This window comes from Hyla sarda, chromosome 5 (genome assembly GCF_029499605.1).
Source record: "Hyla sarda isolate aHylSar1 chromosome 5, aHylSar1.hap1, whole genome shotgun sequence".
Taxonomy (NCBI): Eukaryota; Metazoa; Chordata; class Amphibia; order Anura; family Hylidae; genus Hyla; species Hyla sarda.
In genome coordinates this window covers 76,927,134-76,999,222 of record NC_079193.1, presented here as the reverse complement: position 1 = coordinate 76,999,222, position 72,089 = coordinate 76,927,134, and the positions used below count along the sequence as shown (strand labels likewise).

The following is a 72,089-nucleotide window of genomic DNA, read 5'->3' as shown; positions in this document are numbered from 1 at the left end:
TTCAATTAATGACAGAACTACAACAGTAGTGTAATCAGGGCTTGACTCTGTAAATGATCAGTAATACGTTTGCTCAGTTTTTACTTATTTTATCTATTTAACTTTTATTTTTAAAACTGTCCTGGGGTACCTATGTTAAAGGGGTATTCCAGGAATTTGTTTTTATTTGACTATGCTACAGGGGCTGTAATGTTAGTGTAGTTCATAATATAGTGTCTGTACCTGTGTGTGACAGTTTTCTCACAATTCTTATGTGATTTTCACCCTAATATTTATTTTTAACAGCAGATTTTTCCCAGGTTGCAATGCGTCCGAGACCTGACCTTACTAGTCATCTGATGACAGGGAGCCTGTCTGCTTCAATGGGAGGTGCGATCGTTTGGTGGGAGAGAGATCAATTTTTAACTAATTGTATTTTTGCCACAGCTGTAGGCACCCTGATTGAAAAACACAGGTCTTTTGAATGGATGCAGCTAATTTATGTTTCAATAGGTGGGGTGGCTGATGTGTGGTAGGGAGGAAAATGGAATTATGGGATTTGAAGGCAAAGAAGAAAACTCAAAGAGGAAAAACCAGTACACAAAAACCTAGCCACGGTGTTATAGTAATCTCACAGCATAGCCATTTAGCCCCAAGACAAGCGCAGATCCTTCCTGAGCATGTCCATTACTGTCTGCCAAGTACCTACTAAAATCACCTTATGGTGAATAGCTCCTTTAACCCCTTAAGGACTCAGCCCATTTTGGCCTTAAAGGGGTAGTCCAGTGGTGAAAAACTTATCCCCTATCCTAAGGATAGGGGATAAGTTTGAGATCGCGGGGGGTCCGACCGCTGGGGCCCCCTGCGATCTCTCTGTACGGGGCCCCGGCTCTCCGCCGAGATAGCGGGTGTCGACCCCCGCACGAGGCGGCGGCCGACACGCCCCCTCAATACATCTCTATGGCAGAGCCGGAGATTGCCGAAGGCAGCGCTTCGGCTCTGCCATAGAGTTGTATTGAGGGGGCGTGTCGGCCGCCGCCTCGTGCGGAGGTCGACACGCCCCCTTCCAGCGGGCTGTCGGGGCTCCGTACAGGAGATCGCGGGGGGCCCCAGGGGTCGGACCCCCCGCGATCTGCAACTTATCCCCTATCCTTAGGATAGGGGATAAGTTGCTCACCACTGAATCACCACTGGACTACTCCTTTAAGGACTCAGACAATTTAATTTTTACGTTTTCATTTTTTCCTCCTCGCCTTCTAAAAATCATAACTCTTTTATATTTTCATCCACAGACTAGTATGAGGGCTTGTTTTTTGCGCGACCAGTTGTCCTTTGTAATGACATCACTCATTATATCATAAAATGTATGGCGCAACCAAAAAACACTATTTTTGTGGGGAAATTAAAACGAAAAACGCAATTTTGCTAATTTTGGAAGGTTTTGTTTTCACGCCGTACAATTTATGGTAAAAATGACATGTGTTCTTTATTCTGAGGGTCAATACGATTATAATGATAGCCATTATTATATATTTCTATATTATTGTTGCGCTTAAAAAAAATCACAAACTTTTTAACCAAATTAGTACGTTTATAATCCCTTTATTTTGATGACCTCTAACTTTTTTATTTTTCCGTATAAGTGGCAGTATGGGGGCTCATTTTTTTGCGCCATGATCTGTACTTTTTTTTTATACCACATTTGCATATAAAAAACTTCTAATACATTTTTTATAATTTTTTTTTTAATAAAATGTATAAAAAAAGTAGGAATTTGGGACATTTTTTTTTTTTCGTTCACGCCGTTCACCGTACGGGATCATTAACATTTTATTTTAATAGTTCGGACATTTATGCACGCGGCGATACCAAATATGTCTATAAAAAATGTTTTTTTACGCTTTTTGGGGGTAAAATAGGAAAAAACTGACGTTTTACTTTTTTATTGGGGGAGGGGATTTTTCACTTTTTTTTTACTTTTATGTTTAAATTTTTTTAAATTTTTTTTTACACTTGAATAGTCCCCATAGGGGACTATTCATAGCAATACCATGATTGCTAATTCTGATCTGTTCTATGTATAGGACATAGAACAGATCAGTATTATCGGTCATCTCCTGCTCTGGTCTGCTCGATCACAGACCAGAGCAGGAGACGCCGGGAGCCGCACGGAGGAAGGAGAGGGGACCTCCGTGCGGCGTTATGAATGATCGGATCCCCACAGCAGCGCTGCGGGTGATCCGATCGTTCATTTAAATCGCGAACTGCCGCAGATGCCGGGATCTGTATTGATCCCGGCACCTGAGGGGTTAATGGCGGACGCCCGCGAGATCGCGGGCGTCGGCCATTGCCGGCGGATCCCTGGCTGCGATCAGCAGCCGGGATCAGCCGCGCATGACACGGGCATCGCTCCAATGCCCGCGGTTATGCTTAGGACGTAAATGTATGTCCTGGTGCGTTAAGTACCACCTCACCAGGACGTACATTTATGTCCTGCGTCCTTAAGGGGTTAAAGACACAGACTCCCTTCCTGTATTGTCTCTATAGACAATAAGGGATGTATGCATTATGGGAGCCAAAATCAATAGTAGAGAATTGGCAGAGAAATGTAACAGACTATAATAGTATTCTGGAATAAATACAGTATGGCCCCTTCCTCAGAGACCAGGTAGTGAGAGGGAATGCATGCAGAGCATTACCTGTATGTTAAGTATATAGGGGGAAATTCATCAAAACTTGCGCAGTGGTTGCCCATAGTAACCAATCAGATAGCTTCTTTCATAGAAAAAAAAAAAAGAAAGCCTCTAAAAAATAAAAAAGCGATCTGTTTGGTTGCTATGGACAACTGTCAACTTTTCCTCAGCACAGGTCCTAATGAATCTCCTCCATAGCGTTTCTATCCCACCATACCCATAAAATGGGCATTTTTGAATATTGACTTCAGCATTACTATAATTGAAGACAACTTTTGACATGATGCTCAGACATCTCAAAAGTTATTGATCGCACTAGGTCTTACTCTTGAGATCCGCTACGATCATAAAATATAAGCCAGGGAAAAGGGGGCAGCATTGCACATCTTAAAAGAATCTAAAAAGGGAGAAATTAGATAACATTGTAAGGTTAGAATTATTGGCAATAATTGGATGTTGGTCCTAAATGATAGCACAGATACCCATTTTTTCACATGTCAAAGTTGGGGGTGGGGCAAACACTATTTTACGTCCAACTTCGGGCACTAGACAGACTAGAATTTCTCCTAGTAATAATAATAATAATAATAATAAATTAATAATAGAAATATTTATTTATATTGCATCAACAGATTCCACCGCACTTAACAATTTTGTGAATACTGCTTGTGATACTAAGGCTAGGTTTCTAGTAAAACGCCAAGAAAAACACCAATTCTGCCGCATGGCATTTTTTCGGCCAAAAGACGCTCCGGCCAGATTTTAGCTGTAAATCAATGAGAAATCGATATATTCTTTTTCCACTTGGCGTCTTTCAGTTTGGCGGTTTTTTTAAATCCTTTTGGCAGTTTTTGACTTTTTTGGCATTTTTCAGCTCCTTGGCGGTTTTGCAAAATTGCAGCATGTTGAGCCACTGGTGTTTTTCCCCCTGAAATTGTGGCGTTTTTCTCCCATAGAAGTCAATGGGAGTAAAAAACGGCAAGAAAAACGCCATGTGGGTTTTAACTTATGCCTTTTTTCAGGTGGTTTGTATTCTCTTTTGGACTTTAGCAATCCAAAAAAGTGATGGAGATACCTTTTTTTTAATAAAATTTCATAGGGGACCATACGGTACCATTAAAAAAATAATAATAAAAAAGATACAGTAGTTATGGAAAAAATTGTATTTAACAAAATGTATCTTTTTTATAACAACATTTTTATTAATTTTTAAACAGGGATCAAATTATGTGTGCAGGCAGGGCACTAAAAATATAGCCGACAATAATAAAAATGTAGTGTGTGTGTGTTTTTCACTTTTTCTTCTTTATTTTTTAGGTAGTACTACAACTCCCAGCATGGAACACACACTGTTCTATGATGGGAGTAGTAGTACCTGTACTAATTGACAGATCGCCCCGGGTCCGTTGTGATCCTCCTGTATAATTAATAGATGCAGCCGGCCTCTCTTCTATGGTCCCCTGCACTGACGTATATATACACCTATTCATATTTCCCACAGAGAGCTGTGATTGGCCAGATAGTTCCAGCCAATCACAACTCTCTGTGGGAAATATGAATAGGTGTATAAATACGTCAGTGCAGGGGATCATAGAAGAGTGGCCACCCGCATCTATACATTATACAGGAGGATCACAGCGGGTGTCAGGAGTTACAGTCGCTGTGATTTTTCCTTAACTGCAGGTACTACTACCCCCAACATGGAGCAGAGCGTGCTTGGCTGCAACTATCCGGCCAATCCCCACCCTGGGTGGAAAATATGTTTCTAGAACCCCACTCTGGGTTCTATTCACATCACTGGCCGGAGTACAGAGCAGAGATGTGAGCGCTGTATAGAGCCGCTCCGCATCTCTGCTATATTATGTGCGATCGCATCGGGCAATATGTCTATTAGTACAGGTACTACTACTCCCATCATGGAACAGTGTGTTCCATGCTGGGAGTAGTAGTACTACCTAAAAAAGAGATGAGAAAAAAGTGAAACACACACATTTCATTATAAAAAATATAAACTTCATTAAATAAAACATTTTCCATCACTACATCATCTAATTTTGGGTACCAAAAAAAACCCCGCCAAAAATGCAATTTCCACACAAATGAAAAGAAAACCCGAAAAAACGCCAGACGCAGGAAATTGCACTGGCGTTTTTTCAGGCTTTTTTTCTTGTGTTTTTTCAAACCAAAAAACGCAGGACAAAAAAACAAGTAGAAACTTAGCCTACGAGGAATGGTGTTGAGACAAAAGGTAGAATGTGCTTTATTGATACAATGGTCCAGTAATGTTATTTAAATAGGGGAGGTTACATAAAAGAGGGTGAACCAGTCAGTATCTAATCTCTGAATGTCTAAGGTGCAGAGAGTGCATAGAGAGACTGCTGAATATGGCACTTTTGATAACTCCAGAAATCTCAAAAGGGGGCAAGGTGATAGTAGGGAAAACCAGTTAGGGGATGTTAGAGGCCTGCCTAAAGGAGTGCTGCAGCCAAAGACAGGATAGGGGATAAGTGTCTGATTGCGGGGGATCCGAGCGCTGGGACCTCCCGCAATTTCCCGTACATGGACCCGGAACTGCCGTGGCTCTGCATGGCTAATGCTTGTGTTGTCTACCTCACTAAGAGGTTGACAGACATGCCTCCTCCATCAGTTCTATGGGAGAGGCTGAGATGCACAAATGCTGCATCTCCGCCTCTCTCATAGAGATACATGGAGGGGGGCATCCTGGTCCCTATACAGGACATTATAAATGATCAGACATATAAAAAAGCACTGCGATTAGACACTTTAACCCTATCCTGTGAATAGGGGATACGTTGTCTGTGGCTGCAGTACTCCTTTGTTTAAAACTGTGGATATTGGGTATAACTCTGAGTGTTCTGGGTATCATATTCCAGAGAAATGGTGCAGCACGAGAAAAGTCTTGGAGACAGGAGTGAGAGGTCCGGATTATAGAAGATATTAGTTTTAGATAATAAGTAGAGCAGAGAGCACGTACAGGATTGTAAACGGAGAAAAAGGAGGAGATGTAGGGTGGTGCAGCACCATGGAGAGCTTTGTGAGTGAGAGTATTTTGTACTGTATTCTGGGCTACACAGGTAACCAGTGTAGTGACTGGCACAGGGGGAAAGTATCAGTGTAACTGCTGGAGAGGGAGATGAGTCTGGCTGGGGCATTCAGGATGGACTGGAGAGGGGAGAGTTTAGAGAAGGGAAGGTCTGTTAATAAAGAGTTACAATTGTCAAGGCAAAAATTAATCAAAGCAGTATTGAGAGTTTTAGCAGTTACAATAGTGAGAAACCAGCGGATTTTGGGAATATTTTTGAGGTGCAGGTGACAAGAACATGAAAGGGACTGAATATAGAGAGTAAAGACGAATCAGAGCCGAGCATAACTTCAAAACAGAAAGCTTGCTACCCAGGAGTTATGGTAATACCATGCACCGAGATGGAAATGTCAGGTTTAGGCAGATTAGTTGATGATACAAGAAATTCAGTTTTAGAAAGATTTAGTTTTAGAATAGGGAGGGCCTGATGTGTTAGACAGCAAAGAAACAGTCACTGGTATTTTGTAGGAGTCCGGAGGTGATGTCCCTGGAAGAGATATAAAGCTGCTTTTCATCATTGGAGAGATAGTTCTGTAAACCAAATCTAGATCTTGGAAAACATTGAAAATGCCATCATCTTTGAAGGTGCAAAAACCATGCAAAACCACCATCATGGTGGTTCATTTTTGTAATCATCTGTACAGTGGTGCTTGATAGTTTGTGAACCCTTCAGAATTTTCTTTCAAGCACCACTGTATGTGTAAAATGTTTGACGTAGTAGTAGAGGAAGCAGAGGGATATTTTTCACAAACCTTATCTTTAAAACAAGCTTGCCAAACAAATGACTTTGAAGTTGCCAATGATTTGTGACTATTTACAATGAATGAGTTGGATAGTCAGCCAAACCTCATATAGTTGACCACACTGCTGGTTTCTTAACCGCACATTTTAGCAACTTGCTGCACCGACAATCTAAGGTCACTGGAGTTGGATGTTCCTCTAGTTGTTAAGGTTATGGGAATTTACAGAGAAACCGCTCTCTGTGTTGAATGTAATGCTTAACAGTAACAGGGTTGGTAAAAAAAAAAAACATCCATCATGTTTAAGCCTCACAATAGTACCTAATACAATACATATGGAGGAATGAGATATCCTGTTTATTTGGATTGATTGGACTTTTTTGTTGATATTTTTTAAAACATGACTCACTGACAAGTCATTTCTGCATTCATGTATTAAACATAGAGAAAGTTTTATAGTAAAATTCACCTAGACCCAGGCCATCAAACATGGGGCCCTCAGGCAAAATAAAGCAAGGAAAACATAAAAATGTGGTCTGTCGGAGATCTCCAGCAGTAACCAGACCACTAACCAGATGCTCTAACAGATGCCCGGCACTTAGTGCAAAAGAGCGTCTTAGCAATGCTGACATGATGGTGTAGCTCTGACCAGCGATGTAGCGTGACCATGTTCCACATGGAGACATCTCACGTAGGGCTGGGATCAGGAGGCGACATATGTGTGTGACCTTGACTTGCACAATGCTCCCCAAGTAGCTGAGGAAGGCTGAATCAATGCACAGTACCACTGTGAGATGCTGCCGCCCTCAGCAAGCACCAACAAGTAAGTCCCCAAGTTTATGGACAGTAAGTTTTCTTCCTAAAGGGGTTATCCAAAAATAGAAAAACAGCTAATTTCTTTTTTTTTTTTTTTTTTGTTAAACGCTCCTGTCTGTCTCTAGGTTGGGTGTGGTTCTGCAACTTAGTTCCATTGAAGTGAATGAAGCCAAGTTGTAATACCACACACAAGCTGGAGACAGACAGGGAACTGTTTTTTAAAGAAATCATCTCTGTTTTTCTATTCCTGGATAACCCCTTTAAATTTAAGTGAGTGCTCTTAGCCCCCAACCCCCATATAAAGACCCCTATGACCATATACAATAACATACAATATGGCTGTTAGTGCACTCACTTAAAAAAAGTATATGGTATATATATATAAAATTGTATTTAGACACAATGCTTTATATTTCAAAGTGAGTGCCCCAACGACCATATACTTTTGCCATGCAAGTAAAAGCAAACAATGACATATTATGTATAACAAATTAGGATATATATATATATATATATATATATATATATATATATGTAGCTTATACAAATGTCACTCCTAATAAATATTGTTTTAAACCTTTTCTCTTAATATGCATAGTATTGGTATTGCTGTGAACCTCAGCTCTGGAATATTAACACACATTACTGAAAGACCATATTTTTTCTCAGTTAAATTTTTGATGAAGTTGGGGAAAACTTGGGCAACCCTGATCTACACCCATGGGCCTAGAAACATACAGTGGTGCAGGCATCGCAGCACTGTACTGTTTAATAACATGTAGCATCAGTCTTCAATAAAGAAGAGACTGAAATATTTATTAAGCTGGGTTTCAATGAGCGTTGCTTTTCTTCTGGAAATGTGTTTATGATCCAGTTCTGATTTAAGAATATTGGGGATTGTGTGTTTTACCATATGTTTATTATAGTTTAACTTCTCTTTTACTGTAATCATACATACAAGGAGCTAAATATACAGTAAAGCTGAATTTCTTTCAAGATTTTTACAACTAAATGTTACTGTTATATTTGATCCTGGAAATATAACCTGGCTAGAATGGGGTGGGAAGTCTGAAAGTATTTGGCTGACATATCTTTCCACATACACATGAACATTCAACACTGTTGAACTTTCATGTTTCCTCTATGGGAAGGCGTAAGTTGCAGCCAGACAATAGGGTTGAGCAGTAAAAATCTAAATGTAAAAAGTAAAAAAGCAAACAAATGTACAGAGATGTCAGCAGAGAGCACTGTGTTCCGAAAAGAAAAGAATTTCCTCTGTATTATTAGGCAGCTAATAAGTACTGGAAGGATTAAGATTTTTTTTTAATAGAAGTAATTTACAAATCTGTTTAACTTTCTGGAACCAGTTGATTAAAAAAAAAAGAGTACCACCAGAGTACCCCTTTAAGTTTAAATTGATTTAATTAATTAATTGTATTTGTGGGAGGGCACTGGTGTATTTAAACCCCCTTATATTCACATGCCATCAATGTCAGCGCTTTGATTGTACCCACCCACCCAACATCCCTTTTTTCTATATATTTCTTTATCTTTACATTTCCTCTACACTATGTATGCCACCTTTTTTAGGTATACCCACACGACCTCCCAGTGCACACCCCAGGCAATCATAACACCCTCCATACGTACTTATAAGGACACGACCACAAGTTATTATTGTTATCACTAATATGTTTAGTGATAACATGTTTAATACATTACCAGAGACATGTTATGCAGCTCAGCATTACAAAAATGCCATACAAAGAAGGGTGTTAGTAGTTATTGCTTTGCCTAATAGCACAAAAAGACATCCATAACATCTGAAAGGGGGCTCATAATGAAAGGTATAGTTATTTTATGAGGTACAATCTCTTTCATACATAATTTATTGCCTCTTCCTCTCTCATCTCCTTTTACAATATAAGTGCTCATCTTGCTTCCATGGTAGTTACACCCAAGCTTTCATATTCTGCTATTGAATGGGTGGACTTGAGGCAGTATTTATTATTGAGCACATTACTTTTTCTATATATGTTAAATAAATACATTTTAATTGAGGTTGATTCACCATTAACATTCATCCCCAAACCACAGGATAGCGTGTCTTCCCAGCGATTGAATCCCCTCATGTGAATGATTTCAGGAACAGGGGTCTTCAAGCTTCTATTGGAATGGAGCACTGGTTTTGTATAAGCTTCATTTATTGTCTTTGAGGGATACTGTAGAGAGCACTGCACATGGCTATCTTTGCCAGTCCCATTGACAACAAACAAATAGAGTGGCATACACGTACATGACTGCTGCTCCATTCCAGTGGCAGTTTCTATACCACTATTCTTGAGATTGCATTCTTTGAATAGAAATTTAAGTTGAAACTTTACTGTCATTTAACGAAAGTTTTGATAAATCACATAGGCGTGTCAAAACATTTGGTCGACCATTAGAATGAGCAAGGAAAAGTGAGCTTCACTCCCTGACTTGCTGCGATCTCTGTAGAGTTGCACAAGATGGGCTCTACTATAAGTCTATAAAGCTTGTCACCTGCCACTAGATGGAAATTGCAGTGAGCAGGGGACTGTATCTAAATGAGCAGGGGACTGTATCTAAATGCGTTGTCAGGCTTGTTCTAATGATCAGTGGAGGTCTGAACACCTAAACTTCCTCCAATCTTTTGACAGGTTTCCTGTGACATGTCAAAAGTTTTGTTAAAGGGGTACTCCGCTACTAGACATATTATCCCCTATACAAAGGATAGGGAATAAGATGTCTGATTGCGGGGGAACAAAGCGATCAACCTGCTTCACACGGCGTTCGTTTAGAGCGTTGAGTGCTGTTTCGGAGGCTCGTGATGTCACGGCCATGCCCCGCTCCTGACGTCCTGACCACACCCCTCAATGAAAGTCTATGGGAGGAGGCGAGACGGCCGTCCCGCCCCCTCCCATAGACTTTCATTGAGGGGACGTGGCCATGACTTCACGAGCGGGGCGTGACCGAGACGTTTCGAGCCTCCGCCCATCATCACCAGTCATCCAGCAGGGAGCTAGGTTCGCTCAGTGCACTGGATGTCTGGGGTGCCGCAGCCAAGATCACGGGGGTCCCCAGAGGACCAAAGGATAGGGGATCCAAAGGATAGGGGATAAGATGTCTAGGGGCGGAGTACCCCTTTAAATAACAGAGATACTAATGGGACAACAGAATTATAAATGATTTATTACTGATACTGAGTTTAAAAGTATATTTTAAAATAAAATAATAAAGAGCAAAGGGCCTTTAACACTAGTAACCCATTATCCCAGTTATTATATCATTTGCAGCTTCATACAACAGGAAATAATGTGCAATGCCTGACATGACATTTTCAAGGTACTGTTTGGTAAAATAACACCAGCACAAAGCTTTTTGTCACTGTTACAATAAAACAGTATGTAAGTCTTTTTGATCTGGTAGTAGCACATTAAGTAATGTATTATCACTTCTCACAAACAAATGAACTTTTCTTGCAAAAATCTGAGAAAAACAGACTTGTCATAACTATGGTTTCCTGATGAGAACAAGGATCTTTTTGCCGTTTTCAACAAATATTATTCTTACCAGTAGGAAAATATCTTCAAGGGATGTTGGAAACGAGCTTTGAAAACCCCAACGGCTTCTTGTGTGCACTACAAATACAAAGTACAATTTCTGATATGTAGCCCATGTAATGTGAAATTCTATATCGACATTACCTACTTATTCTTTGCTAATGAATTCCTTTTTCCTTTACACCCCAGGTCTATTTTAAATGTCCAGCATGACTTTTTCTTTCCACTGTATTCTTAATATCACACATAAAAATCCAGCTCCCACAGGTACGATTAAAACGTAACATTTACTTCATCCATATAAAATTAAAAGAACATACTGAGGGTAGGTAGTGACATGTCACTCTAAAATCGGAGTGAAATGCCGACGCGTTTCGAGCATAAGCTCTTAGTCATGGCAGTAATATTACCGTACTGAGGGGTTTAAATACACATTTGTAAATTACACAAACCCCAGTTCAGAGAGGCCCTCTGGTCTTTTGCAGCCAGAACTGACATTACGTTTCAAACATCCCGACCAACAGGTATAAACCATGAAGAAGTAATTTACATTTCCAAATGACAAATGCTCTTAGCAGAAATGAAAAATATAAAATAAAGAATATATACATATTTTCATATCAATGGCAAGATGCACTAGTGGATTCAGTCTCCTATAGCCACAAGCAGCAGAGATTTTTTCATTAAAGAACAGAAGCCAAAATTCTATATCGTTCCATATGAACATGGTTCAGAAAAAATGAGAAATATAATGATAATAAATGTAATGATGAATGAAACAAAAAAAAAAAATCCTACTACCATGCAAAAAATAAACTGGAAATAATAAATAATTGTGTTGGCCCAAATCAAAATCCTGTCATATTGTTACGCCGAGCGCTCCGGGTCCCCGTTCCTCCCCGGAGCGCTCGCCTCATCCTCGTTGCTGCAGCGCCCCGGTCAGATCCACTGACCGGGTGCGCTGCGGTACCGCCTCCAGCCGGGATGCGATTCGCTATGCGGGTGGCGCCCGCTCGCGATGCGCACCCCGGCTCCCGTACCTGACTCGCTCTCCGTCGGTCCTGTCCCGGCGCGCGCGGCCCCGCTCCCTAGGGCGCGCGCGCGCCAGGTCTCTGCGATTTAAAGGGCCAGTGCACCAATGATGGTGCCTGGTCCAATCTTCCCAATTACCTTGATTAGTTTCCACTTGTGCACTTCCTACTTATACCTCACTTCCCCTGCACTCCCTGGCCGGATCTTGTTGCCCTTGTGCCTAGTGAAAGCGTTCCCTTGTTTGTTCCTAGCCCGTGTTCCAGACCTCCTGCCGTTGCCCCTGACTACGATCCTTGCTGCCTGCCCCTACCTTCTGCTACGTCCGACCTTGCCTTTGTCTACTCCCTTGTACCGCGCCTATCTTCAGCAGTCAGAGAGGTTGAGCCGTTGCTAGTGGATACGACCTGGTCACTACCGCCGCAGCAAGACCATCCCGCTTTGCGGCGGGCTCTGGTGAAAACCTGTAGTGACTTAGAACCGGTCCACTAGCACGGTCCTCGCCAATCCCTCTCTGGCACAGAGGATCCACCTCCTACCAGCCGGGATCGTGACAGTAGATCCGGCCCTGGATTCCGCTGAAGTTCCTCTGCCAGTTGTCGCCGACCTCCCCACACTGGTCGCCCAGCAAGCCCGACTGGTCGCCCAGCAAGCCCGACAGATTGCCCAACGAAATCACCAGCTGGCATACTTGACCACCGTGACACTGCAACTTCAGTCACAGATACAGCAGCTGCTGCCGCAGATACAGCATCTTCAGTCACCGACACAGCAGCTGCAACAACCATCTCCTCCGCCGGCTCCTGCAACTCCTCCGCAGCAACCGGCCGCTCCTAACCCCTGCTTGTCCCTGCCGGACAAATTTGATGAGGACTCTAGACTCTGCCGTGGTCTCCTTTCTGGAAAGGCCTTGTCTGGGGCCACACCACTCTGGGACCGCAATGATCCTGCCACAGCCACAGTCCAGTCCTTCTTCGCTGAGGTCCGTGGTGTCTTCGAGGAGCCTGCCCGAGCTTCTTCTGCCGAGACTGCCCTGCTGAACCTGGCCCAGGGTGTTTCTTCCGTTGGCGAGTACGCCATTCAGTTCCGTGCTCTTGCTTCCGAGTTGTCCTGGAATAGTGAGGCTCTCTGCGCGACCTTTAAAAAAGGCCTATCCAGCAACATTAAAGATGTTCTGGCCGCACGAGAAACTCCTGCTAACCTACATGAACTCATTCATCTTGCCACTCGCATTGACATGCGTTTTTCCGGATGGCGTCTGGAGCTCCGCCTGGATATGGACTTTGTTCGCACGAGGCGTTTTTTCTCCCCGGCTCCTCTCTCCTCTGGTCCTCTGCAAACCGTTCCTGTGCCTCCCGCCGTGGAGGCTATGCAAGTTGACCGGTCTCGCTTGACACCTCAAGAGAGGACACGACGCCGCATGGAGAATCTTTTCCTGTACTATGCCGGTACCGAACACTTCCTGAAGGATTGTCCTATCCGTCCTCCCCGCCTGGAAAGACGTACGCTGACTCCGCACAAAGGTGACACAGTTCTTGATGTCAACTCTGCTTCTCCACGCCTTACTGTGCCTGTGCGGATATCTGCCTCTACCTTCTCCTTCTCTACTATGGCCTTCTTGGATTCCGGATCTGCAGGAAATTTTTTTTTGGCCTCTCTTATCAACAGGTTCAACGTCCCTGTGACCAGTCTCGCCAGACCCCTCTACATCAATTGTGTTAACAATGAAAGATTGGACTGTGCCGTGCGTTACCGCACGGAACCCCTCCTAATGTGCCTCGGACCTCATCACGGAAAAATTGAGTTTTTTGTCCTCAGGTTCTTTGGCCCCAAGAAGAGGGGGAGACCCAAGGGGGGGGGTACTGTTACGCCGAGCGCTCCGGGTCCCCGTTCCTCCCCGGAGCGCTCGCCTCATCCTCGTTGCTGCAGCGCCCCGGTCAGATCCACTGACCGGGTGCGCTGCGGTACCGCCTCCAGCCGGGATGCGATTCGCTATGCGGGTGGCGCCCGCTCGCGATGCGCACCCCGGCTCCCGTACCTGACTCGCTCTCCGTCGGTCCTGTCCCGGCGCGCGCGGCCCCGCTCCCTAGGGCGCGCGCGCGCCGGGTCTCTGCGATTTAAAGGGCCAGTGCACCAATGATGGTGCCTGGTCCAATCTTCCCAATTACCTTGATTAGTTTCCACTTGTGCACTTCCTACTTATACCTCACTTCCCCTGCACTCCCTGGCCGGATCTTGTTGCCCTTGTGCCTAGTGAAAGCGTTCCCTTGTTTGTTCCTAGCCCGTGTTCCAGACCTCCTGCCGTTGCCCCTGACTACGATCCTTGCTGCCTGCCCCGACCTTCTGCTACGTCCGACCTTGCCTTTGTCTACTCCCTTGTACCGCGCCTATCTTCAGCAGTCAGAGAGGTTGAGCCGTTGCTAGTGGATACGACCTGGTCACTACCGCCGCAGCAAGACCATCCTGCTTTGCGGCGGGCTCTGGTGAAAACCTGTAGTGACTTAGAACCGGTCCACTAGCACGGTCCTCGCCAATCCCTCTCTGGCACAGAGGATCCACCTCCTACCAGCCGGGATCGTGACACATATCAGAACAGCTTCCACCGCTACAAATCGCGGTGTATGGACATGCGCTTAAATAGGTCTTTTATTATTTTTCAACAGGAGAGAAGGGGACTTTTGTGTGTTATATAGATATTAAACTGTTAGATTGAAGACCATCCATCCATGACTACTGTATGTATAGTTGAGATTATAACACTGAACAATATGTGCAAACTTTTGAATTGTTCACCAAAAATTGTAAATCCTGAGTTGGAGATACATTTTAGAAAAAGAAAGAAAAACTATATTTACTATAGAAAAAAATTGTAAATAAATAAATATGACATAATTATGAATATATACATCATATCAGATCATTCCTATAGTTTAATCCCAATGGAGCCCTAGTTTCCATTCATAGGATCCAAAATGCTTCTCTGGTGAACAGGGCATGACCCCAATCACCCCCTCCCTTAGGAGAGGGAACTTTTTCAATGCCCTGTACATAAAGGGAATTGCTATTCCCTGCATGTGCTTCAACTATATGTCTGGTAAGGCCTGACATGGACCAGCTGGAAAACTCATTATTAGGACAGAGATGTTCATGCATACGTCTCGGTACATCTCATACGTCTCATATCGGTACATCCGATATATTGTAAGTTACATTCGCGACAGGTGACACAATATACCACATGTTCACTGTCACAATTTATAAAACTTTTTATGGGGTATATTGCCCCTGTGGCCATAGATGTTACTTGGCGTGACACCAACATGATGGAACACATATTACAACGTGAATTATTACATTTATAATTGCCAACAGTATGTAACCATGTGGGAGTTTTGTTATCTGGTGAAAATCACTGGGTGACAACATGCTGCCCAGGGATTTTGCTTTCTTCGCAACACATCGCACTCCAACTCCCAATATCTTTGCTAATATGTCATCCTATAATTAAACAGGAATATGTTTCAGAATGATGGTTTTAATTTGATTAAAGTTACGACTGAATGGAGTGGTAAATGAAAGTGGATTTAGACGAATCCTGTTTGGCAGAAGAAACATCTAGATATTGTTTTCTAGTTTTAGCATCTGCAATTGATTTAGCTCTTTCTACAGAATTGCTATAACCTCTGCTTTTTAATCTGTTAGTAATATCTGTGATAGATTGTTCATAGAAAGACTCCCTTGATGATGCTCCCTTGATGATGCTCCTATTGAGAGATTCTTAGTGGTCTGGGTAGGATGACCACTGCTAGCATGTAAAATGCTGTTTCCAGCAGTAAATTTACGGAACATCTTAGACTCTATTCTTCTAGTGACGCCATCTCCAATCAAGGTGATGTCCAAGAAATCAATTTGATTTTTCTCTACATGAGAATTAAACCGGAGATTCATGTCATTATCATTACAGAAAGAGATAAAATAACCCATGTGTTGTTCCAAACCTTGGCATACCAGGAGGAGCGCATCTATATATTTCCCGTACCATATGATGTTAGATTGGTACGGGTTAATATCACATGTTCCTCCTCCCAGTATACCATGAAGAGGTTTGTTAAAGAAGGGGAGAATTTAACTTAATTTAAAAAAGCCAGCACGTTTGTAGGGGTGGAAGCTGTTCTTATATGACAGGATTTTGATTTGGGCCATCACAATTATTTATTATTTCCACTTTATTTCTTGCATGGTGGTAGGTTTTTTTTATTTTTATTTTTTTTGTTTCATTCATCATTACATTTATTATCATTATATTTCTAATTTTTTCTTAACCATGTTCATATGGAACGATATTGAATTTTGGCTTCTGTTCTTTAATGAAGAAATTTCTGCCGCTTGTGGCTATAGGAGACTGAATCCACTAGTGCATCTTGCCATTGATATGAAAATATGTATATATTCTTTATTTTATATTTTTCATTTCTGCTAAGATCATTTGTCATTTGGAAATGTAAATTACTTCTTCATGGTTTATACCTGTTCGGGTCGGGATGCACGTGGAGACTCGATCATATGTGAATGGTGCCCAATATATAAAAAAAAAAAAAAAAAAAAAAGGAATATCGCATGCAATTCATTAGGTTGTGCAAGCGTGCTTACATGGAGACTCGGTCCAATGTGAACGGTGCCCATCATATTCGCAAAAACGAAATTCACTGGGTTGAGAAAGTGTGGTTTCATAGAGATTCATGCATCTGTGATGTTACGCCGAGCGCTCCGGGTTCCCGCTCCTCCCCGGAGCGCTCACGGCGTCTCTCTCCCTGCAGCGACCCGATCAGTCCCGCTGACCGGGAGCGCTGCACTGACATGGCCGTCGGGGATGCGATTCGCACAGCGGGACGCGCCCGCTCGCGAATCGCATCCCAGGTCACTTACCTGTCCCGGTCCCCGGCTGTCATGCTCTGGCGCGCGCGGCTCCGCTCTCTAGGGCGCGCGTGCGCTAGCTCTCTAGATTTAAAGGGCCAGTGCACCAATGATGGTGCCTGGCCCAATCTTCCCAATTAGCTTGATTAGTTTCCACCTGTGCACTCCCTACTTATACCTCACTTCCCCTGCACTCCCTCGCCGGATCTTGTTGCCCTTGTGCCTAGTGAAAGCGTTCCCTTGTGTGTTCCTAGCCTGTGTTCCAGACCTCCTGCCGTTGCCCCTGACTACGATCCTTGCTGCCTGCCCTGACCTTCTGCTACGTCCGACCTTGCTCTTGCCTTATCCCTTGTACCATGCCTATCTCAGCAGTCAGAGAGGTTGAGCCGTTGCCGGTGGATACGACCTGGTTGCTACCGCCGCTGCAAGACCATCCCGCTTTGCGGCGGGCTCTGGTGAAAACCAGTAGCTACTTAGAACCGGTCCACCAACACGGTCCACGCCAAACCCTCTCTGACACAGAGGATCCACCTCCAGCCTGCCGAATCGTGACATGTGATATATTGTGCAATCATGTGTGTTCACACCGTGCAGTTAGTTATCGTGTTGTTTCCCACTTTGCAGCAAGTACTTGTGAATGTTCACACTGCGCAGCGAGTAATTGCGTGTTTTCGCATTGTGCAGCAAGAAATTTTTGAATGTAAGATGATAATCTGTTACCTTGAGAAAACAAGTAAATACAGAATTTTGCACACATAGACAATTAGTGTGTGTTCACACTAATATTATACACTTGAAAAGCATATTGTTGATGGGAAACAGTCAGGTGATATGCACTTCCCAGTATGAGAGCAAGATATGATAAAGGGAGGGAAGCTGAGCTTGTTGATAGAAAGATTTATATGCAGAAGTTTTGCGCTAAAAGCAGATAACATCCTGGCAGGACTTCTAGAAGAGACAGTAAGAGTCCTGCTTGCACCGCCCACACATAGTAATTGGCACCTATCTCTGTATCAGTGTGTGGTGACCCACGGGTGTATGGCGGGACCACGGGTGTAGCGGTGTGAGTGGTGATATCAGATGGTATTAACCCCGGGGGCAAGATGTTATTAACCCCTAGTGTTTGTGATTATAGTTTGATTTTAGGGTTCTGGAACACCACAAGCCCGGTTCCTCCGCTGTCCCAGTTGCTAGTAGTGAAATGAGTCCACAACCAGTCATGGTCAAACGGAGGCTTTACTGAGTATAAAACAGATGGAATTATCTTCACAAGGCCAGATTTATGTTACGCTATGTGCTCCGGCCTCACACGCTGGCCGTGAGCGCATGGTCCCCTTACCTTCTGCCACCGCCGGGGCTGAGACTCACATCACGGGACGCACCCGCATTGGAGCCCCAGTCTGTCACTCTCCAGGTGTTTCTCCTGCCTCTGCCTCTCTGCTCCGGCGCGCGTGTCCCCATCCCTTAGGGCGTGCGCTCACCGGAGCTTTAAGATTTAAAGAGCCAACATTCTCATTAGTGTAATCCACCTGTGGCTTGTTTATAAATTCTTCCACCCTCCTCAGTTCTCTGCTGGAACTTTGTTGCCTTGTGCCCTGGAGAAAGAGTTTCATTGTATTGCTTTGCCGTGTACCAGATCTCCTGCTCTTGTGACTTGACCTTGCTCCTCTGCCGCCTGCCTACTGAACTCCTGCTACGTCCTGACAACGCTACTGTGCCACCTGCCCTGACCTTCTGCTATTCTGACTATGAGTCGCCTCATCCCTCCTGTGCCTCGCATTTCCTCAGTCGCCTGTGTGGTCGAGCCGTGCCAGGGGTAGCGACCTGGGTGTCGCCTGCTGCAAGCCCATCCCGCTTTACAGCGGGCTCTGGTGAAAATCAGCCACACAGGTCCAGCAGATCCACATACACCGGAGTTCCCAGAGAGGTGGCCAGGACCCAGAAGGACCTCGCAGCTTGCTGGACCAATATACAGTGACCCCCCCCGACCTACAATGGCCCCGACATACGATAATTTCAACATGCGATGGCCTCTCAGAGGCCATCGCATGTTGAAGGCAGCATCAACATGCAATGCTTTTTAATGTCGGGGCCATCGCATAAACGGCTATCCGGCAGAGCAGACTTTAACCCCTTAAGGACTCAGGGTTTTTCCGTTTTTGCACTTTCGTTTTTTCCTCCTTACCTTTTAAAAATCATAACCCTTTCAATTTTCCACCTAAAAATCCATATTATGGCTTATTTTTTGCGTAGCCAATTCTACTTTGCAGTGACATTAGTCATTTTACCCAAAAATGCACGGCAAAACGGAAAAAAAAATCATTGTGCGACAAAATCGAAAAAAAAACGCCATTTTGTAACTTTTGGGGGCTTCCGTTTCTACGCAGTGCATATTTCGGTAAAAATTACACCTTATCATTATTCTGTAGGTCCATACGGTTAAAATGATACCCTACTTATATAGGTTTGATTTTGTCGCACTTCTGGAAAAAATCATAAGTACATGCAGGAAAATTTATACGTTTAAAAATGTCATCTTCTGACCCCTATAACTTTTTTATTTTTCCACGTACGGGGCAGTATGAGGACTCATTTTTTGCGCCGTGATCTGAAGTTTTTATTGGTATGATTTTTGTTTTGATCTGACTTTTTGATCACTTTTTATTCATTTTTTAATGTTATAAAAAGTTACCAAAATACGCTTTTTTGGACTTTGGAATTTTTTTGCGCGTACGCCATTGACCGTACGGCTTAATTAATGAACTATTTTTATAGTTCGGACATTTACGCACGCGGCGATACCACATATGTTTATTTATTTATTTTTTTACACTGTTTTATTTTCTTTATGGGAAAACGGGGGTGATTCAAACTTTTATTAGGGAAGGGGTTAAATGACCTTTATTAACACTTTTTTTTTAACTTTTTTTTTGCAGTGTTATAGGTCCCATAGGGACCTATAACACTGCACACACTGATCTCTCATCCTGATCACAGGCGTGTATTAACACGCCTGTGATCAGCATTATCGGCGCTTGACTGCTCCTGCCTGGATCTCAGGCACGGAGCAGTCATTCGTCGATCGGACACCGAGGAGGCAGGTAAGAGCCCTCCCGGTGTCCGATCAGCTGTTCGGGACGCCGCGATTTCACCGCGGCGGTCCCGAACAGCCCGACTGAGCAGCCGGGATACTTTCAGTTTCACTTTAGAAGCGGCGGTCAGCTTTGACCGCCGCTTCTAAAGGGTTAATACCGCACATCGCCGCGATCGGCGATGTGTGGTATTAGCCGCGGGTCCCGGCCGTTGATTAGCGCCGGGACCCACGCGATATGATGCGGGATCGCGGCGCAATCCCGCTTCATATCGCGGGAGCCGGCGCAGGACGTAAATATACGTCCTGCGTCGTTAAGGGGTTAAGGCGCCCCGTGTAGTCCGGTGGGTGTCACTCACCTGTACTGGTGCTCCGGACCGTCCTCTTCGGGATCCCCTGCATCGCCAGCGCTCATCCAATAGGAGCGGCGTGCACAGCGACGTGATGACGGCGATGAAGAGACGCAGCAGAGACGGTCCGGGGACGCGGCGACAGCGATGGAGGGCGACATCCAGGGCAGCGGTGATCGGCAGGGACAGGTGAGTACTGTACTGTATAACCTCCTATACCAGTGGTCTTCAACCTGTGGACCTCCAGATGTTGCAAAACTACAATTCCCAGCATGCCCGGACAGCCGTTGGTTGTCCGGGCATGCTGGGAGTTGTAGTTTTGCAACATCTGGAGGTACGCAGGTTGGAGACCACTGTCCTATACTTTACATTGCACGGATCCCTCAACATAAGATGGTTTCAACTAACGATCGTTCATTTGGAACGAATTACCATAGTTTGTTGAGGGACCACTGTACTTGAAATTAACTTGATTTGACATTGGACTTGACTTGACTCTATGCAGGACTTGACTAGTTTCAGTGACAGCAGACATAGACTTGAGACTTAATGGAATAATTGTAGCTTTTGGGGTCTTCCAGATGCTGATCACTTGCACTGAGATCTCTGGTGTTAACTGTTCCATAGAAAAGACTGATCTAAAAAAGAATGAATTGTAATGGCCGCCCCTTTATATAGTGGTGGGCTGGACTAAAGCCCATTGGTCAAGCTGCGGGTCATAGGTTAAGCTGGTGCTCTTTGGGAGAACATGTGACAACAAATCATGTGACTGCATAACATGTGACAGACTTACACAGGTCCTTTAGACCTCCCACAGGTCCTTTGTACTACCTTTACATTAGGAGACATATGTAGGCATTAAAACAATACACACAACATTTTGGAAACAACAGGGGGAGACATTGCAGGGGAGCCCCCGGGTCACTGAGGGTCTCAACTTGACACGGCCTAAGGGTAATACAGGACCATGTCCTGTACTGGGACATTACAAGTGTGTGTACAGACAAACCTGTCAATTACTGTGTGTGTTCGTGGTAAGCAGGAGTTTCTCAGTCTCTCCTAGGAGTCCCGACAGAGATTTGTGACATCACAGCGGTGCCCCGATCGTGATTTCACAGCCACGCCCCCTCAATGCAAGTCTATGGGAGGGGGGCGTGATGGCCGTGATGCCCCCTTCCACAAACTTGCATTGAGAGGGCATGGCCGTGACATCACGAGCCTCCACCCTGCATCTCCAATCATCTGGCACGGAGCGAAGTTCGCTCTGTGCACTGGATGTCTTGGGTGCCGCAGCGGAGATCGTAGGGGGTCATTTGGATAGGGGATAAGTTGTCTAGGAGCAGACTACCCCTTTAACTCCAAATTACTTATACATAACCCTATGCTAGAAAAAGTCACTGAAAATCAGGTATATGCAAAACTAAATACATCTTTATTGGAGAAAACAAAATTCATAATGGAGCAAACCAAAACATAAAAAGGCGACAAAAGCAACAGCAAAAAAAAACAAAAAAAACCAGTACTGTGGTGAGATACCTACACCAAAGAAGAAAAAGAAATACGCAATATAATGCACACCCACAGTTGCTATAATCCAAAAAATATTATCTTTATTGCACATAAGTATTACAAAACGCAGACAATACAATTAAAACCAATTAAAAAAGGCCCAAGTGGCCACTGCACAAACAAGGGGGGGACCCCCTAACAAAAGTGGGGAACCCCACCCAGGGCACCTGCCTCCACAAATAAACAGGTTGTTAGCCTATCATGTAACAAGAATGTTAAATCAATACAGTCCTATCCCCACAACACTGATAATATGTATACAACCTGAGTATCCTTCATATATTGCACAGGGGACTAGCAGTGGAGGACAATAGATGGAGGAGGAGTACTGCAGGTGCCCCCCTAGAGACCCAACGCGTTCCGTTGCCCGTCAGCAACTTCCTCAGGGGTGTTGTGATGAGGTGCTGTGGTGAGATACCTGACACAAACTCATTTGATCTGTATGCCTAAAAATGTATTAAGCCCATAAGGGGCTGTATTTGTGGGAGGGGCATGTGCTTTATAACGCCCTCCTCACAATACCTCGGGGCGTATGGTGCGTTCCACAGTGTTTCCGGTTCGGTGCACTGCTATTAGCTTATACGCTCGAAGGTCGTGGCAAGGTGGTACAGCTGTTCTTCCTACCTGGTAAAGCAGCGGTGTTGGTGAGTATGCTCGGGTACTATGCAGCTTGTTTCCCCGCATGGCAGCTCATCAGTCGGGCAGTTTGTCTGCGGTCAGCAGTGGAGGAGTTGGCATCGGCGGGTCAGGTGCCTTGCACTTCAGGTTGCATCACGGGATTCGCCGGCAGTACTCCGTGCTGGGGGCCAGTGTTGTGTGGGTGGCACTGGAGGGCAGCGTGCTCGGCAACAGCCAACCATGCTGGGGGTGCGTTACTTCCATAATATGTGTTGGCGGTTGCTCCATATAGTTCAAGTACAGGTTCTGGGGCATGTTTGCGGATATGTTTTGTGAATGTTACGGGGGCAATGCTAGCTGGTCTTGGATCGTTTTAACCTCCTCATTTTTCAATTAGGGACTCTGGGTCAGAGGTGCAATGGCCAGTCAGGATCACTGTTTAGTCTGATAGCCCTCCATGAGCTATATATATATATATATATATATATATATATATATATATATATATGTATGTATACACATTCTATTTTCTTTGGGAGTTTCTACTAGGTCTACTGTTACACAATTCTGTTGCTGGGTTTTTTATTTATCCCTTTTTTAGTTGTGTTTAAACTCCAGCGTGCATTATGGCAGGTTCATTCCCTTTTGTTATATACTGGGTTATTCACCTTTAATTGCCCCAGGGATTAGGGTTCCGCCAGTCATCTTTTAGTGTTGCTACCAGCGGGGGACCAATCCTACAGGGGTTAATAGTATAATCACGGGTTTGTTAGTGGTTCGCACAACAATTACTGTATTTGGTTTCAAATTTTCTGGACGCCCTATCTTGGGAATTTCTGTGTTTTAACTTCATTGGTCAGGCCTGCTCATCATCTGGTTTCTGTCCTTTTTAGGCCATAGGGCAATCATTCTATGGTTATTGTTGTAAATTTGTAGAGCTGTGGACCTGACTTGTTCTTCAGGCTGGGATGCAATTCTGTTATTATTGTTACTGACAGCTTCAGAGCAATAATTCCTTTTCACTGTTAAGTTGATAACCTAGGCATCAAGTGGATATAGATCCGGAAAACAGAACTTTACCAGGCGCTTCTCCTCAAAGAATGACAGCCCAAACCACACTTGCTGGATTCATGGACAGTCAAAATTATTAGGTGCAACAAAGTTTCGAGTCCGAGCAGGACTCTTCGTCAGGCATAATGATTTCAGACATAGACAATGTTTATATAAGGCCCTGTGGTAATCACTATCGGGTCAAAGGGTCATGACATTACATAACAATAAAAAACTGCAGGGCTAGGCAAACTTAAAATAATCACATAAAAACTGTGATAAAAATGCCGAAAAGATAGGCATCTATCTATGATACAATAGAATACAGTACAGTAACATTGTTTGCAATATGTGTGACTTGTCAACATAGTAGTGGTTTATGAATGAAACCCAGAATGAGGCAGATAAGTAACTGTCAGGCTGATGTGAGTGGATATCAGCGCTGTGCAACGCAGACATCGGAGCTCTGTTAACCAGAACGCCCGTGTCTCTACAGCGCACGAAACAGGAGAGCTGTCAAACTTTACAGCTCGCTTCTGTAATGAAAGCATGGAGGGCAGATCGCGGCTGGAGAGGTCAGTGTTTTTATGTGTCTCCAGCGCTACAAAGTCCCCTATAATGTATATCTAGCGCTGCAGAATCACATGTATCTTTCAGGGGGTAATTAATAACCCAAACTAAATGGACTGTATTCATGTAAATATAGAAATACTTGTAAAAATAATTATAAATATAAAAATGGCTAAAGTGGTAATATTTAGCTCTGTGGAAGATAATGCAGCCCTATAGGTGAGTATAGGTACTGCAGCCATGTGGCTCTATTGGATTGGGCACCGCTGTTACACAGAGACAGTGACCAGAATATTAGAAGCAATATGAGGTACATATACATAATATATAATATATAAAAACAAGTAAAACATGAATACTTATAAATAGCCATACAAAAGGTGAGGGGGTGAATTATGGGGAGTATAGAGAGAATATTATCCTTATACCTGGCCCTGAGTCTTAAAAGGAAAAAAGTGGGGGAGGGGAAGGGGGGGGGGGGGTATATATTTTAGGGAGGTGGGGGGGGGTTGGTGTGTCGGGGAAAGGTAAAACCCGCATGGTATAAGACCCCATGGGGTGGTCTTTATAAAACTGTTTCGACCATCTCGTTAAGGCCTTTGGTGAGACTGTAGCAAGTTTAAACATCCAGAAAATTAATTTTTTCTTTAATGATTCAAGCATATTTGGTATGTGTTCAGGAATGTGGTCGATGGGGATGACGGTAATAAGATTTTTTCCTTCTGGGTGGTTGTTAGTGCAGTGTCTGGAAGAAGGAGAAATGTATTTCTTATATTCTGTCTATGTTTATTTAGATGTGCGCCCAACATATTGTAGTTCGCAGATGCATTCCAATAGATAAATTACATAGGATGACAGGCAAGTGAGTCTAAATTTCATATGAAATTTTTCGCTATTGCTGTTAGACTGATACTCTGTTACTCCAATTTTTATTTCATTGCAGCATAAGTATTGTGTATTCTTACATCTATGTGATCCGGCTGGAAGGCCGCAATTTTTGTTTTGAGTTTCATGTTGTTTGATAATACTGGGGGCCAAGATGTTCTTGAGAGAGGGGGCCCGGTGGTAGGTGATCCTTGGTTGGTGTGACAATTCTTTTAGGAGATTGTCATTCTGAAGGATATGCCAATGCTTACTTAGGATTTGATTTATTTCCTTTGCATGGTCACAGAAAGTGGTGATGAAATTAATGTTTTGGGTGCTCCCTTTCTCTATATGTGACAGAGCCCCTACCTTGATGGTATCTGATTGAAGGCATTCCTGTTGGGTCCTTGTTTTGACTTTATTATAAGCATCATTAATGATAGATTTCGGATAGTTCTTTTCATAGAACCTGGTTTCCAAAATTCCGGCCTGTATTTTGAAGGTGTCATCATTCGTTCTGTTTTTGCGTACATGTTTATACTGTCCATAGGGCACATTTCTTAGCCAGGGTTTATATGTTGTATTCTAAATAACTATTTACATCCAATGTTTTAAAGAAAGTGGATGTAATAAACTTGAAGCCATCATGTGAGATGTTAAGATCCAAAAAATTTACCTGTTCTTCGCTCATCTCTAGAGTGAACTTTATACCCCAATTATTTGCGTTGAGCTTCTTGTTAAATTGGATAATGGATTCCTTTGACCCCCTCCAGAGGAAGAACAGGTCATCAATATATCGGAGGTAAAGGATGATGTGTGCTCTAGAATTGGGGTCGTTGTCAATGTGCTCTCATTCGAAGATCCCCATGAACAGGTTTGCATAACATGGCGCCACTTTGGACCCCATTGCGGTCCCTTTTTGTTGGTAGTAGATGTTCTTATGATATGTGAAATAATTGTTTTCCAATATGAATCTAAGACCTTTAAGCAAAAAATCTCTCTGGGGTTCTGCAAGATTGACATCCTTCATCATAAAATCCTTAACACATTCGATCACAATTTCATGCTTGATGTTTGTATATAATGTGGTCACATCGCATGTATTAAAATACAGACCTTTTTCCCATATGCATGTGAGTAGCTGTTCCGTGAGCTGTGTGGAGTCCCCAAGGTAACTTGGTAGACCTATAACATATTCCTGCAAGTATAGGTCGATGTAATGGGACATGTTGCTAGTTAAGCAGTTGGTGTTGGAAATGATAGGGCGGCCAGGTGGGTGACTGATGGATTTATGTATTTTGGGAAGAAAACAAAAGTACTGTTTATTGGTGTGGTTGGTAAGTAAGAACTTCTGCTCGTTTTTATCCAGTATCCCATCCGTTGCTCCTGCTGTGATCAGGGCTTGATAATGTTCATGAATCATCTTACACGGGTCTTCCAGAATCCATTTATTGAATTCTTTGTCCTACAGGATATGGTCTGCCTCTTCCTCATAGTATTCGTGGTCCAGTATCACGACTCCCCCACCTTTGTCTGCAGGTCGAATAACTATGTTCTGGTAGTTCTTTAGACTCTTAAGGGCGGTTTTCTCTTTTTGAGTTAGATTGTTCACCTGTTGTCCTCGTTTGATCTTATTCAGTTGTTTGAATTCTTCATTTACCAGTTCATAGAAGACCTGTATGTGTGGTCCTTGTGTATGAATAGGGTAGAATCTGGATACTGGTTTAACAGGTTTGTGCCTCATATTATCCGTACCCTGCTCCAAGGTACATGTGCTGTTGCTACCAGTTCTAGTGTGAAAGAACCTCTTAAGAGTAAGCTTACGTATGAACTTGTTAAAGTCAAGAAATAGTTGAAACTCATCTCCTTTGTGAGAAGGGCAGAAGGATAGGCCCTTTTGGAGTAGTGATATTTCGTATGGATTTAGGTCCTGTTTGGGAGAGGTTGAATATTTTCATACATGGTGTACTACTGGTTTCAGTCAGATCTGGTCCGTATGTGGACACATTAGTCTTTCTCTTTTTCGTTTTTCCTCCTCTTTTCCCTCGACCTCTCCAATTTTTCTTTTGCTCCTTTATGGGAGGAATATTTTCGGGATCCTGGAGGGTTTCCTGGAGACAGACCCCCCAAAAAATCCCCCTGCGTTAGGCTAGCTGCAGTGGCTAGAGCGGTTACCATGGGGTCCTGGCCCGGATGTTCAAAAGATTGACACAGTTGATGTTCGAATGGATCCGATGGAATTTCTTCACCCTGTATGGTCCGGGAGTCTTCATGGTCTTGGGTACCATGTCCACTGTGACTCAGGAAAGGGACCAGACAACCTGTGTTTTTAGTGTTATCAATGATAACTAAGTTTTCCTGGATGGTACTCCAGTCTTGGTGGTCCCTGGGTGGTGTTATGGCCTCATGGATTGAGAGATCGAGATCTATAAGTTGGTTAAGAGGTCCCTTTTCTAGTGTATATGTTGTCCAGTTCCTTTGTTGTTTTCTCTGGAGTTTTGGGAGTGTTTCTCATTATGCTGTTACCAGGCTCATTTGCTGTTTTTTCTAAAGAATTGGGGTTTGCCTCGGTTTTTGAGTTCCCACCAGTGGGGTCAGCTTTCTTAGTACTTGGTACATCCGTATTCTTCCTTGGTGCTGATGGTTTCCGTTGGGTCCTTGTCACGATGCCGGCTGGCAGGTAGTGGATCCTCTGTGCCAGAGAGGGATTGGCGTGGACCGTGCTAGTGGACCGGTTCTAAGCCACTACTGGTTTTCACCAGAGCCCGCCGCAAAGCGGGATGGTCTTGCTGCGGCGGTAGTGACCAGGTCGTATCCACTAGCAACGGCTCACCTCTCTGGCTGCTGAAGATAGGCGCGGTACAAGGGAGTAGGCAGAAGCAAGGTCGGACGTAGCAGAAGGTCGGGGCAGGCAGCAAGGATCGTAGTCAGGGGCAACGGCAGAAGGTCTGGAACACAGGCTAGGAACACACAAGGAACGCTTTCACTGGCACAATGGCAACAAGATCCGGCAGGGAAGTGCAGGGGAAGTGAGGTGATATAGGGAAGTGCACAGGTGAAGACACTAATTGGAACCACTGCGCCAATCAGCGGCGCAGTGGCCCTTTAAATCGCAGAGACCCGGCGCGCGCGCGCCCTAGGGAGCGGGGCCGCGCGCGCCGGGACAGAACAGACGGAGAGCGAGTAAGGTACGGGAGCCGGGGTGCGCATCGCGAGCGGGCGCTACCCGCATCGCGAATCGCATCCCGGCTGGCAGCGGAATCGCAGCGCCCCGGGTCAGAGGATGTGACCGGAGCGCTGCAGCAGGGAGAGTGAAGCGAGCGCTCCGGGGAGGAGCGGGGACCCGGAGCGCTCGGCGTAACAGTACCCCCCCCCTTGGGTCTCCCCCTCTTCTTAGAGCCTGAGAACCTGAGGAGCAGACTTTTGTCTAGGATGTTGTCCTCAGGTTCCCAGGATCTCTCTTCAGGACCACAACCCTCCCAGTCCACTAAAAAAAAAGTTTTCCCTCTGACCTTTTTGGAAGCTAAGATCTCTTTGACAGAGAAGATGTCCGAGGAGCCGGAAACAGGAGTGGGAGGAACAGATTTGGGAGAAAAACGGTTGAGGATGAGTGGTTTGAGAAGAGAGACGTGAAAGGCATTAGGAATACGAAGAGAAGGAGGAAGAAGAAGTTTGTAAGAGACAGGATTAATTTGGCACAAGACTTTGAAAGGACCAAGATAGCGTGGTCCCAGTTTGTAACTGGGGACACGAAAGCGGACATATTTAGCGGAGAGCCATACCTTGTCTCCGGGAGCAAAAATGGGGGGAGCTCTTCTTTTTTTATCGGCAAACTTTTTCATGCGAGATGAAGCCTGTAAAAGAGAATTTTGGGTCTCTTTCCATATGGTGGAAAGATCACGAGTCACTTCATCTACAGCGGGCAAACCAGAGGGCAAGGGAGTAGGGAGGGGGGGAAGAGGGTGACGGCCGTACACCACGAAAAATGGGGATTTGGAGGAAGATTCAGAGACTCTGAAGTTATACGAAAATTCGGCCCATGGTAGAAGATCTGCCCAGTCATCCTGGCGGGAGGAAACAAAATGGCGTAAATAATCACCCAGGACCTGGTTAATTCTTTCCACTTGCCCATTGGATTGAGGGTGATATGCAGAGGAAAAGTTTAATTTAATCTTGAGTTGTTTACAGAGAGCCCTCCAGAATTTAGACACGAATTGGACACCTCTATCCGAGACAATCTGCGTAGGCAACCCGTGAAGACGAAAAATGTGTACAAAAAATTGTTTAGCCAGCTGAGGCGCAGAAGGAAGACCAGGAAGAGGGATGAAATGTGCCATTTTGGAGAATCGATCAACGACCACCCAAATAACAGTGTTGCCACGGGAAGGGGGTAAATCAGTAATAAAATCCATACCAATCAGAGACCAAGGCTGTTCGGGGACAGGCAGAGGATGAAGAAAACCAGCGGGCTTCTGGCGAGGAGTCTTATCCCGGGCACAGATAGTGCAGGCTCGCACAAAGTCCACAACATCCGTCTCCAGAGTCGGCCACCAATAGAAGCGGGAGATGAGTTGCACAGATTTCTTGATGCCCGCATGACCTGCGAGATGGGAGGAGTGACCCCATTTGAGGATTCCGAGGCGTTGGCGTGGAGAAACAAAGGTCTTTCCTGGAGGAGTCTGCCTGATGGAGGCAGGAGAAGTGGAGATCAGGCAGTCAGGTGGAATGATGTGTTGCGGAGAGAGTTCAACTTCTGAGGCATCCGAGGAACGAGAGAGAGCATCGGCCCTAATGTTCTTATCGGCAGGACGAAAGTGAATCTCAAAATTAAATCGGGCAAAGAACAGAGACCACCGGGCCTGGCGAGGATTCAGCCGTTGGGCAGACTGGAGGTAGGAGAGGTTCTTGTGGTCGGTGTAGATAATAACAGGAAAACTTGATCCCTCCAGCAGATGCCTCCATTCCTCAAGTGCTAATTTAATGGCTAGAAGCTCTCGATCCCCGATGGAGTAGTTCCTCTCCGCTGGAGAGAAGGTCCTAGAGAAAAAACCACAAGTGACAGCATGCCCGGAGGAATTTTTTTGTAGAAGAACAGCTCCAGCTCCCACTGAGGAGGCATCAACCTCCAATAGGAAGGGTTTGGAAGGGTCAGGTCTGGAGAGGACGGGAGCCGAAGAAAAGGCAGACTTGAGTTGTTTAAAGGCGTCTTCTGCTTGAGGAGGCCAGGACTTGGGATCAGCATTTTTTTTGGTTAAAGCCACGATAGGAGCCACAATGGTAGAAAAATGTGGAATAAATTGCCTGTAATAATTGGCGAACCCCAAAAAGCGTTGGATAGCACGGAGTCCGGAGGGGCGTGGCCAATCTAAGACGGCAGAGAGTTTGTCTGGATCCATCTGTAGTCCCTGGCCAGAGACCAAATATCCTAGAAAAGGAAGAGATTGGCATTCAAACAGACATTTCTCAATCATGGCATAGAGTTGATTGTCACGAAGTCTCTGAAGAACCATACGGACATGCTGGCGGTGTTCTTCTAGATTGGCAGAAAAAATTAGGATATCGTCCAGATATACAACAACACAGGAGTATAACAGATCACGAAAAATTTCATTGACAAAGTCTTGGAAGACGGCAGGGGCGTTGCACAGGCCAAAGGGCATGACCAGATACTCAAAGTGTCCATCTCTGGTGTTAAATGCCGTTTTCCACTCATCCCCCTCTCTGATGCGGATGAGGTTATAGGCGCCTCTTAAGTCCAATTTAGTAAAGATGTGGGCACCTTGGAGGCGATCAAAGAGTTCAGAGATGAGGGGTAAGGGGTAGCGGTTCTTAACCGTGATTTTATTAAGACCGCGGTAGTCAATGCAAGGACGTAGGGAGCCATCTTTTTTGGACACAAAGAAAAATCCGGCTCCGGCAGGAGAGGAGGATTTACGGATAAAGCCCTTTTTTAGATTCTCCTGGACGTATTCAGACATGGCAAGAGTCTCTGGGGCAGAGAGAGGATAAATTCTGCCCCGGGGTGGAGTAGTGCCCGGGAGGAGGTCAATAGGACAATCATAAGGCCTGTGAGGAGGTAGAGTCTCAGCTTGTTTTTTGCAGAAAACATCCGCGAAGTCCATATAGGCCTTAGGGAGACCGGTTACTGGAGGAACCACAGAGTTACGGCAAGGGTTACTGGGAACCGGTTTTAGACTGTTCTTGGAACAAGAGGACCCCCAACTCTTGATCTCCCCAGTGGACCAATCCAAGGTTGGGGAATGAAGTTGAAGCCAGGGAAGTCCAAGGAGAATTTCCGAGGTGCAATTGGGGAGGACCAAAAGTTCAATCCTCTCGTGATGAGATCCGATGCTCATAAGAAGGGGCTCCGTGCGGAAACGTATGGTACAGTCCAATCTTTCATTATTTACACAATTTTGTGGTCTGGCGAGACTGGTCACCGGGATATTGAACCTGTTGACGAGAGAGGCCAAAATAAAATTTCCTGCAGATCCAGAGTCCAAGAAGGCCACAGTAGAGAAGGAGAAGGCAGAGGCAGACATCCGCACAGGCACAGTAAGACGTGGAGAAGCAGAGTAGACATCAAGGACTGTCTCACCTTTGTGCGGAGTCAGCGTACGTTTTTCCAGGCGGGGAGGACGGATAGGACAATCCCTCAGGAAGTGTTCGGTACTAGCACAGTACAGGCAGAGGTTCTCCATACGGCGTCGTGTCCTCTCTTGAGGTGTCAGACGAGACCGGTCGACCTGCATAGCCTCCACGGCGGGAGGCACAGGAACAGATTGCAGGGGACCAGAGGAGAGAGGAGCCGAGGAGAAGAAACGCCTCGTGCGAACAGAGTCCATATCTTGGCGGAGTTCCTGACGCCTTTCGGAAAAACGCATGTCAATGCGAGTGGCTAGGTGAATAAGTTCATGTAGATTAGCAGGAATTTCTCGTGCGGCCAGAACATCTTTAATGTTGCTGGATAGGCCTTTTTTGAAGGTCGCGCAGAGGGCCTCATTATTCCAGGACAATTCTGAAGCAAGAGTACGGAATTGTACGGCATACTCGCCAACGGAAGAATTACCCTGGACCAGGTTCAACAGGGCAGTCTCAGCAGAAGAGGCTCGGGCAGGTTCCTCAAAGACACTTCGGATTTCCGAGAAGAAGGAGTGTACAGAGGCAGTGACGGGGTCATTGCGGTCCCAGAGCGGTGTGGCCCATGACAGGGCTTTTCCGGACAGAAGGCTGACTACGAAAGCCACCTTAGACCTTTCAGTGGGAAACAGGTCCGACATCATCTCCAGATGCAGGGAACATTGGGAAAGAAAGCCACGGCAAAACTTAGAGTCCCCATCAAATTTATCCGGCAAGGATAGGCGTAGCCCAGGAGCGGGCACTCGCTGCGGAGGAGGTGCAGGAGCTGGCGGAGGAGATGACTGCTGAAGCTGTGGTAGTAACTGTTGTAGCATAACGGTCAGTTGAGACAGCTGTTGGCCTTGTTGCGCTATCTGTTGTGACTGCTGGGCGACCACCGTGGTGAGGTCAGCGACAACTGGCAGAGGAACTTCAGCGGGATCCATGGCCGGATCTACTGTCACGATGCCGGCTGGCAGGTAGTGGATCCTCTGTGCCAGAGAGGGATTGGCGTGGACCGTGCTAGTGGACCGGTTCTAAGCCACTACTGGTTTTCACCAGAGCCCGCCGCAAAGCGGGATGGTCTTGCTGCGGCGGTAGTGACCAGGTCGTATCCACTAGCAACGGCTCACCTCTCTGGCTGCTGAAGATAGGCGCGGTACAAGGGAGTAGGCAGAAGCAAGGTCGGACGTAGCAGAAGGTCGGGGCAGGCAGCAAGGATCGTAGTCAGGGGCAACGGCAGAAGGTCTGGAACACAGGCTAGGAACACACAAGGAACGCTTTCACTGGCACAATGGCAACAAGATCCGGCAGGGAAGTGCAGGGGAAGTGAGGTGATATAGGGAAGTGCACAGGTGAAGACACTAATTGGAACCACTGCGCCAATCAGCGGCGCAGTGGCCCTTTAAATCGCAGAGACCCGGCGCGCGCGCGCCCTAGGGAGCGGGGCCGCGCGCGCCGGGACAGAACAGACGGAGAGCGAGTAAGGTACGGGAGCCGGGGTGCGCATCGCGAGCGGGCGCTACCCGCATCGCGAATCGCATCCCGGCTGGCAGCGGAATCGCAGCGCCCCGGGTCAGAGGATGTGACCGGAGCGCTGCAGCAGGGAGAGTGAAGCGAGCGCTCCGGGGAGGAGCGGGGACCCGGAGCGCTCGGCGTAACAGTCCTATATTTGGTATTCCGATGGGACTTAGTCTGGAATACCGGTTCCTCCTCTGTATGTTGCATCCTATGTGTTGCAACATCTTTTGTTTGGTAGTTTTGTCTCTGTGTATTGTTTTCCTGCTGGTTTTGAGTTTTGGAACTGTTCCAAGCTCAGGGGTTCCATTGCAGGTAATCTAGCCGATCACGTTGTAACTTATTGGCCTTTTTTTCAATTATTTCTTTTTCAATTTTGTTTAGACGATTGCTGACGTTATTATTAACCCTATCATACTCTGGGTAGGCCTGGAAATTTTCCAGGCGTAATAGAATAGACCTAATGAAAAAAAATTCATATGAAATTTAGACTCACTTCCCAGTCATCCTATGTAATTTATCTATTGGAATGCATCTGCAGACTACAATATGTTGGGCGCACAATCCAACCTCTATGAAATCGTCTAAATAAACATAGACAGAATATAAGAAATACATTTCTCCTGCACGGTGTTTCCAGATACTGCACTAACAACCACCCAGAAGGAAAAAATCTTATTACCGTCATCCCCATTGACCACATTCCTGAACACATACCAAATAGGCTTGAATCATTAAAGAAAAAAGAAATTTTCTGGATGTTTAAACTTGCTACAGTCTCACCAAAGGGCCTTAACGAGATGGTCGAAACAGTTTTACCTTTCCCCCACACATCAACCCCCCCCCCACCCCGCCTCCCTAAAATAAACAACCCCTCCCCCTCTTTTCCCTTTTAAGACTGAGGGCCAGGTATAAGGATAATATTCCCTCTATACTCCCCATAATTCACCCCCTCACCTTTTGTATGGCTATTTATAAGTATTCTTGTTTTACTCAGGTTTTTATATATTATATATTATGTATATGTACCTCATATTGCTTCTAATATTCTGGTCACTGCCCCGATCTGCCCTCCATGCTTTCATTACAGGAGCGAGCTGTAAAGTTTGACAGCTCTCCTGTTTCATGTGCTGTAGAGACACGGGCGTTCTGGTTAACAGAACTCCGATGTCTGCGTTGCACAGCGCTGATATCCACACACAGCCTGACAGTTACTTACCTGCCTCATTCTGGGTTTCATTCATAAACCACTACTATGTTGACAAGTCACACATATTGCATACAATGTTACTGTACTGTATTCTATTGTATTATAGATGGATGCCTATCTTTTCGGCATTTTTATCACAGTTTTTATGTGATTATTTTAAGTTTGCCTAGCCCTGCAGTTTTTTTTATTGTTATGTAATGTCATGACCCTTTGACCCGGTAGTGATTACCTCAGGGCCTTATATAAACATTGTCTATGTCTGAAATCATTATGCCTGACGAAGAGTCCTGCTCGGACTCGAAACTTTGTTGCACCTGATAAATTTGACTGTCCCTGAATCCAGCAAGTGTGGTTTGGGCTGTCATTCCTTTGAGGAGAAGCGCCTGGTAAAGTCCTGTTTTCCGGATCTATATCCACTTGATGCCTATCCAACACTGAAGTGACCCAGAGCCACTTGAGAAGGACACTACGGCTAGCTGACCTATGTCTTCATTGCGATTCTACATGCAATCCACGGCGTGGTGCCCGTAGCACAACAACCTCTGGTAAGTTTACTACACATTGTTTGGGGGCACCCGCTTATCTGAAACCTCTACACTAGGAACGCACCTTTGTTTTCTTTTTCTACTTAACCTCTTCAGGACACAGGGTATATGGATACGCCCTGCATTCCGATTCCTTAAGGACGCAGGGCGTATCCATACGCCCGTGGGAATTCCGGTCCCCACCGCTAGCCGTTTGGTTACCGGAGCCGGATGCCTGCTGAAATCGTTCAGCAGGCATCGCGGCATATCACCCAGGGGGGTAATGATGACCCCCCATGTCGGCGGTGGCCGCAGACCGCTGGACAATTCAGTCCAGCGATCTGCGGCAGATTCCGGGTCAATCGGGTCTCCAGTGACCCGGAATTACAGGCTGTTCGGGACCGTCTCTGACAGCCCAGAACAGCGATAGCCAGCAGGGGTGAGGTGGCACTGGTGCCACCTCACGATCGCACTGATTCGTCGGGCGGTTTACCGGCCGACCAATCAGGGCACCTGCTGCGCGTGTCACTCCCGCAACCTGCTCCGTCCCTCTTCCGGAGGACGTGATCGGGTGCGGGAAGTGGACCCGGTAGCTGGGGACCCCGATCCCCGGCGTCCCTGTTGGGATCGGGGCCCCAGGAGCGGCGGCGAGGGACTAACCTGCAGCGGCAGCGTGGATCAGCAGTTGGAGATGAGTGACAGCCTCCTGCTGTTGCTTAGCAACAGCTCCCAGCATGCAAAAAGGGCATGCTGGGAGCAGTAGTTATGCAACAGCAGGAGGCAGATCACCACAACACCCAGCATTCCCTTATGGGCATGCTGGGACTTATAATTTTGCAACAGCTGGAGACACATTTTTTCTATGGAAAAGTGTACCTTCAGCTGTTGTATAACTACAACTCCCAGCTTGCACAAACAGCTAAAGTGCATGCTGGGAGTTGTAGTGGTGCATCTGCTGGTTATATAACTACAACTCCCAGCATGCCTGTTGGCTGTCGGTGACTGCTGAGAGTTGTAGTTTTGCAACAGCTGAGGGCACACTGGTTGTGAAACACTGAGTTAGGTTTAAAAAAAACTCTGAGTTTCACAACCAGTGTGCCTTCAGCTGTTGCAAAACTAAAACTCTCAGCATGTACAGTCTGTCAGCGCATGCTGGGAGTTGTAGTTTTGCAACAGCGGGATGTTCCCCCCGCCCCCCCCCCCCCCCAATGTGAATGTACAGGGTACACTCACATGGGGGGAGGTTTACAGTAAGTAACCGACTGCAAGTTTGAGCTGCGGCAAATTTTCTGCCGCAGCTCAAACTGCCAGCGAGAAACTACTGTGAACCCATGCCCGTGCGACTGTACCCTAAAAACACTACACTAACACAAAAGAAAATAAAAAATTAAAAACACTACATGTACACATACCCCTACACAGCCCCCCTCCCCTCCCCAATAAAAATGAAAAACATCTGGTACGCCACTGTTTCAACAACTGAGCCTCCAGCTGTTGCAAAACAACTACTCCCAGTATTACCAGACAGCCACTGACTGTCCAGGCATGCTGGGAGTTTTACAACAGCTGGAGGCACCCTGTTTGGGAATCACTGGCATAGAATACCCCTATGTCCACCCCTATGCAAGTCCCTAATTTAGGCCTCAAATGCGCATGGCGCTCTCACTTTGGAGCCCTGTCGTATTTCAAGGCAACAGTTTAGGGTCACATTTGGGGTATCGCCGTACTCGGGAGAAATTGTGTTACAAATTTTGGGGGGTATTTTCTGCTATTACCCTTTTTAAAAATGTAAAATTTTTCGGAAACCAAGCATTTTAGGAAAATATATATATATTTTTTTACATATGCAAAAGTCGTGAATCACCTGTGGGGTATTAAGGATCACTTTACCCCTTGTTATGTTCCCCGAGGGGTCTAGTTTCCAAAATGGTATGCCATGTGTTTTTTTTTTCTGTTCTGGCACCATAGGGGCTTCCTAAAGGTGACATGCCCCCCAAAAACCATTTGTCGCTCCTTCCCTTCTGAGCCCTCTACTGCGCCTGCCAAAAACTTTACATAGACATATGAGGTATGTCCTTACTCGAGAGAAATTGGGTTTCAAATGCAAGTAAAAATTTTCTCCTTTTTACCCCTTGCAAAAATTAAAAAATTGGGTCTACAAGAACATGTGAGTGTAAAAAATGAAGATTGTGAATTTTCTCCTTCACTTTGCTGCTATTCCTGTGAAACACCTAAAGGGTTAAAATGCTGACTGAATGTCATTTTGAATACTTTGTGGGGGTGCAGTTTTTATAATGGGGTCATTTGTTGGGTATTTCTAATATGAAGACCCTTCAAATCCACTTCAAAACTGAACTGGTCACTGAAAAATTGTGAGTTTGAAAATTTTGTGAAAAATGTTAAAATTGCTGCTGAACTTTGAAGCCCTCTGGTGTCTTCCAAATGTAAAAACTCATAAATTTTATGATGCAAACATAAAGTAGACATATTGTATATGTGAACCAAAAATTTTTTTTTTGAATATCCATTTTCTTTACAAGCAGAGAGCTTCAAAGATGGAAAAATGCAAAATGTTCAATTTTTTCATGAAATTTGGGGATTTTTCACCAAGAAAGGATGCAAGTTACCACAAAAATTTACCATTATGTTAAAGTAAAATATGTCACGAAAAAATATTCTCTGAATCAGAATGATAACTTAAAGCATCCCAGAGTTATTCATGTTTAAAGTGACAGTGGTCAGAATTGCAAAAAATGGCCGAGTCCTTAAGGGGAAAAAGGGCTAAGTCCTTAAGGGGTTAAAGTTGATAACCTGACTCATTCTTCAGGTTGGGTTTTCTGCACAGTTGGTATCTAGATCATTGGGTTTTATAATCTTCTTGATTCACTTCTTTGTGTCTTGGTGTAAGGTGCTGGTGCTTTTTTATTTATAGGAGATGGTATACCCGTTGTCCTTACTCATTTTCAGGCTAGGATACTATTCTCATTATTGTTACTGACGTGGCTTCAGAGCAATAATATTTTATAGTTTTAAGTTGGTTACATGACTCATTCTTCAGGTCGGTTCGCTACTCTGTGCGGTTGATTTTTAGTAGGGGTTTTTAGTTTTCTTGATTTCAATCCTGTTTCATGCTCTAGTTTGTTTATTATAGAAGATGGTATACTTGTGGTCCTGACTCATTTATAGGTTGGGATACTATTCTCATTATTGTTACTGACTAGTGTTGCTCGCGAATATTCGCAATTCGAATATTATTCGCGAATATCACATATTCGCGAATTCGCGAATTTCGCGAATATAGCGCTATATATTCGTAATTACGAATATTCGTTTATTTATTTTTTCTTTTTTCTTCACAGTACACATCACAGTGATCACCCCTCTCTGCTTCCAGCTTATGTGGTGTAAAGAAGGCTGTAATACTACTGTGTGAGACTGGCGTGCAAAAATTTGCATATGCGAAACTTAGCATATGCTAATTTTCGCATATACGAATTTTCGCTTAAGTTGATTTTGTATATGCTAATTTTCACATATGTTAATTTTCGCATACGCGAAGTTTCGCATATGCGAAAATAAAACGAGAATATAACGAATATGCGAATATTCGCGAATATATGACGAATATTCGTCCATATATTCGCGAATATTCGCGAATTCGAATATGGCCTATGCCGCTCAACACTATTACTGACACGACTTCAGAGCAATAATTATGTATTCATGCACACTCTGGTGCATCTGACGCTTTTCTAAGGTCAATGTTTTAATTGGTTAATTTCCACGGGTCAAGGTTAGGAGTCTGTTGACCTGGTCCTGACACGTTCTTCGGGCTGGGATACAATTTTTCTTTATTGTTGCTCACACGGCTTCAGAGCAAAATGTTCATGTAATGTTAATTATGGCATCATGGTTCAGTAGTTACAAATTAGGTGTGGGTATCACTTCTAAGATAATGCTAACTGTTAAGGTTCACAGGTTCAATGTGATGTGATAAGGACCTCGTGATAAACATAATATAGTCAACTCACATGCAGTGTATAAAAAAAGGGACTCGTGAATAAAAATAGTACTCAGAAAGGTGTGTAACATCAGTATTTAGTTATTATTGGTTATAATTATTAGTATTGATAGAAAAAACTAGTGGTTTAGGGATATAGGCCACATGCCACTATGAATATACTGAAAGTACAAGTGGACAATATCTTACCACAGTGGTATATCATGTCATATAATAGTGAATGAATATATAAAGAAAATATTTTATTACCAATAAAAATATGATTATAAAAAGAATATATGTAAAAAACTTGAGGGGCATATATTAACAGCACGAGATATAATTTGAATAGGTACCCATATGTGCAAAAGAGCAAATGTAATCACAGTAATTGAAGGGAGATAATCTCTCATAAGGTGCACAGTGCAAAGCAGCTTGAGGCTAAAAAGTAGAAACCAGAGGTCACAGAGGGAATGCAGACAGGCAACTGAAGAGGAGGCCTAGAGACAAATAGACAAAGAGAGAAGGGAAATTAAAAACATCTTAAAACACAATTATGTTAAAAACAACCCATCCCTATTCGGGATAGTACAAAACCGAGGGTAAGAGTCTAAGGTCCTTTGACATGAACCTCATGCAGTAGATTGAAGGTCTATCGCAGGAAGGGACTAAAGCTGTTGTGGTCATTTAGTCACAGGGGATGCAAGGTTTTTAGTCGGTTAATCCACCTCGTCTCTAATTAGGCAAGTCTTATTTTCCACTCTCCTCCCATAGTTCCAAGAAAAACTCTATCTATGCCCCTTACCTTAAAGAGGCTGGGGTCACAGTTGTGATGTTATTTGAAGTGCTTTCGGATGGTGGTTAATCGGGAGAGGTCCTCTGTGTCCTTAACCTCCATTATGCCCAGAACATGTTCCCTCGTCCATCTCTTCAGCTCTCTGGTTGTCATCTCTATGTAAATAAGATCACGCGGGCAGGTAGCATAATAGATGACGCCTGTTGTCTCACATGTGATGGTGTGAGTGATCTTGAAACTGCGCAATTTGAGAACTTCCGTCAATACATTGGGGCATGCAACGCATCTCCCACAGGGACGACATCCCCATTTGGGTTTCTGAGTACCAAATGGGTTAGGAGAAGTGGGACGTGTGTAGTGACTGCGCACCAATTTATCTCTTAGATTTTCTGCTCTCCTAAATGTCAGGGAAGGCTGTTGTGGAAGATAAATACTAATGGTAGGATCCATTAGAAGGATCTTCTAGTATTTCTGTAGGATGTCACATACTTGGGGGACCTGGGCATGAAATGACTAAATGAACCTCACCTGGGTAGCGTCCTTAGGTTTGGACCTTGGTTGGAGGAGAGAGTCGCGTTTAGTATGTTTTGCTCGCAAATAGGCATGATGTATCCAACTTTCATCATATCCTCTGTCGGTAAATCTGTCCCCCAGCTCCTGGGCTCTGGCTTCAAACATAGCATCTGTACAGAAAATTCGTTTTAGTCTTAAAAATTGCCCAACTGGTATACCCTTAATTAGATTACGTTGGTGAGAGGAAAGGTCATTTAAAAGCAAATTAGTCGCTGTAGGTTTCCGAAATAAATCAGTTTGGACACACCCATCCTGGTCCATGTGAAAGGCAACATCCAAGAAATCCATCCTATCCCTTCCAGCTTTATAGGTAAGTTTGATATTTAATTTGTTTTGCTTGAGATGATTCATAAATTGCTAAAGCTCGTGTGTAGATCCTTTCCAGATAAACAGGACATCATCTACAAATCGTGACCACATTTGGACCCTGTCAATATACGGAGGGGGGTCAGTGAGAAAGATGGAACTTTCCCATGCCCCCAAAAATAGGTTTGCATAAGATGGTGCACAGGACGTGCCCATCGCGGTACCTTGTACCTGCAAATAGAACTTCTCCTTGAACAGGAAGAAGTTGTGAGTTAATGCAAATTCCAATAACTGTAGCAAAAACTAACCAAAGTCTTCATCCACTTCTGACATCATTAAGAATTGTTGTAAAGCGAATAATACATCTTTATGGCATATGGAGGTGTAAAGAGATTCCACATCACACGTGATTAGTAGCATGTCATCTTCCAACTGGATATGTGCCATCCTGCAAAGAAAATCAGTGGTGTCCTTTAAGTAGGAAGGTAGTATTTCAACAATGGGTCTCAAATTGTGGTCAATCAATTTACAGATATGTTCACAGAGATTATTACATCCCAACACTATCGGCTTACCTGGAGGGGTTGTAGCCTGTTTGTTTATTTTGGGTAATATATATAGAGTCGCAATGGTTGGATTCTCCTTCATGAGGTATGTTCGCTGTTTTGATGACATTTTTCCTTTTCCCTCTGCTCCTGTAAGGATATACAAAAGTTCCCCCTTAAACTTGTTTAATGGATTAAAGATAAGTTTCTTATAACATGCAGTATCTTTCACTTGTCTATACATTTCCTTCTCATAGAGTTTCACAGGCCAGACAACTACGTTGCCCCCTTATCTGAAGATGTAATTACCACATTTTTCATTGTCTGAAGTTGTAGAATAGCCTCTCTCTCACTATTTGTACAGTTACTGTACTTAACAGTTGTTGGTAGTTCTTCCACTTCTTTAGAGACTAGTTGAACAAAAATATCAACACAAGGAAAGGCAGAGAGGGGGGGAACTTACTTGACTTGGGTTGTAGTGAGTCAGGAAATGCTTTTGAGTTGACAATATCCCGTTCATCTGACAATTCCTCCAGTGCTTGTAGTTCAAAGAACTCGTGATGAACAGAAGGCCTGATCAGATTGGTGGTGAAAGATCTTTTTGAATATAAGTTTTGGCATGTGGCATGTGGCCTATATCCCTAAATCACTAGTTTATTTATACAAATACTAATAATTATAACTAATAATAACTAAATACTGATGTTACTGTTAAGGTGTGCGCTCCAATCCCCGTCCCCGGACCGGAGCGCCCGCCTCCTCGATCCTTTGCCCCGGGATCCCGATGTCTCCCAGTCAGTCACACTGACCGGGAGCCCGGATTCCCTTGTGTCTGGGACGCGGCTGCCGTGACGGCTGGCCCCCGTTCACGCGCCGCGTCCCAGCTCCACTCACCTGGCTCCCCGCTCCCTGCGCCGTCCTTCCCTACCTCTCGGCACGCGCGGCCCCGCTCTCTAGGGCGTGCGCGCACCGCCTTCAGTAAATTTAAAGGGCCAGCGCACCGGTAATTACCGGTGCGCTGGTTCCTCACTCTCCCTGCCTTCCCTAATAAAAGCCTCCTGCCCCTTCCTGCCCTTGCCGGATCTTTGTGCCCTAGTGCCTCTGAGAAAGCGTTCCATTAGTGTGTATTGCCTTGCCTGTTTGCCGAACCCGTTGCTACCGCCTACTCGCCTGTGAACCCTTGCCGCCTGCCCTGACCTCTGCTACGTCCGACTACGCTCCTGCCTGCTCCCTGTGTACCACGCCATATCAGCTGCCTGAGAGGTTGAGTTGCTACTGGAGGATACGACCTGGTGGTTACCGCCGCAGCAAGACCTTGCGGCGGGTTCTGGTGAAAACCAGTACCCACTTAGAACCGGTCCTCTGGTATAACCCGCGTCATCGCCTCTCAGGTCCAGAGGATCCACTACCAGTCCTGCCGGTACGTGACAGTAAGATCCGGCCATGGATCCCGCTGATGTTCCTTTGCCAAGCCTAGCGGACCTCACCTCCATTGTGGCCCAGCAAGGTCAGCAGCTGGAACAGCTAACCGCCAGGATGCAGCAGCTCCTGCCATCTCAGCAACAACCAGCTCCTCCTCCTGCACCTGCTGTATCTCCACCTCCTGCAGTTATCTCCTGTTCCCGAGTCCGTCTATCCCTGCCGGACAAGTATGATGGAGATCCCAAGCAGTGCCGAGGGTTCCTCTCACAGTGCTCTCTCCACCTCGAGCTACTGTCTGACCAGTTTCCTTCCGAGCGAGCGAAGGTAGCCTTTATCCTCAGTCTGCTCTCCGGGAAGGCCCAGGCCTGGGCTAAACCGCTGTGGGACCGCGCTGATCCAGTCACCACCTCCGTCCAGAGCTTCTGCCAAGAGTTCCGGAATGTTTTCGAAGAACCGGCCCGGGTTACCTCCGCAGAGACTGCCTTACTAAACCTGTCCCAGGGAAACTCTACCGTGGGCGACTATGACATTCAGTTTCGCACCCTAGCTTCAGAACTGAACTGGAACAATGATGCCCATTGTGCTACGTTCAAAAAGGGACTTAATAGTGAAGTAAAGGACGTTCTGGCTGCACGTGAACTACCTTCCACCCTTAGTGACCTCATCTTGCTAGCCACTAGAATAGACAAGCATTTTGCCGAGAGACGGGAGGAACTTCTTCTAGAAAAAGGAATTGCTCAACCTAGACGCTACCCTCGTCTGGCTCCCGTTTTCCAGCGTCCACTTCAACCCCTTTCCGGGCCTCCCACTGTGGAAGCCATGCAGGTGGATCGGTCACGCCTGACCCCACAGGAACGAAGCCGTCGCAGAGACGAGAACCTATGTCTGTACTGCGCCAGTACTGAGCACTTCCTACGAGACTGTCCTCTTCGTCCACCGTGTTCGGGAAACGCTCGCACCTAGTAAACGTGGAAGAGGCGTTGCTAGGTGTGGATTCCTCCTCTCCACGACTCATTATATCCGTGCAGTTGTTCATCTCTTCCAAGTCCTCTTTCTCCGCTTCCGCCTTCTTGGATTCCGGTTCAGCTGGCAATTTCATTAATGCTTTCCTGGTTGACAAGTACCATATTCCTGTAACCCGTCTTCCTAAGCCGTTAGTCATTTCTACAGTTAACGGTGAGAGACTCTCTACAACGGTGCAGTTCCCTACCCAGCCTCTGCAGATGGACATAGGAATATTCCATACCGAAACCTTAGAGTTCTTCGTCCTCCCATTCTGCTCCTCCGAACTCCTCCTGGGTCTGCCGTGGCTGCAACGACATTGTCCCGTCCTGAATTGGACCTCTGGTGAAATCCTGCGTTGGGGCTCCTCTTGTTCTGGCCGTTGTCTCAAGCCTTCCCCTGTCAAACAGGTCCCGCAAGTCGCTCCGCCTCCTGGTCTGCCCAAGCCGTACCATTCTTTTGCGGATGTCTTTTGCAAGAAGCAAGCTGAGGTTCTTCCTCCTCACAGACCTTATGACTGTCCTATTGACCTGGTGCCCAGTTCGACCCCACCTCGGGCAGGATCTATCCTCTCTCTCCTCCTGAGACTCTTGCCATGTCTGACTATATTCGTGAGAATCTGGAGAGAGGATTTATTAGAAAGTCTTCCTCTCCTGCTGGAGCCGGGTTTTTTTTTGTGACTAAGAAGGATGGTTCTCTCCGTCCCTGCATTGACTACAGAGGACTTAATAAGATCAACGTCAAGAACTGTTATCCTCTGCCCCTGATCTCGGAACTGTTTGATTGCCTCCGAGGCATTTTCACCAGATTGGACCTACGAGGGGCCTATAATTTGATCCGCATCCGAGAGGGAGATGAGTGGAAGACCTACTTCAACACAAGTGACGGGCACTTTGAGTACCTGGTGATGCCCTTCGGCCTTTGTAATGCACCTGCCGTCTTCCAAGAATTTGTCAACGACATCTTCAGAGACCTACTCTATACCTACGTGGTCGTATACTTGGATGACATCCTAATATTCTCCCCCAATTTGATTCAACATCGGGTCCATGTGCGTCAAGTTCTCACCCGCCTTAGGAGCAATCGCCTATACGCCAAAATTGAGAAATGCCTTTCTGAACGGTCCTCCCTACCTTTCCTGGTGCATTATCTCAGCCCAAGGACTTCAAATGGATCCAGACAAGCTCTCTGCGGTACTGGATTGGCCACGCCCCTCTGGACTCCGATCCATATAAAGATTTCTGGGCTTTGCTAATTACTACAGACAGTTTATTCCGCAGTATTCCACTCTCGTGGCCCCTATCGTGGCTTTAACTAAGAAAGGAGCCAACCCCAAATCCTGGCCTTCTCAAGCCGAAGAAGCCTTCCAGTCACTGAAAGCTGCCTTTGCCTCTGCACCGGTTCTCTCTAGGCCAGATTCCACCAAGCCTTTCTCTCTCGAAGTGGATGCCTCCTCGGTGGGCGCTGGAGCTGTTCTTACCCTGAAGTCTCCCGGGGGCAAAATAGTAACTTGTGGCTTCTTTTCTAAAACATTCTCCCCCGCAGAGAGAAACTATTCTATTGGAGACAGAGAACTGCTGGCCATTAAATTGGCACTGGAGGAATGGAGGCATTTACTCGAGGGCGCCCCACATATTATGAACATCTTCACTGATCACAAGAACTTGGCTTATCTCCAGTCCGCCCAGCGACTAAATCCCCGCCAAGCTCGATGGTCCTTGTTCTTCGCCCGCTTTAATTTCGAAATCCATTTCCGTCCTGCATGCAAGAACATTAGAGCAGATGCTCTGTCTCGCTCTTCTGATGTAGTGGGCGATGAACTAACTCCTCAACATATTATTCCACCTGAACGGCTGATTGCCATAGCTCCCGTGGACTTCTTCCTCCTGGCAAATCTTATGTACCTCCACGTCAGCGGTTGCAGGTGCTCAAGTGGGGCCACTCTTCTCTTTTTGCTGGGCATCCGGGGATGCAAAAATCCCTTCAGCTGATCTCCCAAAGATACTGGTGGCCATCTCTGGAGAAGGATGTCTCGGACTTTGTCCACGCCTGTGTGATTTGCACCCGGGATAAATCGCCCCGCCAGAAACCAGTGGGCCTTCTCTTGCCTCTGCCCGTTCCCACAAGGCCCTGGTCTCACATTGCCATGGACATTGTTACTGACCTTCCCTCCTCCCATGGCATGACTGTGATCTGGGTTGTGGTTGATCGCTTCTCCAAAATGGCTCACTTCGTACCTCTCTCCAGTCTACCTTCTGCACCCATGTTAGCCAAACTATTCTTCCAACACATATTCCGTCTCCATGGCCTCCCCGAACATATCATCTCGGATCATGTCTCATTTGTCTCCAAGTTCTGGAGGGCCCTTTGTGGGCAAATTGGGATCAAATTGGACTTCTCTTCTTCCTACCACCCTCAGTCCAACGGCCAAGTAGAATGGGTGAATCAAATTTTTGGCGACTATCTGCGCCACTTTGTATCCTCCCGTCATGACAATTGGGTGGATCTCCTTCCCTGGGCGGAATTTTCTTACAATTACAAACAATCCTCTGCTACTAACAAATCTCCTTTTTTGTAGTTTTTGGCCAACATCCTCTTCCACCTCTGCCACAGTCTTCCTCTCCTTCTTCTGTACCTGCTGTTGACAATCTAGTGCAGGACTTTTCCACCATCTGGCATGATACCCAAACGGCTCTCCTCAGGGCATCTGCTCGTATGAAGGTCCAGGCTGACAAGAGACGCAGAGCCCCTCCAGAATTCCGCCCAGGTGACAAGGTTTGGCTCTCCTCGAAATATATCCGATTCAAGGTTGCTAGCTACAAGTTGGGTCCTCGCTACTTGGGACCCTACAAATTCAAGAGTCGGATTAATCAGGTCTCCTACCAGCTCCATCTTCCTCCCTCCCTCCGAATCCATAACTCTTTCCATGTCTCCCTTCTTAAACCTGCTGTCTTCAACCGTTTCTCTCCCAAGCTTTTTTCTCCCACCCCTGTTGCCGGTACTTCCGATATTTTTTCTGTTAAGGAGATCTTGGCGACCAAGATCTCTCGGGGGAAAATATTTTTTTCTGGTGGATTGGGAGGGTTGCGGCCCTGAGGAGAGGTCTTGGGAGCCTGATGAGAATATCTTAGACCGCAGTCTCATTCTCTGTTTTCTGGGCACCAAGAAGAGGGGGGACCTAATGGGGGGTACTGTTAAGGCGTGCGCTCCGGTCCCCATCCCCGGACCGGAGCGCCCGCCACCTCGATCCTTTGCCCCGGGATCCCGGCATCTCCCAGTCAGTCACACTGACCGGGAGCCCGGGTTCCCTTGTGTCACGCGCCGCGTCCCAGCTCCACTCACCTGGCTCCCCGCTCCCTACGCCGTCCTTCTCTGCCTCTCGGCACGTGGCCCCGCTCTCTAGGGCGTGCGCGCGCCGCCTTCAGTAAATTTAAAGGGCCAGCGCACCGGTAATTGGTGCGCTGGTTCCTCACTCTCCCTGCCTTCCCTAATAAAAGCCTCCTGCCCCTTCCTGCCCTTGCTGGATCTTTGTGCCCTAGTGCCTCTGAGAAAGCATTCCTTTAGTGTGTATTGCCTTGCCTGTTTGCCGAACCCGTTGCTATCGCCTACTCGCCTGTGAACCCTTGCCACCTGCTCTAACCTCTGCTACATCCGACTACGCTCCTGCCTGCCCCCTGTGTACCACGCCATATCAGCTGCCTGAGAGGTTGAGTTGCTACTGGAGGATACGACCTGGTGGTTACCGCCGCAGCAAGACCATCCCGCCTTACGGCGGGCTCTGGTGAAAACCAGTAACCACTTAGAACCGGTCCTCTGGTACAACCCGCGTCATCGCCTCTCAGGTCCAGAGGATCCACTACCAGTCCTGCCGGTACCTGACAGTTACACACCTTTATGAGTACTATTTTTATTCACAAGTCCCCTTTTTTATACACTGCACATGAGTTCACTATATTATGTTCATCACAAGGTCCTTATCACATCACATTTACGTTGATTTTACACATACATTCTCATACACTTATCATTCATTCTCTTTTTACACTTATGGTCCTCCATTCACTCACATATTGTTACCATTTTTTTTTGCCTATAATGTGTATATTTCATTTCTTCACAGATTCACTTGGTGGAGGTCTTGCATGTTTTTGGTGATGGGTAAGTTTTCACTATTGCACTGCACTATGCACATTTATTTTTATCTTATATACTGTCCTGTTGCACTCCTCACTATTTCTCTCACTGCCATTTGCATTTATCAACTTGTACCACTAAGAGTTAATGTTCTTCACTGGCCACTTCACGCTTGCGCACTTACCTTGTAGTTACCTAAGTAACCAACAAGCATCCCATGATCGGTATCCAAGGGCCGGGACACACGAGACATGTGACCTGCTGTTGAATTGCAGCTTGGGTCACATGATCGGAGTCTCCGGCCCTAGTATCTGACGCCACTTCCGGCCGGCACATAGGAGGCTGGAATCTACATAACAGGGCTACGCAACGATGGTGGCGTTAACGCCTCATACCGACCATAACCAGGGCTACGCAGTGATGGCGGCGTCAGTGCCGCATACTTATACACCACCAATGATGCTATAGTCAGGTACTTAGTGCGCACGCACAGGCATTATAACCAGGTACTCATTGCGCAAGCACTTGCATGTTCACAGCTGCTACAAACAAGGCTATTATACCATAAGAAACGAAGTGTGATTGTGATTAAATGAATGGGATGTCCATCAAGTATGACTGTGGAGCTGATTGGTGGCCCATGACCATATATAACCTTCCGGTCTGACACCAAGCACATGCCCCTTGACTAAGCATAGGGCGAAAACGCACCTTTGGGGCTGGAGGTGAGATGTCTCTCCATTAGGTGCACAGTCCATTTATCCCTTTGTTAATAGTTTTTAGGTACGCAGCTTTTCTTTTTCATGCTTTTGTTTTTCTTTTCCTATTATGCTGTATACACCTATATACCTATGATATTGTACCTTACCATCTATGTACTATTGTGACATCCCTCCCTTTTCTGTTTGTGCCATTGGCCGTGCCTGAACACATGTCTATTTTGTACTCATTTATATTGTCTTTGTTTTTTTGTTTTTAAACAATAAAGTTTATTATTAATTCACATTAATATATATCATGTGGTTTATTTTTTTGGTGGTAACCCCACTGCAGCAGTGGAGTCGCTGTTTATATCCAAAAGTCTACTTTCTTTTTCTCTGTCAGTGCTTTTATGCATTGATTTGGGCTTGTGGTGAATCGCTGAGGGCAGCAGTTTTTCTGTGCACAGTGCTCTATCTCTCCATGCAGTGAAACACTTTCTCTGAAATAAAATGCTGATGTGACTGACCGCAAGATGGCTGCCGATTATAAAGGGCTGTGACATCACAGGGGTGGCTGGCTGCTGATAGCCTGCATGCTGCATGTGATTCAGGGTCATCCCGCCTTCCTGCCTTCCCAGGATTCCTTGCCCCATGTCCTCACATGTTGATCCACCATTTTAGATGCCCTGGAGCCTGGACCGCACTAAATGGAGTTTAATTAAGCGATTTGTGCAATCGAATCGCGGCGATATTCTGATTCATTTTCGAAGCAAATTTTTCCTGAAATTCGTTACGAATTTGGATTCTTCAGATTCGATTAGCTCATCCCTAATTTTCACCATATAATTCACTATTTAGACGACTTCCTCTTGATAGAGCCGCCTGATCACATACCTCGGGACTTAAATACATTACTCACTGTTTTCAGTCAGATGGGAGTGCCAGTATCCCCCAAGAAAGTAGAAGGCCCTTTCACCGTCCTTATCTAGGAATTGTTTTAGATTCAGTCAGTATGTCAGCCAGTCTCCCTGAGGATGAACTCCTCAGAATTAGACACGTACTTACTAAATTTTTCAGGTCACGTGCTGTCCCCAAGAAGGAATTACAATCTCTGTTGGGAATGCTGAACTTCACCATGAGGATTATTCCTCAGGGGCGTTCCTTTATATCACGTCTATTAGATTTACTACCGACCGCATCGGACCAAGACAGTCCGGTCCATGTGGACGGTCAAGCTATGGCGGACCTGTTTATGTGGCAAGACTTTCTTTCTCATTGCAATGGGGTCTCAATCAGTCCTCCGTAGTTTTTTGCAAAACGTCCTCCGCTTGTGGTTTTGCTACAGTCTGGGGCAACCAATGGCTGGCGGATTCTTGTCCAGAAGCAGTGAGGGCAATCCCAGCCTTCAGCCATACCTTGGCCTTGTTTGAACTTTCTCCCATATTTCTGGCTGTTTTCGTATGGGGTAATCAGTGGACTTATTCCACAGTCACTTTTGTGTCTGATAATCAGGCGACGATAGATATTCTCACTAAGGGCAGATCCAAATCCTCTCCCCTCATGTCTTTTGCTAGAAGGCTAGTTTGGCTGTCCTTACAGTTTAATTTTCATTATGACTGCTCACACATTTCTGGGTCACATAATATTGCTGCCGATGCACTCTCAAGTGGTAATCTCCCTCTCTTTTTCCAGGTCATGACGGAAGCGGATACAGTAGGGGCTTCGGATCCTCCGTACACTTCACTAACAATGGATTAGCTCTATATTTCAACACTGCACGTAAGCTGGTCACTGCTTCATTTTCGGGTAATGCTTCCAGAATATATAACACAGTTTGGAACACTTTCATCAGGTTTCAGCATTTTGTATACTCCAGGTGACTCTGACGTGGTACAATACCTACTGGCATTTATTGGATTTTGCCACTCTGAACTAAGACTTTCCTGTAACACGGTCAAATTGTATCTTGCAGGAATCCAACACTTTCTGGCACTAGATCATCCTAACATGGCTTCTGTTTGTTCCCTTCACATTGTCAAGGCAGCCTTAAAGGGGTACTCCGCTGCTCAGCGTTTGGAACAACGCTGAGCAGCAGAGTACACCTTTAACCCCTTAAGGACCAGGCCATTTTATACCTTAAGGACCGGAGCGTTTTTTGCAATTCTGACCACTGTCACTTTAAACATTAATAACTCTGGAATACTTTTAGTTATCATTCTGATTCCGAGATTGTTTTTTCGTGACATATTCTACTTTAACATAGTGGTAAAATTTTATGGTAACTTGCATCCTTTCTTGGTGAAAAATCCCAAAATTTTATGAAAAAAATGAAAATTTAGCATTTTTCTAACTTTGAAGCTCTCTGCTTGTAAGGAAAATGGATATTCAAAATATATTTTTTTGGGGTTCACATATACAATATGTCTACTTTATGTTTGCATCATAAAATTTATGAGTTTTTACTTTTGGAAGACACCATAGGGCTTCAAAGTTCAGTAGCAATTTTGAACTTTTTCACAAAATTTTCAAACTCACTATTTTTCAGGGACCAGTTCAGTTTTGAAGTGGATTTGAAGGGTCTTCATATTAGAAATACCCCATAAAAGACCCCATTATAAAAACTACACCCCCTAAAGTATTCAAAAAAACATTCAGTAAGTGTATTAACCCTTTAGGTGTTTCACAGGAATAGCAGCAAAGTGAAGGAGAAAATTCAAAATCTTCATTTTTTACACTCGCATGTTCTTGTAGACCCAATTTTTGAATTTTAGCAAGGGATAAAAAGGAAAAAATTTTTACTTGTATTTGAAACCCAATTTCTCTCGAGTAAGGACATACCTCATATGTCTATGTTAATTGTTCGGCGGGCGCAGTAGAGGGCTCAGAAGGGAAGGAGCGACAAATGGTTTTTGGGGGGCAAGCCGCATTTAGGAAGCCCCTATGGTGCCAGGACAGCAAAAAAAAAAAACACATGGCATACCATTTTGGAAACTAGACCCCTCAGGGAACGTAACAAGGGGTAAAGTGAACCTTAATACCCTACAGGTGATTCACGACTTTTGCATATGTAAAAAAAATATATATTTTTTTTACCTAAAATGCCTGGTTTCCCAAAAATTTTACATTTTTAAAAAGGGTAATAGCAGAAAATACCCCCCAAAATTTGAAGCCCAATTTCTCCCGATACAGAAAACACCTCGCATGGGGGTGAAAAGTGCTCTGCTGGTGCACTACAGGTCTCAGAAGAGAAGGAGTCACATTTGGCTTTTTGAAAGCAAATTTTGCTCTGGGGGCATGCCGAATTTAGGAAGCCCCTATGGTGCCAGAACAGCAAAAAAAAACACATGGCATACCATTTTGGAAACTAGACCCCTCGGGGAACGTAACAAGGGGTAATGTGAACCTTAATACCCTACAGGTGTTTCACGACTTTTGCATATGTAAAAAAATATATATTTTTTTAACCTAAAATGCTTGGTTTCCCAAAATTTTTACAATTTTAAAAAGGGTAATAGCAGAAAATACCCCCCAAAATTTGAAGCCCAATTTCTCCCGATTCAGAAAACACCCCATATGGGTGTGAGAAGTGCTCTGCTGGCGCACTACAGGTCTCAGAAGAGAAGGAGTCACATTTGGCTTTTTGAAAGCGAATTTTGCTCTGGGGGCATGCCGCATTTAGGAAGCCCCTATGGTGCCAGGACAGCAAAAAAAAAACACATGGCATACCATTTTGGAAACTAGACCCCTCGGGGAACGTAACAAGGGGTAATTTGAACCTTAATACCCTACAGGTGTTTCACGACTTTTGCATATGTAAAAAAATATATATATATTTTACCTAAAATGCTTGGTTTCCCAAAATTTTTACAATTTTAAAAAGGGTAATAGCAGAAAATACCCCCCAAAATTTGAAGCCCAATTTCTCCCGATTCAGAAAACACCCCATATGGGTGTGAAAAGTGCTCTGCTGGCGCACTACAGGTCTCAGAAGAGAAGGAGTCACATTTGGCTTTTTGAAAGCGAATTTTGCTCTGGGGGCATGCCGCATTTAGGAAGCCCTATGGAGCCAGGACAGCAAAAAAAAACACATGGCATACTATTTTGGAAACTAGACCCCTCGGGGAACGTAACAAGGGGTAATTTGAACCTTAATACCCTACAGGTGTTTCACGACTTTTGCATATGTAAAAAAATATATATTTTTTTTACCTAAAATGCTTGTTTTCCCAAAAATTTTACATTTTTTAAAAGGGTAATAGCAGAAAATACCCCCCAAAATTTGAAGCCCAATTTCTCCCGAGTATGGCGATACCCCATATGTGGCCCTAAACTGTTGCCTTGAAATACGACAGGGCTCCAAAGTGAGAGCGCCATGCGCATTTGAGGCCTAAATTAGGGACTTGCATAGGGGTGGACATAGGGGTATTCTACGCCAGTGATTCCCAAACAGGGTGGCTCCAGCTGTTGTAAAACTCCCAGCATGCCTGGACAGTCAACAGCTATCTGGCAATACTGGGAGTAGTTGTTTTTCAACAGCTGGAGGCTCCGTTTTGGAAACAGTGGCGTACCAGACGTTTTTCATTTTTATTGGGGAGGGGGGTTGTATAGGGGTATGTGTATATGTAGTGTTTTTTACTTTTTATTTTATTTTGTGTTAGTGTAGTGTTTTTAGGGTACAGTCGCACGGGCGGGGGGTTCACAGTAGTTTCTCGCTGGCAGTTTGAGCTACGGCAGAAAATTTGACGCAGCTCAAACTTGCAGCCGGATACTTACTGTAATCCTCCGCCCATGTGAGTGTACCCTGTACGTTCACATTGGGGGGGGGAACATCCAGCTGTTGCAAAACTACAACTCCCAGCATGTACGGTCTATCAGTGCATGCTGGGAGTTGTAGTTTTGCAACCGCTGGAGGCTCCGTTTTGGAAACAGTGGCGTACCAGACGTTTTTCATTTTTATTGGGGAGGGGAGGGGGGCTGTGTAGGGGTATGTGTATATGTAGTGTTTTTTACATTTTATTTTATTGTGTGTTAGTGTAGTGTAGTGTTTTTAGGGTACAGTCACACGGGCGGGGGGTTCACAGTAGTTTCTCGCTGGCAGTTTGAGCTGCGGCAGAAATTTTGCCGTACCTCAAACTTGCAGCCGGATACTAAGTGTAATCCTCCGCCCATGTGAGTGTACCCTGTACGTTCACATTGGGGGGGGGGACATCCCCAGCATGTACAGTCTATCAGTGCATGCTGGGAGTTGTAGTTTTGCAACAGCTGGAGGCACACTGGTTGTGAAACACCGAGTGTGGTAACAAACTCAGTGTTTTGCAACCAGTGTGCCTTCAGCTGTTGCAAAAGCTACAACCCCCAGCATGTACAGATAGCGGAAGGGCATGCTGGGTGTTGTAGTTATGCAACAGCTGGAGGCATACTACTTTGGCTGGGGATGCTGGGGATTGTAGTTATGCAACAGCTGGAGACACACTGGTTTACTACTTAACTCAGTGTGCCTAGCTGTTGCAAAACTACAACTCTCAGCAGTCACGACAGCCAACGGGCATGCTGGAAGTTGTAGTTATGCAACCACCAGATGCACCACTACAACTCCCAGCATGCACTTTAGCTGATTGTGCAAGCTGGGAGTTGTAGTTACACAACAGCTGAAGGTACACTTTTCCATAGAAAGAATGTGCCTCCAGCTGTTGCAAAACTACAAGTCCCAGCATGCCCATAAGGGCATGCTGGGAGTTGTGGTGGTCTGCCTCCTGCTGTTGCATAACTACAGCTCCCAGCATGCCCTTTTTGCATGCTGGGAGCTGTTGCTAAGCAACAGCAGGGGGCTGTCACTCACCTCCAACGATCCAGCCGCACAGGTCAGTCCCTCGTCGTCTCCGCCGCCGCCGCTGCTCCTGGGGCCCCGATCCCAACAGGGGCGCCGGGGATCGGGGTCCCCAGCACCCGGGGTGCACGTCCCGCACCCGCTCACGTCCTCCGGAAGAGGGGCGGAGCGGGTTGCGGGAGTGACACCCGCAGCAGGCGCCCTGATTGGTCGGCCGGTAATCCGGCCGACGAATCAGGGCGATCGTGAGGTGGCACCAGTGCCACCTCACCCCTGCTGGCTCTGGCTGATCGGGGCCGTCTCTGACGGCCCCGATCAGCCAATAATTCCGGGTCACCGGGTCACTGGAGACCCGATTGACCCGGAATCCGCCGCAGATCGCTGGACTGAATTGTTCAGCAATCTGCGGTCATAATGACCCCCCTGGGCGATATGCCCCGATGCCTGCTGAACGATTTCAGCAGGCATCGGGGACCGGCTCCGCTCCAGATGGTTGCGGGGGGCCGGTAAAACACATGACGTTCTCATACGTCATGTGTCCTTAAGGACTCGGAAATGGAGACGTATGAGAACGTCATGTGTCCTTAAGGGGTTAAAGGGTGTCCACAAGTGCAACGTACGCAGGGTTCCCCTCAGGCAACCTATCACCAGTCTTCAGAAAACTGTCTGACATGTTAGACAAGTCTCCTTTTGGCTCCTTCCGCAGCCTCGTGCTGAAGTCTGCTATGTTTCTGGGCTTTTATGGGTTTCTCAGGGAAAGAGAATTCACAAGCACATCTAGAAAAGATAAATTACTAAAATGCCATAAGTTGCAGTGGTGTAGTGACCACTTTCTGTTGGTACTACCAGTGACTAAAACTTCCCAGACGGGCACCCCTACTGAGATTAGATACTTTCCTACCAACCATGCCTGGTGCCTAGTATAGGTCCTGAAACAGTTGACAGCAGCATTAGATGGGAGGGGTTCAGATGCGCCTTTACTACCTTTCCCTTCAGCACCTTTTACCACCTCGCTTTTCATTTCTCATATCCGTGCTTTGGCTTCTAATTTAGGTGTGGTTCCTGCTTCCATTACAGGCCATTCCTTCCGTATTGGAGCAGCTTCTGCAGCATTGAAACACAATGTACCAGACCACATTATCAAGAAATTGGGTCGCTGGCATTCTTCTTATTTTCAATCCGAGACAAGAAATGTCCAGAGCTTTTGTACACTTGGTTTTGTAATCTGTGAATAAATCTTTTCCTAACATGCATCTTGTTTGTGATCTTTGCCCCCTTAAGGTATTTACCCTTTGCAGCGGTTATGGCACAATGCAAGCCACTTAGTTCAGGTATAGTAGGTTACAGTTAGTACTCTTGCCACATTTACTCAGTGGCATGCCTCGACCACAAGTGTTAAGGCTAATGCTTAGCCTGCGTTTGTGGGAGGGGCATGGGAACTTCGGTGATTGCTCCCACCCCACCCTACCCTCCCTTCTTTTTCTTTCTTCTTTCATAGGGTATGCCCCCTTAAGGTATTTACCCTTCACTGCAGTTATGCAGTTAAGATTCCCAGAGGAGCAGCACAGTGATCCAGGTAGCCGCTGCACGCTGTGTAGGAGGCTTGGTTCTGGGATCCCAATAAGTAAATCCAAAGTAGCAGCAGCACACACGGTATAAGGTGCAAAAAAGTTTGTGGTTTATTGCATCAGTGTAGACAGGCTCTGTCTACACTGATGCAATAAATCACAAACTTTTTTGCACCTTATACCGTGTGTGCTGCTGCTGCTGCTGCTACTTTGGATATATATATATATATATATATATATATATATATATATATACTGTATGTGGTCCAGGTCAGACTGGGGTTCCTTGGGCCAATCAGATAACATTATATAAGATGTGCTGTTATTTCACATACAGTAGAAAGGAGACAAATAAACATGTTAAAGGGATACTCCACTGGAAAACATTTTTATTTAAATCAACTGGTGCCAGAAAGTTAAACAGATTTGTAAATTACTTCTATTAAAAAATCTTAATCCTTCCAGTATTTTTCAGCTGCTGTATGATCCACAGGAAGTTCTTTTCTTTTTGAATTTCCTTTCTGCCTGACCACAGTGCTCTCTGCTGACACCTCTGCCCATTTTAAGAACTGTCCAGAGTAGGAGCAAATCCCCATAGAAAATATATGCTGCTCTGGACAGTTCCTAAAATGGACGGAGGTGTCAGCAGAGAGCACTGGGGTCAGGCAGAAAGGAAATTCAAAAAGAAAAGAACTTCCTGTGGATCATAACAGCACCTGATAAGTACTGGATGGATTCAGATTTTTTTAATAGAAGTAATGTACAAATCAGTTAAACTTTCTGGCACCAGTTGATATAAAAAAAAATTAAGTTTTCCAGTAGGGTACCCCTTTAAAATGGGAAGCAATTGGCTCCAAAGGCAGCATCACATAGGATTGTCTTCTGCTGGATCTTTAGGGTTTCTTATTGTGTTAGAGCCCTTGCCTACCAACGGATCCCCCATACCCTGTATACATGAAATTATAAAAAAAAAGCAATGTAAGACATTTTTTCATTGAAAACTGAAGTATTCCCTGTTGCTCACTAGATGCCAGTAAATTCCAAAGGAGATCATGCTTCAAGTAACTATATTTTTGCTGAAAAAAATGTAAATATCACATTGTTTATAGAGCTGCACAAGAAAATCTTATATTACTTAATCTCTATTACAGACTATTGGAATTTATATTTGCCATACATGCCTGTGTTTGGCCTCCAATGTAATTTATGTTTAAGTTGTTTTATCAGCCATACAATCTCATGTTGTATTTAAATAGTATGTGATTGAAATAAGATAATTATTGGTTAAAAAATATTCTGGACAACATTTAACTCGGACAAACAAGCACATCAATAGCTACATATGACAATTATTTTTTTTAGAATGCAGTGATTTGCGGGTCTGTTAATACACAGGTGTGGTACTTAAAGGGGTATTCTGGCCTTTGGATAGGGGATAAGATGTATGATGGCAGGGGGTCCCGCCTCTGGGACCCCCATGATCTCGGTACAGCCCCCGGAATTCTAAGTCGGGAGCTCCCTCCGAGACGTGATGTCACGGCCATGCCCCCTCATCATGTCACACCCCCTCCATTCATGTCTATGGAAGGGGGCGTGATTGCCATCACGCCCCCTCCCATAGACATGAATGAAAGGGGCATTAGGTGATAGGTGTAGTGCAGGCTAGCAGGGAGTAGTAGTCCCTTAGAGATGTAGATGGTAATGTCATGTGTCATGGTAGTACAGCTAACTTGAGGGTCCCTTGTAAGCCCAACAATGCTTTTGTCAAAGGGTTGCACCCTATAGTGAAAAGTGCAAGAATAATAACTCCAGACACCTAGCTAACATGAAAGCAATTTGGAAATCTTGAGCACAGAGTAGAAAGTGACACAGATGAGTGAGAAGTTGGTCACTGTCCCTTTAAGAGTTGCATTTACAGCAGATAGAGTGACCGGAATGCCTCTGGTGTGCTTGTTGCATGTTTTAGCCCCTTTCACACTGCTGTTATACCTCGTCAAATACATCCGTCAAACTCCCTTTTTTTAAAATTTTTTTTTTTTTTTGCAGTTTGACGGCCATAATTTTGATGGGTCATAACGGCTAATAACGGGTCCTGATGGACACCATTATAGTCATTGTGCTGGTGTAGAAACTTTCTTTCCTCTAGACGTAGAGGTTGCCCCCTTGTTATACATACAGTCCTGGGTATAAATAGATCATGGGAGAGATTTTTACTAAACTAAATAACCCTAATTCTGATAATCTTTCTGGGTACTGTAGTCCTCCCATTCCCTTTGTACAGCGTTGCCCGTATTGATGCACCCCATGATTTGATTTGCCTTGTCAGCAGCTGCATGACATGAGTCACTACAGTTAAATTTACTGTTAACTAAGACTCCTAAGTCCTTTTCCACGTCAGTCGTCCCAAGTGTTCTCCCATTTAATACATAATCCCAGCCCGGATATTTCTTCCCCATGTGCATTACCTTACATTTATCAGTGTTGAACCTCATCTGCCACTTCCCAGCCCAAACCTCCAACCTATCCAGATCCATTTGTAACAGTGCACTGTCCTCTATAGTGTTTACTACTTTACATAGTTTATTATAATCTGCAAAGACTGCTACTTTACTATTCAACCCCTCTACAAGGTAATTATTGAATATATTAAACAGAACAGGACCAAAGACTGACCCCTGTGGTACCCCCCCCTAGTAACAGTCACCCAATCAGAATAAGTATGATTAATAACCACCCTCTGTTTCCTATCACTGAGCCATTTACTTACCCACTTTCCCACATTCTCCCCCAGCCCAATCCTTCTCATTTTATGTATCAACCTTTTATGTGGAAGTGTATCAAATGCTTTTGAAAAATCCAGATATATGACATCCAGCAATTCCCCCAGGTCCAGTCTGGAGCTCACCTCCTCATAAAAGCTGATCAGGTTAGTTTGACAGGACTGATCCCTCATAAAGCCATGCTGATATGGGGTCATACATTTATTTTTATCAAGATACTCCAAAATAGCATCCCTTAGAAAACCCTCAAACAATTTACATACAACAGAGGTTAAACTCACAGATCTATAATTCCCGGGGTCCCCTTCTTAAATATTGGCACCACATTTGCCATGCGCCAGTCCTGGGGAACAGCCTCTGTTACTATAGAGTCCCTGAATATTAAAAATAAGGATCTGTCTATTACATTACTTAATTCCTTTAGAACACAGGGGTGAATGCCATCTGGACCTGGTGATTTGTCTATTTTGCTTTTTTGTAGGCGGCACTGCACTTCTTCCTGGGTTAGACAGGTGACCTGTACTGGGAAGTTTACCTTATCTCACTGTATTTCACCTGGCATTTAATTTTCCTTGATGAATACAGTGGAGAAGAATTTGTTTAATATATTTGCTTTCTCCGGATCCCCGTTTATAATTTCTTCCTCATCATTTTTAACCCCTTAACGCAGAATGACGGGTATACCCGTCGGCTGCTGAAGTGCGTTTGCGCAGAGCGACGGGTATACCCGTCGTTCACATATTTGCAGCTGCTGCTGCATCCCGGGGGCTGAACTTTTCACCTCCGGTTGTCTCCGGCAGGTGAGAAGTTCGGCTTAACCCCCGTCATGCTGAACCTGCATTTATACGGCGGATAACGCGATATCTTCGCGCAGTCCGCCATATAAAGGCGGCGTTCATTAAGTGCGTGCTCCCACGGCGCTGATCGGGTTAATTAGCTAAAGTCCCGGGGTGTCCGGCAGGAAACCACTCCTGCCCGACACCCCAGGACTCCATTTGATTAACCCGATCAGCGATCGGGTGTGCAGGGGTGGCGGGGGGGGTCCAGCAGCGGCGATCCGGAGGTCCGGCAGCGGAGATGGCGAGGGTAAGTGGCCCCGCAATCGCCGCTGCCGGACCTCCGCCCACGTGTGGAAATCTGGGGTGAGATAGGCACAGCGGGTTGAGGGGGAATAAGAAGTAATTGCTTAGGGAATGCAGCCTTACTCGGTGGCGGATCCTGCAGGCTGCGGAGGGATCTGGCTGGCCGGTGAGTGATGCTCCAGATGTTGCAAAACTACAACTCCCGGCATGCCCAGACAGGCATTGGCTGTCTGGGCATGCTGGGAGTTGTAGTTTAGCAACATCTGGAGGACCACTGTTTGGAGACCAATGTATAGTGGTCGCCAAACTGTGATCCTCCAGATGTTGAAAAACTACAACTCCCAGCATGCCCAGACTGTCTGGACATGCTGGGAGTTGTAGTTTTGCAACATCTGGAGGACCACTGTTTGGAGACCACTGTGTAATGGTCGCCAAACTGTGATCCTTCAGATGTTGCAAAACTACAACTCCCAGCAAAACTACAACTCCCAGGTTTGCCCCCCCCCCCCCCATGTGAATGTACAGGGTACATTCACACGGGCAGGTTTACAGGAAGTTTCGTACTTCAAGTTTGAGCTGCGGCAAATTTTCTGCTGCGGCGCAAACTCCTAGCGGGAAACTCACTGAAAACCCGTCAGTGCGAATGTACCCTAAAAACACCACACTAACACATAATAAAGGGTAAAACACTACATATACACCCCCTTACACTGTCCCCCCCCCCCCCCAGTAAAAATGAAAAACATATCGCGCGGCAGTGTTTCCAAAACAGAGCCTCCAGCTGTTGCAAAACAACATTTCCCAGCATTTCCGGACAGCCACTGACTGTCCAGGCATGCTGGGAGTTTAGCTACAGCTGGAGGCACCCTGTTTGGGAATCACTGGCGTAGAATACCCCTATTTCCACCCCTATACAATCCCTTTTTTAGTCCTCAAATGCGTATGGCGCTCTCTCATTTCGGAGCCCTGTCGTATTTCAAGGAAACAGTTTAGGGCCATATATGGCGTATTTCCGTACTCGGGAGCAATTGCAATACAAATTTTGGGGGTCTTTTTCTCCTTTTACCCCTTATGAAAAGGAAAAGTTGGGGTCTACATCAGCCGGTTAGTGTAAAAAATTTTTTTTTTTACACTAATGTGGTGTTGCCCCATACTTTTTATTTTCACAAGAGGTAAAAAGAAAAAAAGACCGCCAAAATTTGTAATGCAAATTTCTCCTGAGTACGGAAATACCCCATATGTGGGCGTAAAATGCTCTGCGGACGCACAACAAGGCTCAGGAGTGAGAGCGCACTATGTACATTTGAGGCCTAAATTGGCGATTTGCACCGGGGTGGCTGATTTTACAGCGGTTCTGACATAAATGCAAAAACATAAATACCCACATGTGATCCCATTTTGGAAACTACACACCTCACAGAACGTGACAAGGGGTATAGTGAGCGTTAACACCCCACATGTGTTTGACAAATTTACGTCAACGTTTGATGGGAAAATGAAGAAAATAATTTTTTTTCACAAAAATGCTGGTGTTACCCCAAATTTTTAATTTTCAAAAGGGAAAATAGGAAGAAAAAAAAAATTTGTAACCCCATTTCTTCTGAGTATATAAGTACCCCATATGTGGATGTAAAGTGCTCTGCGGGCGAACTACAATGCTCAGAAGAGAAGGAGCGCCATCGGGATTTTGGAGAGAAAATTTGTCCGGAATTCAAGGCCACGTGTGTTTACAAAGCCCCCATAGTGCCAGAACAATGGACCCCTCCTACATGTGACCCCATTTTGAAAACTACACCCCTTCATGAAATGTAATAAAGGATGCAGTGAGCATTTACGCCCCATAGGTGTCTGACAGATTTTTGGAACAGTGGTCCGTGAAAATGAAAATTTTAATTTTTCATTTGCACAGCCCACTGTTACAAGGATCTGTCAAACGCCAGTGGGGTGTAAATGCTCACTGCACCCCTTATTAAATTCTGTGAGGGGTGTAGTTTCCAACATGGGGTCACATGTGGGGGGTCCGCTGTTCTGGCACCACGGGGGTTTTTGTAAACACACATGGACCCTTACTTCTATTCCAACCAAATTCTCTCTCCATAAGCTCAATGGCACTATTTCTCTTCTGAGCATTGTAATGCGCCAGCAGAGCACTTTTAGTCCACACATGGGGTATTTTCATACTCAGAAGAAATGGGGTTACAAATTTATGGGGGCATTTTCTTCTATTACCCCTTGTAGAAATGTAAAATTTGGGGAAAAACCAGCATTTTTGTCAGAAAAAAATTTAAATCCATTTACACATCCAACTTTAACTAAAAGTCGTCAAACACCTGTGGGGTGTTAAGGCTCACTGGACCCCTTGTTACATTCCTTGAGGGGTGTAGTTTCCAAAATAGTTTGCCATGTGGGGTTTTCTGCTGTTCTGGCACCATAGGGGCTTCTTAAATGTGACATGCCGCCCAAAAACCATTTCAGAAAAATTCACTCTCCAAAATCCCACTGTCGCTCCTTCTCTTCTGAGCCCTCTAGTGCACCCATCGAACACTTCACATACACATATGAGGTATTTACTTACTCGAGAGAAATTGGGTTACAAATTTTAGAAGATTTTTCTCCTTTTACCCCTTGTAAAAATTCAAAAAATGGGTCTACAAGAACATGCGAGTGGAAAAAATGAAGATTTTGAATTTTCTCCTTCACTTTGCTGCTATTCCTGTGAAACACCTAAAGGGTTAACACACTTACTGAATATCATTTTGCATACTTTGAGGGGTGCAGTTTTTATAATGGGGTCATTTGTGGTATATTTCTAATATGAAGGCCCCTCAAATCCACTTCAAACCTGAACTGGTCCCTGAAAAATTCTGATTTTTAAAAGTTTGTGAAAAATTGGAAAATTGCTGCTATACTTTGAAGCCCTCTGATGTCTTCCAAAAGTAAAAACATGTCAACTTTATGATGCAATCATAAAGAAGACATATTGTATGTGTGAATCAATATATAATTTATTTGGGATGTCCATTTTCCTTATAAGCAGAGAGTTTCAAAGTTAAAAAAATTCAAAATTTTCAAAATTTTCATGAAATTTTGGAATTTTTCACTAAGAAATTATGCAAGTATCGACAAAATGTTACCACTGACAAAAAGTAGAATATGTCACGAATAAACATTCTTGGAATCAGAATGAAAGGTAAAAGCATCCCAGAGTTATTAATGCTTAAAGTGACAGTGGTCAGATTTGCAAAAAAGGCCTGCATCCTTAAGGTGAAAATGAGCTGTGTCCTTAAGGGGTTAAGGGGCCCTCACTTTCATTTTTGACCTTTTTGCTATTTATATAGTTAAACAACATTTTGTGGTTAGTTTTACTCTCTTTGGCAATGAGTCTTTCTGTTTCTATTTTTAAGGCTTTTATCTGTTTTTTTTAAACATATTTTACCTTTTTCTCTATAGCTTTTTAGTACTGTAAATGACCTACACAGGTTGATTTACTGCGGTGCATACACTTGTACTGTTACTTACAAGTTTGCTGCATGGCATATCAGTATATGAGTATATATACCCTGTATATCAGTCAAGGAGAGGCAGGGAGCTGAGGGCAAGCAAGAAGAAGTGCCAGGCTGTGACACTTCAGCAGCTTGGCTCCCCCTTTTCTGACACTTGGCCAAGAAATAAAAAGGCAACCATCTGGTTGTAGAAAAGTACAGTTCTACCCTAAAAACTATCCACTGGTGTCTATAGCTCTAATATTTTGATCAGAATTGTAAGCCAAAACCTGGAGTAGAACTAAAATAGAGAAAAACTGTAATGGAAAGATGTGCATATTTTAATACTATGTGTGCACCTATCCTTACTTGTTCTAGCACAATAAAATATCAAGTTATAAGATGTTTTAATTTGCATGACAACTTCTGAATGCTAAAATCCCTTTTGCCTATATATGTGCCAAGCTGGACTGAGAAATAATATAATCAAATAAAGATGATTATTATCATGGCTCTGGTCTGAGGTACAATGCGGAATGTTCTCTGAATTCTTTTACTTAGTATCAAAGTAAGAAAGCATATTATAAACTTGGCTCCAGATATTATATTTGATGTCTGACATGGATTAGCTGAAGCAGCAGATATTGTTATTCTGGTGTATTTAACACCAGACATGGATTATCACATCATACTGAGTAACATATACTGTTTTATTTTATTTGCCTGGCACCAGATGGCTCAGCATACGATACTTCCTAACGCTTATATGGCTCGGCATAAGATAACTTCAATGCCTGAAAGTTGAAGCTTAGATTTAGGATATATTTCTACAGAAATTCAAATTGCCAACAAATTACATGGACATTACGTGTGCTGCTTGTTATTTAACATATATAAAAAAACACAACTTAAACCTAGAGAATCTCTAGCTGTTTTTTAAGACCCAACTTGTCAAGTAGTCAGAACAGTTCTGAGGCCATGCAGTGTGTGGGAATTAACTTGGGCTTTGCAAAAGACCCTCTGAATGGTCAGATTCCTATGTGTCTCTAGGGGAGAGCTGGAGATACAGCATTCGCGTATCTCCGGCTCTCCCATATAGATACATGGAGGGGTGCTGTGGTAGACAGCAATCTGTGCACTAAGCGGAGGTCACTCTGTGCATGGAGAGAGCTTGGGTGCCAAGATCAGACACTTTAAAATGTTCTCTACCAAAGTATCCTTTTAAATGTTTTTAATCCTGTTTTGTGGCATTTGTATGTGAACAAAATAAAAAATGGCCAATTTATGTGCAGTTGTTATTTTGGATGGTACTTTGCTGTTTTATTGGAATTAGGCTGTGGCACTTGGCACTTAGCAGAGAATAAAAAGGATATTTTTTTAAGTTTGGTAACCCCTGTCAGCTCCAGAAAAAGGTTTACTGTATTTTCTGGCATATAAGACGACTGGGCGTATAAGACAACCCCTATGTCACGATGCCGGCTGGCAGGAGGTGGATCCTCTGTGCCAGAGAGGGATTGGCGTGGACCGTGCTAGTGGACCGGTTCTAAGTCACTACTGGTTTTCACCAGAGCCCGCCGCAAAGTGGGATGGTCTTGCTGCGGCGGTAGTGACCAGGTCGTATCCACTAGCAACGGCTCAACCTCTCTGACTGCTGAAGATAGGCGCGGTACAAGGGAGTAGACAGAAGCAAGGTCGGACGTAGCAGAAGGTCGGGGCAGGCAGCAAGGATCGTAGTCAGGGGCAACGGCAGGAGGTCTGGAACACAGGACAGGAACACACAAGGAAACGCTTTCACTGGCACAATGGCAACAAGATCCGGCGAGGGAGTGCAGGGGAAGTGAGGTATACATAGGGAGTGCACAGGTGAACACACTAATTAGAACCACTGCGCCAATCAGCGGCGCAGTGGCCCTTTAAATCGCAGAGACCCGGCGCGCGCGCGCCCTAGGGAGCGGGGCCGCACGCGCCGGGACAGGACCGACGGAGAGCGAGTCAGGTACGGGAGCCGGGGTGCGCATCGCGAGAGGGCGCCACCCGCATCGCAAATCGCATCCCGGCTGGAGGCGGTATCGCAGCGCACCGGGTCAGTGGATCTGACCGGAGCGCTGCAGTAGCGAGAGTGTAGCGAGCGCTCCGGGGAGGAGCGGGGACCCGGAGCGCTCGGCGTAACAGTACCCCCCCCCTTGGGTCTCCCCCTCTTCTTAGAGCCTGAGAACCTGAGGAGCAGACTTTTGTCTAGGATATTGTCCTCAGGTTCCCAGGATCTCTCTTCAGGACCACAACCCTCCCAATCGACCAAAAAAAAAGTTTTCCCTCTGACCTTCTTGGAGGCCAGTATCTCCTTTACGGAGAAGATGTCCGAGGAGCCGGAAACAGGAGTGGGAGAAACAAGTTTGGGAGAGAAACGGTTGATGATGAGTGGTTTAAGAAGAGAAACGTGAAAGGCATTAGGAATACGAAGAGAAGGAGGAAGAAGAAGTTTGTAAGAGACAGGATTAATCTGGCACAAAATTTTGAAAGGACCAAGATAGCGTGGTCCCAATTTGTAGCTAGGGACACGGAAGCGGACATATTTAGCGGAGAGCCATACCTTGTCTCCAGGAGAAAAAATGGGGGGAGCTCTTCTTTTCTTATCAGCAAACTTCTTCATGCGTGATGAAGCCTGTAAGAGAGAATTTTGGGTCTCTTTCCATATGGTGGAAAGATCACGAGATATTTCATCCACAGCGGGCAAACCAGAGGGCAAGGGAGTAGGGAGGGGGGGAAGAGGGTGACGGCCGTACACCACGAAAAATGGGGATTTGGAGGAAGATTCAGAGACTCTGAAGTTATACGAGAATTCGGCCCATGGTAGAAGATCTGCCCAGTCATCCTGGCGGGAGGAAACAAAATGCCGTAAATAATCACCCAGGACCTGGTTAATTCTTTCTACTTGCCCATTGGATTGAGGATGATAGGCAGAAGAAAAGTTTAATTTAATCTTGAGTTGTTTACAGAGAGCCCTCCAGAATTTTGACACGAATTGGACGCCTCTGTCCGAGACGATCTGCGTGGGCAACCCGTGAAGACGAAAAATGTGTACAAAAAATTGTTTTGCCAACTGAGGCGCTGAAGGGAGACCAGGAAGAGGGATGAAATGTGCCATCTTGGAGAATCGATCAACGACCACCCAAACAACGGTGTCGCCACGGGATGGGGGTAAGTCTGTAATAAAGTCCATACCAATCAGAGACCAAGGCTGTTCGGGGACAGGCAGAGGATGAAGAAGACCAGCGGGCTTCTGGCGAGGAGTCTTATCCCGGGCACAGACAGTGCAGGCTCGCACAAAATCCACAACATCCGTCTCCAGAGTCGGCCACCAATAGAAACGATAGATGAGTTGCACGGATTTCTTGATGCCCGCATGACCTGCGAGATGGGAGGAGTGACCCCATTTGAGGATTCCGAGGCGTTGGCGTGGAGAGACGAAGGTCTTCCCTGGAGGAGTTTGCCTGATGGAGGCTGGAGAAGTGGAGATCAGGCAGTCAGGAGGAATGATGTGTTGCGGAGAGAGCTCTACTTCCGAGGCATCCGAGGAACGAGAGAGAGCATCGGCCCTAATGTTCTTATCGGCAGGCCGAAAGTGAATTTCAAAATTAAATCGGGCAAAGAACAGAGACCACCTGGCCTGGCGAGGATTCAGCCGTTGGGCAGACTGGAGATAGGAGAGGTTCTTGTGATCGGTGTAAATAATAACTGGAAATCTTGATCCCTCCAGCAGATGCCTCCATTCCTCAAGTGCTAATTTAATGGCTAGTAGCTCTCGATCCCCGATGGAGTAGTTCCTCTCCGCCGGAGAGAAGGTCCTAGAAAAAAAACCACAAGTAACAGCATGCCCGGAAGAATTTTTTTGTAGAAGGACCGCTCCAGCTCCTACTGAGGAGGCATCAACCTCCAATAGGAAGGGTTTAGATGGGTCAGGTCTGGAGAGCACGGGAGCCGAAGAAAAGGCAGACTTGAGCTGTTTAAAGGCGTCTTCCGCTTGAGGAGGCCATGACTTAGGATTGGCATTCTTTTTGGTTAAAGCCACGATAGGAGCCACAATGGTAGAAAAATGTAGAATAAATTGTCTGTAATAATTGGCGAACCCCAAAAAACGTTGGATAGCACGGAGTCCGGAGGGGCGTGGCCAATCTAAGACGGCAGAGAGTTTGTCTGGATCCATTTGTAGTCCCTGGCCAGAGACCAAGTATCCTAGGAAAGGAAGAGATTGACATTCAAACAGACATTTCTCGATTTTGGCATAAAGTTGATTGTCACGAAGTCTGTGAAGAACCATGCGGACATGCTGGCGGTGTTCTTCTAGGTTGGCAGAAAAAATCAGGATATCGTCCAGATACACAACAACACAGGAATATAAGAGATCACGAAAAATTTCATTAACAAAGTCTTGGAAGACGGCAGGGGCGTTGCACAGGCCAAAGGGCATGACCAGATACTCAAAGTGTCCATCTCTAGTGTTAAATGCCGTTTTCCATTCATCCCCCTCTCTGATGCGGATGAGATTATAAGCACCTCTTAAGTCCAGTTTGGTAAAGATGTGGGCACCTTGGAGGCGATCAAAGAGTTCAGAGATGAGAGGTAGGGGGTAGCGGTTCTTTACCGTGATTTTATTAAGACCGCGGTAGTCAATGCAAGGACGTAGGGAGCCATCTTTTTTGGACACAAAGAAAAATCCGGCTCCGGCAGGAGAGGAGGATTTGCGGATAAAGCCCTTTTTAAATTTTCCTGGATGTACTCAGACATAGCAAGAGTCTCTGGGGCAGAGAGAGGATAAATTCTGCCCCGGGGTGGAGTAGTGCCCGGGAGGAGGTCAATAGGACAATCATAAGGCCTGTGAGGAGGTAGAGTCTCAGCTTGTTTTTTGCAAAAAACATCCGCAAAGTCCATATAGGCCTTAGGGAGACCGGTTACAGGGGGAACCACAGGGTCACGGCAAGGAGAACTGGGAACCGGTTTAAGGCAGTCCTTGAAACAAGAGGAACCCCAACTCTTGATCTCCCCAGTGGACCAATCCAGGGTTGGGGAATGGTGTTGATGCCAGGGTAGTCCGAGGAGAATTTCGGAAGTGCAATTGGGGAGGACCAAAAACTCAATTTTCTCGTGATGAGGTCCGATGCACATTAGGAGGGGCTCCGTGCGGAAACGTATGGTACAGTCCAATCTTTCATTGTTAACACAATTGATGTAGAGGGGTCTGGCGAGACTGGTCACCGGGATGTTTAACCTGTTGATGAGAGAGGCCAAAATAAAATTTCCTGCAGATCCGGAATCCAAGAAGGCCATAGTAGAGAAGGAGAAGGTAGAGGCAGATATCCGCACAGGCACAGTAAGACGTGGAGAAGCAGAGTTGACATCAAGGACTGTCTCACCTTTGTGCGGAGTCAGCGTACGTCTTTCCAGGCGGGGAGGACGGATAGGACAATCCTTCAGGAAGTGTTCGGTACCGGCACAGTACAGGCAGAGATTCTCCATGCGGCGTCGTGTCCTCTCTTGAGGTGTCAGGCAAGACCGGTCGACCTGCATAGCTGTCACGATGCCGGCTGGCAGGAGGTGGATCCTCTGTGCCAGAGAGGGATTGGCGTGGACCGTGCTAGTGGACCGGTTCTAAGTCACTACTGGTTTTCACCAGAGCCCGCCGCAAAGCGGGATGGTCTTGCTGCGGCGGTAGTGACCAGGTCGTATCCACTAGCAACGGCTCAACCTCTCTGACTGCTGAAGATAGGCGCGGTACAAGGGAGTAGACAGAAGCAAGGTCGGACGTAGCAGAAGGTCGGGGCAGGCAGCAAGGATCGTAGTCAGGGGCAACGGCAGGAGGTCTGGAACACAGGCTAGGAACACACAAGGAAACGCTTTCACTGGCACAATGGCAACAAGATCCGGCGAGGGAGTGCAGGGGAAGTGAGGTATACATAGGGAGTGCACAGGTGAACACACTGATTAGAACCACTGCGCCAATCAGCGGCGCAGTGGCCCTTTAAATCGCAGAGACCCGGCGCGCGCGCGCCCTAGGGAGCGGGGCCGCGCGCGCCGGGACAGGACCGACGGAGAGCGAGTCAGGTACGGGAGCCGGGGTGCGCATCGCGAGCGGGCGCCACCCGCATCGCGAATCGCATCCCGGCTGGAGGCGGTATCGCAGCGCACCCGGTCAGTGGATCTGACCGGGGCGCTGCGGGAGCGAGAGTGTAGCGAGCGCTCCGGGGAGGAGCGGGGACCCGGAGCGCTCGGCGTAACAGTACCCCCCCCCCTTGGGTCTCGCCCTCTTCTTGGAGCCTGAGAACCTGAGGACCAGACTTTTATCTAGGATATTGTCCTCAGGTTCCCAGGATCTCTCTTCAGGACCACAGCCCTCCCAGTCAACCAAAAAGAAGGTTTTTCCTCTGACCTTTTTGGAGGCCAGTATCTCCTTTACAGGAAAGATGTCTGAAGAACCGGAGACAGGAGTGGGAGAGATAAGTTTAGGAGAGAAATGGTTGACGATGAGTGGTTTAAGAAGAGAAACGTGAAAGGCATTAGGAATACGAAGAGAAGGAGGGAGAAGAAGTTTATAAGAGACAGGATTAATCTGGCACAAAATTTTGAAAGGACCAAGATAGCGTGGTCCCAATTTGTAGCTGGGAACACGGAAGCGGACATATTTAGCGGAGAGCCATACCTTGTCTCCGGGAGAAAAAATGGGGGGAGCTCTTCTTTTCTTATCAGCAAACTTCTTCATGCGTGATGAAGCCTGTAAGAGAGAATTTTGGGTCTCTTTCCATATGGTGGAAAGATCACGAGTTATTTCATCCACAGCGGGCAAACCAGAGGGCAAGGGAGTAGGGAGGGGGGGAAGAGGGTGACGGCCGTACACCACGAAAAATGGGGATTTGGAAGAAGATTCAGAAACTCTGAAGTTATACGAGAATTCGGCCCATGGTAGAAGATCTGCCCAGTCATCCTGGCGGGAGGAAACAAAATGCCGTAAATAATCACCCAGGACCTGGTTAATTCTTTCTACTTGCCCATTGGATTGAGGATGATAAGCAGAAGAAAAGTTTAATTTAATCTTGAGTTGTTTACAGAGAGCCCTCCAGAATTTTGACACGAATTGGACGCCTCTATCCGAGACGATCTGCGTGGGCAACCCGTGAAGACGAAAAATGTGTACAAAAAATTGTTTTGCCAACTGAGGCGCAGAAGGAAGACCAGGAAGAGGGATGAAATGTGCCATCTTGGAGAATCGATCAACGACCACCCAAACTACAGTGTTGCCACGGGATGAGGGTAAGTCTGTAATAAAGTCCATACCAATCAGAGACCAAGGTTGTTCTGGAACAGGCAGAGGATGAAGAAGACCAGCGGGCTTCTGGCGAGGAGTCTTATCCCGGGCACAGACAGTGCAGGCCCGCACAAAATCAACAACATCCGTCTCCAGAGTCGGCCACCAATAGAAACGAGAGATGAGTTGCACGGATTTCTTGATGCCCGCATGGCCTGCGAGATGGGAGGAGTGACCCCATTTGAGGATTCCGAGGCGTTGGCGTGGAGTGACGAAGGTCTTCCCTGGAGGAGTTTGCCTGATGGAGGCTGGAGAAGTGGAGATCAGGCAGTCAGGAGGAATGATGTGTTGCGGAGAGAGCTCTACTTCCGAGGCATCCGAGGAACGAGAGAGAGCATCGGCCCTGATGTTCTTATCGGCAGGCCGAAAGTGAATTTCAAAATTATATCGGGCAAAGAACAGAGACCACCTGGCCTGGCGAGGATTCAGCCGTTGGGCAGACTGGAGATAGGAGAGATTTTTGTGATCGGTGTAAATAATAACTGGAAATCTTGATCCCTCCAGCAGATGCCTCCATTCCTCAAGTGCTAATTTAATGGCTAGTAGCTCTCGATCCCCGATGGAGTAGTTCCTCTCCGCCGGAGAGAAGGTCCTAGAAAAAAAACCACAAGTAACAGCATGCCCGGAAGAATTTTTTTGTAGAAGGACCGCTCCCGCTCCTACTGAGGAGGCATCTACCTCCAATAGAAAGGGTTTAGATGGGTCAGGTCTGGAGAGCACGGGAGCAGAAGAAAAGGCAGACTTGAGCTGTTTAAAGGCATCTTCCGCTTGAGGAGGCCATGACTTAGGATTGGCATTCTTTTTGGTTAAAGCCACGATAGGAGCCACAATGGTGGAAAAATGTGGAATAAATTGTCTGTAATAATTGGCGAACCCCAAAAAACGTTGGATAGCACGGAGTCCGGAGGGGCGTGGCCAATCTAAGACGGCAGAGAGTTTGTCTGGATCCATTTGTAGTCCCTGGCCAGAGACCAAGTATCCTAGGAAAGGAAGAGATTGACATTCAAACAGACATTTCTCCATCTTGGCATAAAGTTGATTGTCACGAAGTCTCTGAAGAACCATGCGGACATGCTGGCGGTGTTCTTCTAGGTTGGCAGAAAAAATAAGGATATCGTCCAGATACACAACAACACAGGAATATAAGAGATCACGAAAAATTTCATTAACAAAGTCTTGGAAGACGGCAGGGGCGTTGCACAGGCCAAAGGGCATGACCAGATACTCAAAGTGTCCATCTCTAGTGTTAAATGCGGTTTTCCATTCATCCCCCTCTCTGATGCGGATGAGATTATAAGCACCTCTTAAGTCCAGTTTGGTAAAGATGTGGGCACCTTGGAGGCGATCAAAGAGTTCAGAGATAAGAGGTAGAGGGTAGCGGTTCTTTACCGTGATTTTGTTAAGACCGCGGTAGTTAATGCAAGGGCGTAGGGAGCCATCTTTTTTGGACACAAAGAAAAATCCGGCTCCGGCAGGAGAGGAGGATTTGCGGATAAAGCCCTTTTTTAAATTTTCCTGGATGTACTCAGACATAGCAAGAGTCTCTGGGGCGGACAGAGGATAAATTCTGCCCCGGGGTGGAGTAGTGCCCGGGAGGAGGTCAATAGGACAGTCATAAGGCCTGTGAGGAGGAAGAGTCTCAGCTTGTTTTTTTGCAAAACACATCAGCAAAGT

The 72,089-nt window shown here is 45.6% G+C and overlaps 1 long non-coding RNA gene across 1 annotated transcript; it reads right to left on the bottom strand.

Moving 5' to 3' along the window:
* Positions 1-39,160: 39,160 nt before the first annotated feature.
* LOC130273255 (uncharacterized) lies at positions 39,161-47,938 on the bottom strand. The gene is made up of 3 exons (XR_008843929.1): positions 47,803-47,938; positions 41,091-41,210; positions 39,161-40,963 (listed from the first exon to the last, which is right to left on the bottom strand). It is a non-coding gene; the product is annotated as an uncharacterized LOC130273255 (long non-coding RNA).
* Between the last annotated feature and the right edge of the window lie 24,151 nt (positions 47,939-72,089).